At 34.4% G+C, this 72089-nt stretch overlaps 3 annotated features.

Moving 5' to 3' along the window:
* Window positions 23365-23965: an enhancer, noted in NCBI's record as "H3K27ac-H3K4me1 hESC enhancer chr13:68082992-68083592 (GRCh37/hg19 assembly coordinates)". NCBI's record gives its function as "activates a minimal SCP1, AML or CMV promoter by ChIP-STARR-seq in primed H9 embryonic stem cells {active_cell/tissue: H9 hESC(primed)}" and the evidence as "EXISTENCE:reporter gene assay evidence [ECO:0000049][PMID:30033119]".
* Window positions 23966-24566: an enhancer, noted in NCBI's record as "H3K27ac-H3K4me1 hESC enhancer chr13:68083593-68084193 (GRCh37/hg19 assembly coordinates)". NCBI's record gives its function as "activates a minimal SCP1, AML or CMV promoter by ChIP-STARR-seq in primed H9 embryonic stem cells {active_cell/tissue: H9 hESC(primed)}" and the evidence as "EXISTENCE:reporter gene assay evidence [ECO:0000049][PMID:30033119]".
* Window positions 33184-33783: an enhancer, noted in NCBI's record as "OCT4-NANOG hESC enhancer chr13:68092811-68093410 (GRCh37/hg19 assembly coordinates)". NCBI's record gives its function as "activates a minimal SCP1, AML or CMV promoter by ChIP-STARR-seq in naive H9 embryonic stem cells {active_cell/tissue: H9 hESC(naive)}" and the evidence as "EXISTENCE:reporter gene assay evidence [ECO:0000049][PMID:30033119]".

Below are 72089 nucleotides of genomic sequence, written 5' to 3' on the forward strand. Positions count from 1 at the left end.
ATATCCTGAAAATGTGTTTAAGTTTTTGGAAGTTTCCCTATTCTTTAAGTTCAATAATGAAACTTCTGATAAGTAAATGCTTCACTTAACTGTTTTTTAAGGAAAGAATTATATTTAAAATGATAGGTTTCAATATGTTGTTTTGTCTGACATTATAGAATAGATGAATTAATGAATTTTAAACTTTTCTCAATTTAGAAACATTGAAGTCTGTATTTCATGAAATAATGCTAATTTTTCCTATATAGACAAAATAAGAAAATCATAAATCTCCTGAATTTAAGAACAAATTCCAGGGCTATTTTGCTACATAAAATTAGTGCAAAAGAACAGGATATAATCTCATAATAAAGATTGGACTATATTCACCTGAGTAATTAATCCTAGATTGAATGGCCATGAGCTGTGAAAGAGGCCTTGAGCTCACAAGTATTTGCTTGAAAATTGTAATTAAAGAGAGGGCAAGAAAACCGAACAGGCAAAAGCTTAGACAGTTTTTGCTGATAACAGTGGAGGTACAAATTTTTGTGGGTTGTAACATGGGAAGATTGGTTGGATTAAAGCAGGTATCACATCTTGAGTTGTAATTTGAAAGAATACTCACAGATTGATGAAATCTGATTAATTTAAGAGATAAGCAAGTTCAGTTTGCTTATCAGCCAACAGAGCTCCTGGGTTTTGTTATTTTTAATATAATCACCAAGCATTGAAATGCAAAAAAATACTGAAGCATCCAGAACAGAGAACTGAGGGAGTATAAAATGAAAGTAAAACAAGGAGATTATAATTTATTTTTAAAGTACTTTTCATCTATTCTTATAATCATATTATATAATTTTCTAAGAAATGTTCACAGTTCTTAAATAACACCTCAAAGCAATGTAAAAATATTAACTAATAAGCAAGGAAATAATGAAATTACTGATCATATGAAGAAAATTCTCCATATTAATATATAACATTATTTCATAGAACTCAAGTAAAGCCCACCTTGAAAAAAAGTAGTATATAATAAAAAAGTGACCTGTTAGTATTTAATTATGCTAAGCCAAGTAAATGAAATAAAAATATGTTAAAAATGCAATTTAAAGTGATAGGAGAAATTTGGAATACTCAAAGGCACACACGTACACTTATTACACAATAATGCTGTATAGGTATAAAAACAGGTCTTAAAACTAAGATAATTGAAAACAGAGTGCAGCATGTATTTATGTACATATGTCTAGAAATGTTCATGAGTAGTTTTATAAGTAAAATGACACAAACGACATTGTATATGAGATATATGTTGTAGAGTTTCCCAGAATTCAATGGCAATGGAACTTCATTTTGATGAAACCGCCCATATCTAGTGTTCTATGTAATACATTACAGGAAACACTAATTCAGGAATTGTTTGAATGGAAAGCCTGCCATTTGCTATGAAATAATTTTGTTTACTAGCTGCAAATTAAGCAAATGCCAGAGGTTATTGGAAAAGACATTAATGTTCAAATCCTTTACTAATATAGCACTTGGGGGAAATACAGTCTTTCTCTAAGGCAGAAAATGGAGCATACAACAAATATTTCCTTTTATATAACTGAAAATATATTATTATCTTTGAACACATTATGGCTTATAATTCAATTCTAAAGGTGGTAAAAGAAAAATTTCAATAGAATTCAAATACTTATTTAAAATATTACTTGTCTAGTATTACTGCAGTAAACTAAGAAAAACTTAAAATTAGAAAATAATTCAAAATAAACTTTTTATATTAGGAATCATTAGAAAAAACAATAAGAGAATTAACCTCCATTTATCAAGATAAACATTTAAATACAGTGGTATTGGAAGTGGAATTAGCAAATGAATTAATGCAGGAAAGATAGTACAGATGGGTATTAATGGAAATTTTTTAATATTAAAATTGTGGCATTTCAAATTGATGTACTTAACTAATGTACTGGTATAATTGACTGGCCATATGAACTTTATACTAAAAAATATCAACCCCTCTAAAACTACATTAATAATTAAATGCTAGAAAATTTAAAATTCTAAATCTTAAAATTGAAACAATGAAGAAATACCAAATAAAATAGAACATATTTGCATATCCTCAGAGTGGAGATGATATTCCTAAAAAAATTAGATCCAAAAAAAGCACTAAAATTATTTGGTGTTTTTATATATTACAACTTAATGACTTGAAACTTTTAATCCTCAAAATGTTAAAAAAAAAACAGGTGGTAGATTCAAAAGAAACACAGTATTTATAACATGTATACAAAGATAAATATGCAGACTATATATATAACACTTCTACAAATCAATATAATAATAATATTAAAATGGCAATAGTAATTAAAGAAAAAATATCTGAACAAGTGATTCACAGGAGAATTAAAAATAGTCTAAAGAAGCATGAGAATACAATTAACTTTAAAACAATCTAGGAAAAAGCAAATGAATCACAATAATCGAAATATTAAATTATTTCACTATAAAACTATTTGGCAAAGGACACACTCAAATGGTGCTGCTAGGTGTGCAAATAATTACAGATTGTCAAAGGCAATTTTGATTGTCACTTCCACTTCTAGTATTGTATTATACAAAATAGTTTAGATATGATCAAAGTATATGCACAAAAATATTATAATTATATATGCAGTCATAAAAATTATTTATATTATTGAAGATATTCTATTAAATGTAAAAACAAGTCACAAGTTTATAGTATGATTCCTTATTTATATGTACATTTTTAAATTAACAACAAAAATAAAAAGTATGAGAATATATATACATAGCTGTAAATACTACCTTCCTTTGCTGATAAGAGTGGTTATATATAGTGAAGAAAGACTTTTGATTATCATAGTCTACATTTAGATATTACTTAAAGTTCACATAATGAGTTTCTCTTTATTTCAATACTTTTTAATGTAAAGAAATAAAAAGACATTTTGCAATTTATAGTTATAGAGGTATTTGTTACTTATACCCTAGCCTGTTGCCTCTAGCATATTTCAGATAACTTCAATCATATAGGAAAACAGAGAGACTTTTTTCATACCAAATTCTCAATTTCAGCATTATATCTTTTGCTTGTGTGAAATCCTTATTTGTTTTACTTCCCAAATTCTCTAATTTTAAATTGTTATAGATGTTTCCAGAATTATAAGATAGGATGATATAAGTTACTTAAATACTACTAAGGAGGAACACAGACATAAAATATTATTTTACTATATTATCCAGATTTAGCAAGTAATTTCAGGAAGTGTATCTAAGTTAATTGTATTAAACTCTCCTGTACTGGTCACATACTGTCCAAAAACATTCCTTATATATATTTTTTTTATGAGGACTGTAGCGAATCACGAAAAGAGCAGAGTGCTTTTTTGATAAAGAACTTTATGTTTTTTCTCCTACTCTCAGCTACAAAATGGTGGTTTAATTAAGAGGCAGGCTGGAGGGATTGCTGTGTAGAGAGAGGAAAGCAGAGAGCTTCCAGAGAATAAAAATCGTTTGTGTCCTAAACACATTTTGTCCTAGAGCAAAATTATATCTTTACTTGTTTTTGGCAGATAATCAACCTTATTCCCTAACTTTTGTTGCTATAAGTGCAGCAGATGTACAGATGGATACCTGGGATGATTTGATAGACTCAGAGTTTAGGAAGAACAGGCAGCTGCTCTGAGCCACACTCACAGCAGGAGAGGAGTTAAGGGGAGACAACAATGACTGCACGGGGTCTTCTTTCTTGGCAAAAAACCTGTTATCTGGCATGAAAGAAGCAATTTCAATATGCTGGTTGATGATTCTACAATGGGGACATGTACTTAGTTACAGAGGTGGGCTTTATCCAATAGATTCCCAGAGTCCTTGATACTGGTTTTTCGATGGACACACATTTGTTCAAGAAGTTTTGGACCTCTCAGGATTGCACTGGAAATCTTCAATTATCTCCCTTGAAATCAGAGTGGCAATGTGAAGATCAGTTAAGTAGGAAACGCTTTTGTACAAAAAGCAAATAACAATTTAATCATTCTTAATTTTCTGTGTATGGTACTGACTTTGACATAATGAAAATCAAGGTAAGTTTTACCATTGTTCTCATTTTTAATTGTAGCTGCTCTTTGGCATTATTTTTCTAAACACTGTAAACAACATTAGGAAAATTGTATTTTAGAAAGAAACAAAATTTACTTAGTGCAGGATGTAAAAAGGAAAAGATACAAAAAGATATGTGCTAAAAGCTTTTTATCATAGTTAAGGCTTTCCAAAGTCATAGTGACTTAGTTCAAGTCTCAGAATTTCAAAGTGCACCTAATAATAAAAGTAAGGAATTTGTATATAAACATTAAACTATTTAAGGAAAAAGAAAGAAATGCATTATATATTGAAATGATATGATAAAACTCAAATTATTTTAATCAAAATAAACATATCTTATATAAACTATTAAACCAACAGTCTTATCACCATCAAAACCACCATTGTCAAGATCGTCAAATCTTCAGCCTCTCAGTTCTGTTGGTTTATTCTCAATCCTCTTCTTGACTTCTTATTCAAGGCAATTGTCAGAGTTCATTTCTCTTTTCTGAAAAGTTAATAAAAGCAGGTGGAGTGTGAGAATGGAAGGATATGTGTCAAAACATGGAGAAACAACACAAAAGAAAGTTTCTTTTTTTCTCTCCTCTCAGTTTCTTATCACTTTGGCCTGAGGGCAGGGTCCAGTCAAGGGCTGGATGGCAGAGCATTGGTGTGGGCAGCTAAGTGTCTGAAAGAATCTGATCTTCTTGGCCAGAGGTATCAGGAAATGTACACTGTGAGGCCTAGAGATGATGAGGAAAATCTCAAAGAGACAGCTAAATGATAATTCCTCGTTTTATGTATGATCCTTGACACATCTTATGCTCACCTCTGACTACACAAGGGACAGAACCAAAGTAGCATAGCAGAAGGTTTTAGATCTGAACTGAGATTTTTTTTTGGAGGGGGGTAGCTGTACCATTTTATTTATTTATTTATTTATTTATCTATCTATCTTCAGCATTTATTTTAAGTTCTGAGGTACATGTGCGGGACGTGCAGATTTGTTACACAGGTAAACATGTGCCATGGTGGTTTGCTGCACAGATCAACCCATCACCTAGGTTTTAAGCCCAGCATCCATTAGCTGTTCTTCCTCATTCTCTCCCTCCCCACCTGCCCCGCAGGCCCCAGTGTGTGTTGTTCCCCCACCCCCACACTGAGATTTTAGCCACCACCCAAGTCTGAGAAAAATTTTGGAATGGAGCTTGTGTTTTTCAGATGCAAGGCAGCCTAACTAAGGATTGATAGCAATCATTTCTCACAGAAGGCATGAGTGAATTCGCAATTTGAAGGTAAATTGGATGATTCTCTGCCAAAACAAGTGAAGAAACATAACCAAAACAAAACCAACATTTTTGTACATGATTGTGACAGGATCCAGATTCTATATAATTTCGTATTTGAAATGTCAGGAAACAATCTAAAGTGTTTTGACATACAAAGAACCAGAAAAATGTAGGCATCCATGCACTCATATACTCACCCTCAGTATATGTGTAAAGCAGTTTCAGAATTTTTAGGCTCTACTCTCAGGAGAAACAAACTTACCAACTAGAATATAGTGTTTATATACAGTGTACTTTTATATTTAGCCTTGGAGTTTCTAGTCAAAACACTGTTTTCCAGAATTAGTCAACTTAGCTCATTTTTTTCCTACTCTGTTCAGTGTGATTATGTCATGAGTTTGTAATAAAATCAGATTCATTTGTTGCAGTCTACAGAAACAGCACAATCAATTCTAAAGAAAAAGTATAATCAACAGATGTCAATCCTCAGATGACTCAAATGTTAGAATTACTTGGAAATTATTTAATGGAGCTATCATAACTGAATTAAAGATAATTACAAATAAAATGAACAAAAAGATATATATTCTTGGCAGAGAAATAGAAATTATGAAATTAAATATCTAAAATACAAATTTTATTTGATGATGAATAGAAATTATAAAGAAAAGAACCAGTGAGCTTTCAGATAGGTCAACAGAAGACAACAAATCAGATGAATGAACAAAGAGAATCAATTATTGAAAAGCTATAAACAGAGTCTTGGTACTTATGGGAAATTTTCAAAATTATTAAAGTTTGAGTCATTAGAGTTCTAGGAAGATAGGAGAAAAAGTCTGGGGTAGAAATATACATTTGTGGAAATAATGATGGTAATCTTCCCAAATGTGGTAAAAGACATAAATTTAGATACAAGTATGTCAAGAAGTAAACATCAAATAAGATGAACTACAAATAAACCTTGCCCAGACTCATCACAGTCAAACTTCTGAAAACCAAATGTTTTATATATATGTATATTAATAATATATAACATATAATAATATATTATATGTTATATATATGCTAGAAAATAATAGACTGCAAATACGGGAATAATAATTTGTTAACTGTGGATTTCTCATCAGAAATCAAAGACCAGGAGACAGGTGAATGATGATTTCACCTGCTGAAAAGAAAACACCTCCTAAGCTAGAATTTGATATTATCTATACCTATATCATATATATCTATATCATCATATATATATCATTCATTCAAAATGAAGTAAAATAAATTCATTGCTAAATAAGACAAAATAAAATAATTTGTTGTTAAAGCCCTGCTCTAAAAGAAATACTGAAGAAAGTTCTTAAAATTAGAGAAAAATAACAGAGAGAACCTTGGTACAGGAAGAACAACAGAACTGGTAAATCATTACGCATAAAAGAGTAGTTTTTATCTTACATTATTTAAAATAAATAAAACTTTATTCACAGGAGGACATGACTGTTCACCTAGAAAATCCCAATAAATTTTCAAAATATCTACTAAAATTATTAAGTTTAGCAAGAATGGAGAACACAAGGTCAAAGTAAAGTAATAAGTTGTATTTTTAGTTATTTTATTTGGATATTGTGTATTTGGATTTTTCCATGTACTATTTATAATAACAATAAAATACATGAAATATTTAAGTACCAATTTAAAAAATGCATGTAGGAACTACATACTATAAAGTATAAATCACTAATGAAAACAAGTAACTAAGATCTGAGTAACTGGAAATATACACCATGCTTGTCCATTGAAAAATTACATATTGTTAGGATATCAATTTTGCCACATAGATCTTTAGATTTAATGTAATCCCAATCAAAATTCTATTAGGACTTTATATCAAAATTAACAAACTATTCTAAAATTCATATGGAGGTTCATTGGAACCAGACTAGGCAAAATAAACCAAAAAATAAAATTGTGGAAAACATAATACCTAATTTCAAGACTTATGATAAAGTTACAGTAATGAAGACAGCACATATTGATGAAAAACTGCTAAATCCAAGGTATGTAAGAAAGAGTCCAGAAACAGAACTGCAGATATATGGGTAATTGATTCTCAAGAAAGGTGCAAATGCAAATCGAATTATCTTCAATTCAATGAAGTTGGGACTGTCTCATCTTTCATGGTAGAAACAAAGATTTCTCTTTTCTGAAAAAGACATTTAGTCTGGACATGAATTCCTTTTTGCAATCTGCAATACTTTTTTTCAGTACACCATCAGTGGATTCATGGGGTGACATCTTTAATATCACAGAACACATACAAAATATCTTCTGACCAGGAAATTCACTTAAAGTGATTGAAGTGTGGCAATAGGCTTAATTCCACCAAATATATTCATGGTGTTATAATATTCATTATCCTACAGCTTACCTAAACAAAATGGAACAACGGAATGGCTACTAGAAACTCAGTTACCCTTGAGCCCAAGAGTTTGAGACAGCCTGGGCAACATGGTGAAACCCCCTGTCCACTAAAACAATACAAAAATTAGCTGGGCCTGGTGCTGCACCTCTGTAGTCCCAGCTGGAGGGAGAGGGCGCTGAGGTGGGAGGATCACCTAAGCCCGGGAGGTTGAGACTGCAGCTATGACTCCACTATCAGTTATGACACTAACTGGGTGACAACATTTGTTAAGCTAGTGGTTTTCTTCAAATTGTAAGATGCTCCAAATTTGCGATCAGCATGTGGCATCATTTCTCCCATAACCAGAATTTATAAGCCAACGTGTGGAAATATTTGTTTCCCATCTCTGCATATTCAGGCTTTTCTGATTCTCAAAGAAACATGCTTTCACTAGGTGACCCAACACAAATTACATTGAATCGGAAGGAGATTGCCCCTTGGCCATTTTAGAACAGACAGGCACATAAGGAATCTAATGTACTAGCTGGTATGACAGATCCTGATTATCCAGGTTATAGAATTACTAATATAAAATGAGGTTAATACTGAATATGTCTGGAATCAGTGTCATTTCCTAGTACTAAGTTTATTGATATATATAAATAAGAAACTATAACAATTGCATACAGGCCAGACTGCTAATGACAACGACTCCTCTGAAACAACAATTTGGGTCACTTCCCTATTCCCCCAGATAAAAAAACCATGACTGGCTGTGGTGCTGACTCAGGGCAACAGAGTAAATGGAAAGATAAGGAGAAAGGAAGTTACAAATATTAACTTTGGCCACACAACAAGCTGAAGAAATGAGGACTGTAGTAGTTACATACTTTTCCTTCTTTGCTTTGATATGTATATATTTTTATATATCAAACAATTATTTTTTTCTTTTTTCCATTCCCCTCTAATTTCACATAAGGTGTGTTAATAATGGGTAACCCTGTATTTCAGTATTTAAGTTAGAGGACATGAAAAGGAGATTGTGACAGTTATGACATTTGAAAATCATAAGGAGACAGATACAATGACCTAACTTCTATATGAAACTATTCATTCCCATTTTATACAAACTGGCTTATGTTTTTTGTTATTGCTGATATTGTTTTGTTTGTTTGCTTTTTTTTCCCTGACCAAAATTCTGTGTCCGACAATGCCAGAGCATGCCGATTAGTACGAAGCCAGTTATTTCCAAGGTGCTGAGCATGTACAGATCTCTACCACTTCTATCAGTAAATTTTAAAGTATTTCAGGTGACCACTGACAATAACTTAAAAAAAAAAAAAGTGAACTTTCTGATTCCTGTTGTTACAGCATCTGTATATTTTTGGAGACATTGCCTCCAAAAATGCTATTTGGAAATATTTGAACACTGGTGGTTGGGTCAAAGCAAGTGATCTGTTTAGATAAGATGGAATGTGATATGTGTTTATGCAAGTGCTTCACTTGAATGAGGAATATCTGGCTGATTTTGTTAAATTATGGGGCCTTGTAACTAAAAACATTTTCTCATACCTTGTTAAGAAACAATCATTTTGAAGATAAAAATAAATAAATGAGTGAACAGGACAAACCCTAAATCTCTTTGCCTCTCCTTTTATATATTTGTAGCATTATCATAAAAATAGCACTTGTGAGAGTCGAATGGCGAAATATTTGTAAATGTATGACACAATGCTTGTAAATATGCAATGCATAGTTTTCTAGGAGCATCAGGATTATAGGACTGAGTTCACACTTTCTAATATTCTGTAGGAAATTTAATATTCAGATCTTTTCTTAAAGGTGTTAAAGTATTCACAAGCTAATACAAGTTTTATATTGTATTGACTTCACTTATTCCAGAGAGATGAGATGCTTTCAAAATCAGATCTTCTGAATTATTGAAATACTTATTGAAATAAAGACTCTGGTTCTCCTAATGCTGTGCTTTGCCTTACTGCTGTCCCCTGCTCCCTGCCCCAAACAAGGGCCAAAGTTCCTGGAATACTACAATTGTGGATGATCCTCTGCTAACACAATTGATTTCTATCTCCACTTGAATTAATTGTTTGCATCGACTGGCAGAAATTCAAAGAACCAAATGATTTGTTCCCTGGGAAATGGCAGAAGATTTGAAGTGATACTCAAAATGAACAACATGATACCTTTGTGTTAATATACAGCTACTTTCCTGTGGTATAAAAATAATTAAAATATTTTTAAAGATCTATTTATTTCTTGAACTCTTATAAGAAGAAATTACATCTACAGTTTTTAGAAATAAAAATGCTGGCCGGGCCCAGTGGCTCATGCCTATAATCCTAGCACTTTGGGAGGCCAATGCGGGTGGATTGTCTGAGCTCAAGAGTTCGAAACCAGCCTAGGCAACACGGTGAAACCCCATCTCTACTTAAAAAAAAAAAAAAAAAAATACAAAAAAATTAGCCGGGCGTTGCGGCGTGTGCCTATAGTCCCAGCCACTCAGGAGGCTGAGGCAGGAGAATTGCTTGAACCTGGGAGGCGGAGGTTGCAGTGAGCCAAGATCATGCCACTGCACTCCACACTCCAGCCTGGGTGACAGAGCAAGACGCCATCTCCAAAAAAAAAAGATAAATAAAATAAAATAAAATAAAATAAAAAATAAAAATGCTTACTGAATTAAAATTACATTTCAGCATATGCTAATACTAGTGCTACTGCCATATAAATATAGGAAACTCAAACATTAATTTTGATGACCATATTGCAGACAACACTTAGAATTCGTTGACTGCTGAGCTCTATCTTATATGTGGTTTGCTTATTTCAAAAGCCCTCCCAACCTTGATCAGTATTTAAATACGGTATGTGGCAAGTATTTTTTTTCTACTAACTTCTTACAACTACAGTGAAGTCAAATAAGACCATACATTCAAAAATTAAGAAATACAAGAGAACACAGACAATATTGAGAATAAAGATAGATCAAACACTATTTCCGACCTTGAAAATGTATTAGACATGCCAAAATAGTACTTTTCAAATATCCATCACTATTACTTTTTCTTATATTTTGTTCCTCACATCCAATCAGCTACTTATTCTATTAATTATTTTGTTAATTCTGTCATAAATTTATTCCCTGTCATTCCTACTTGCATTTGCATTTTCATCTGTCACATCTGAAATTCTGTAGTCATTTTCTAGTAGGTGTTTCCCCCTCTAATCTATCACGCTCTTTTAATCTTTTTGCCTATCCGATTAATTTTCCTAAAACATTAATGTCATTTATAATTCTCTGCTGAAGGCCTTTAAATAGTTTCATTTTGTTCTTCTTTATTTTTCTTCACTCAAATTTACTTGTTTTATATTTTCCTTTATGGATCAAGCTGCTTGCCTTTGGCAAACTTTGGGATCAATCAGACCTAAATTAATAGCTTAATTTTTTCCCTTCTAACTGTGAGATTTGTTCTGGTTCTTCAGACTCTCAAACCATTACATTCCTTATCTGTTAAATGGAGAGAAAACTAATATGGCTGCCTCATAGGATCACTGTGAGAATTAAAGTGAAATAATGCATATGCTGGGTTCAGTATTTAGCAAATAAGTATTAACTATTCAATGTGTCATTTAACCTAGAATAGAAAGAAGACGATTAATGTAATTAATGTTTAAATGTTGGCCTACTCTCAGTGACCCTTCACATAAAACCTGAGAAGCTCTCCCCCATTCTTTGCCTCTGGCTTTTTTAGCTAAATTATTTGGCTCCATCCTCTCCTTCCCCAAAACCACCACTGATCCTGTTAGAAAAATCCAAAGCTTAGTATTCTCCCAAATAAATGGTAGCCAGCAGAGAGCTTGAGAATAAAATGGGTGTTTCATTCTTTTTTTCTCCCTCTGGGTAGAGTTTTGTGTAACTGAGATCATATGGTATATACCATTCCACATAATACTTTAGCACTTAGATGGTATAAAACCTTTCTCACACAATTACAATAACTTGGCAGATATACTTTAAATGGATGTTGAAATACTTTTGGACATGCCACACTTTACTTAGACATTCTTTTAAAGCCGAAAATTAAAGTTGTTTCTAATTTTTTATTTTATATAATGCAGGTAATAAGGTACATTTCTGTGAAGAAAACTTTGTTAAAATTGATTATTTTCCTTGGTTTTCATCTTAAAAAAAGAATTCTTATATTTTGGGTATGAAATTTTATATATATTACTGAAGTTGTATTTATAATTTCTTTGTTTTACCAAATTGCACTCTAATATTGAGATTGCCATTTTAAAAATCACGGTTAGTTGCATTTTGCTTTTCTTTTCTTTTCTTTTTTTTTTTTGAAACGGAGTCTCGCTCTGTCGCCCAGGCTGGAGTGCAGTGGCGCGATCTCCGCTCACTGCAAGCTCCGCCTCCCGGGTTCACGCCATTCTCCTGCCTCAGCCTCCCGAGTAGCTGGGACTACATACAGGCGCCCGCCACCGCGCCCGGCTAATTTTTTGTATTTTTAGTAGAGACGGGGTTTCACCGTGCTAGCCAGGATGGTCTGGATCTCCTGACCTCGTGATCCACCCGCCTCGGCCTCCCAAAGTGCTGGGATTACAGGCGTGAGCCACCGCGCCCGGCCTTCTTTTTTTTGAGACAAAGTCTTGCTCTGTCACCACACTGGAGTGCAGTTGTGCAATCTTGGCTCACTGCAACATCAACCTTCTGGGATCAAGCGGTTCTCCCACCTCAGCCTCCTGGTAGCTGGGACTACAGGCCTGTGCCACCATGCCCACTAATTTCTGTATTTTTTGTGGAGCGGGGGTTTTACCATGTTGTCCAAGCTAATTTCGAACTCCTGGGCTCAAGCAATCTGTCCACCTCAGCCTCCCAATGTGTCTGGATTACAGGCATGAGCCACTGTGCCTGGCCTTTTAGTTGTTATTTGAAACAATTAGTTCACTATTTTTCATTTTAATTTTCTGTAATTACAAATGAGAAATTGTAATGCATATTTATTTTTGTATTTATTGTCTAGATAAACTTTGGTCTTTGTAAGTCTTCTCACAAAACTCTCATTAAAATTTTCATTGTAATTACATTAAACTTAAGACTAGGTTTATAAATAATTGACCTATTTATTCATTTTTTATCCGTTTATTTAAGTTCTTATGTAGCAAGATTTATATGTCTAGAAGAGTCTGCATATTTATTTCTGTTTGCACATAGTGTGTGCATTACATATTTTTTATTCATGCATACCATCTCATAGTCATGCTACAAATCCTTTAAGATATTTTGCATAAATACTTTCAATAAAGATGAAATAAGAATTTTTGATATTAGAAATTATAGAAGTTATAAGTTTCAGCCTAAAGAACCACATGCACAATGCATTATATGTCTTTAGGATAGTTTGCGTTTCTTAATATGAAACAGTGTAGTAGAGTTATTAAAGATACAGACCTTGGCTTATTCCAATGGATTTTAAACCCAGCTCTACTACTCACTGCTTTGTAATGTTTTGCAAAATAATTGAATTCTCTAAGACTTTCCTGACTTGCAGTATGGAAATAATAAAAGCTGTAAGACTACTATTGGGATGTCTTAAGTCTGAAATGAAGATGAAATGAAATCAGTAGAGTATAATGTTAGAGAAGAAACAACCAGTAGAGTTTAGATATTTATATTATTAGTAGTATATTTCTCTAAATATTTCTCTTTGTCTCTGCATTTTCTACTGGAACATAAGCCTCCATTTCTTTCCTTTTAAATACTACCATTTCATCATACTGGATGATTATAAAGCTTTTTACCCTTGGGGTGAAGTGAAGATAAATCACAAATGAGCTTTTATTTCCTGACTCAGTCAAGGGGCTGTCCTTTCAAAAAAACATAGGCAGTAAGGCCTTGAACATTCGCTGGAGAGAGATTACAGTTTGGACCTTTTTTTAAAAAAAAAAACCTAAGAATGCCTAGCGGAAGCTATATTATAAATAACAGAATTTTAATAGTGAGAATATTAAAATACGTTCATTTTCAGGGAAAGGCTAAGTATTGCAGCTGCTGAGGACTGAGATTTTTGTGTTTTTTTTTTTTTTTTTTTTTTTTTTTTGGTGTGTGTGAGTAGTCACAATGTAGAAGACAACATATAATTTGATGAACAATATCCTCAACAACATTTCTTCTGCACCACAGCCACAGGTTTTTTAACGCTGCTTCCTAGAAATTTCACCTCTGTCGATAGATGATAGGATGACAATGGGCAAATCAATAAAAGTAATTCTAAAGGAATCGCAGAAAATGTAGTTCAAGTATTTAGTTCCTTGAGGATATGACTTAATTCGGGGCAGTTTTGTCATCTTTTTCATGTAGTTTCCAACATTTTTGTTAAAGTTATTTCTAGAGATTGTATGTGTACTTTTTAAGTGTCAGTGAAACTAGAATGTAGAAGAATGTCCTTGACCATGAGAACCTCACAATATAGTATGGAAGTCAGATCAGTAAAGAGGTCATCCAAACATATGCCTTAAGAGATATCCTAGAGTTACTAACACAATACATGGTTCACAAAGGAGGGGGCAGCTTGTGCTCTGTGTTGGAAGTAGGTAACCTTTGCACAGAAGATGAAAAAATTGGGCTAAGTCTTCAAAGACGAGTAAGCCTTGCATAGGCAGAGAAAACAGGTAAAGCTCTTGTCAGGTAATGTTTTGTCTGAAAAAAAAATATTTTTTTTGTGACATATAAGAACCATATGAAGTATATGATATAACATGCATAGGAGTTGTGAAATTTCACATAAACCTTGACAATAGTGAAATAAAATTACGATGTTGTATAGTTTTTGTATATGCGGTCAAAACAAACCTACGATGAGGTTTCATTGGAATTTAATCTGTAGATGCTGAATATCGGCATGCATTGGTTTATTGCACTTTGTTTTCATTGTACTTTGCAGTTATTGTCTTTTTTACAAATTGAAGATTTGTGGCAACTTTGTGTCCAGCATGCCTATCAGTGGCATTTTTTCAACAGCATGTGTTTATTTTGAATTTGTGTGTCGCATTTTGGCAATTCCCACAGTACTTTAGATTTTTAAATTATTATGATGTATGTAATGGTTGTCTGTGATCAGTGATGTTTGATGTTACTATTGCAATTGTTTTGTGGTGCCACCAACTGAACCCATACAAGACAACAAACTTAACCAATAAATGTTGTGTGTGCTCTGATTGCTCCACCAACAAGCTCTTCTTTCATCTCTCTCCCTCTCCTTGGGCCTCCTTGTTCTCTAAGATGGAACAATATTGAAATTAAGCCAATTAATTACCTTATACTAGCTTTTAAATGTTCAAGTAAAGATCTGCACATTTCCCGATTTAAGACAAAATGTAGACATGATTAAGCTCTAATTTTGAAAACAGTTCCACTGTGATAAAATGCCTTCAAACAGCATTGCATGCTACAGAGAAATCTTTTGTGAAAAGAAGTATACATCAATGCAGCAAACTTCGTTGTTGTCTTATTTTAAGAAATTCTCCAATGGTGACTTTATACATCCTGAACCCTTTATCCTGTTTTAATCAGGGTCCTTTAATCGCAACAATTTTTCATATTGCATTAATTTTCCCGATTAGTTGTACTTGTAGCCATGCTCACACATTCAAAAAATATTTCTGAAGCTCATTTTTCTGTGACTCCCTCAACGGCCTGTGTAATGTCATTTCAACGTTGCTCATTATTAAGTTGAAATAATTAACTCGGTACCCTGATAGAAAAGTCAATGCCTTTTGTTAAAATTGGACTTTTCTTTTATAGTGTAAGGAGGTTTGTAAATAATTACTAACAAAAGCATTAAATGTATAAATGTGTCTATCACACGCGCAAAAAAAAGAAACTGCCACAGCCAGTCCAGTCTTCATCAACTACCACCCTGATCTGTCAGTCAGCAGCCATCAAGACAAGACTCTCCACCAGCAAAAAGCTGACAACTTCCTGAAGGCTCAGACTATCATTAGCATTTTTAGCAATATGCATATATGTCATCATTGTGCAACTTGACAATTTTTCATTGGACATGGTCATTTAAGCCACACTTACGTCAAGGAAGAGAACGTTATCAGCATTTCTGAAACACAGATGGAGCCCTACTCATTATACCTTAATGTCTCTATTTAATTTTCCAGTGGTACCCTAATCTAGCCGTCTAACATAGATTGACTTATTTCTTGTTTTAGTTCGTATGAAAGTAATCAATCAAGATACACATATTGTTATGTGTGGCTTCTGTCACTCAAAACTAGGCTCTTGAAATTCATTCCTATTTGAGTGCAGTAGTAGGTTGTTTGTTATTGCTGTATAGTATTTCATTTTACAATATATTCATCACCTTAAGTTTGGAACTATTCTCAATATTGTTGCTATGAACATTTAGTACTCTTTTTTTGGTTAACATATGTTTGTGTTTCTCTTGAAAATATATTTGGATTAGAATTGCTACATCACAGAGTGTGCATATATTCCCAACAATTTCACTTTTGCTTTATTTTCAAGATAGACATATGGAAATGCAGGTAGTGTGATTTTGGATGGAAGTTTGCCAGGAGATCAACAGCGACTAATACTTCCTTTTCTACCTCTAATTGTAGTTACTAACTGAAGTCTGATAATACTCTAATAGTTACTCAGCCAAGTAATTATTTCTTTTTATTAAGTTAGCTCCCAGGAGACTTAGTCTTCTGGCTGGTCCACCCAACAAGTACAACATATAATATCAGATGGACACCAAATGGTATAAACTCAGTCTCTCCCTGCCAAGTCTACCACTACACCGATACTGTTTATACAGATATCATAAATGTGAATCCAGATATTGAATTATATTCTAGTGATGTTAGGAAATAAAGTGTGAAGGAAAACAAAATTCACATGAACCTATAGCTGAACTTAAACTAAGAAAAGGAAGCATTATATTTGTTTCTTGTATTGTACGATGAGGTATTCTCTTTAAAAATGGCATAATTCATTTGTACACAGGACAAAGAGTTTTCTGTAACTGCATCCCAGAAAACGTTTACTTTGTGCTCGTTTAAAAAAGGGGAAATAAATGTTTAGAATAAAGTTTATAGCTGTATATTGTTTTATGCAGACACATTGGTAAATAACTGGCAATAGGGTATAAGAAACAAATGAGAGATAAGGAAAGGTGAAGTCCAGAAAAAGCAGAAGTTGGGAAGATGAAGTAAACTGGAAAACTGCAGCAGAGTCTTAGAAAAATAATGTGCTGTTAGAATAATATTGTTCACCCACTATATTCAAGATCATGCATTGGTATATTTTATTAATAAATAAAAGCAACATCTGTTCACAAATATAGTTAATCAGTTGGGGAAAGACATTGCAAGACAAGATGACTTGGACGTAAACCAGCATGTGATGTGCTTTCTGAAAGAGGAATAAAGGGCAATGGGTACACAAGGATAGGAAGTAATCACGAAAAGTCTAGAGGTGAGGGCATTACAATCACGTCTATAAACACATTTACAGCCACTTTGTGGAAAAAGATCTAATATCATGATGTGAACCATGTCATGGACAGCTGAGACTGATAATCTAAAGGAAGAGGATTTTTATCATTAGTCCACAGGAGAAGAAATCATACATTTAAAATAAGAATGTTGCGGGATTTAAAAATATTTGTAAGAGTAAATCTGGAATTCACTCTCAAAGGTTAAGGCTCCTTGGAGGGTAGAGCACATTGAAAATCTGAAGCAAGAGGAGCAGAAACAGAAAAGAGAGTCATGTTGATCATAAAACAATCATATAAAATGGTACAGATTGATAAATACATGTCTGGCTTTTAAAGAAATATATGAAATCAATATTTCTAGGACATTTTATTTTCAAGGTAAGTTGATTAGACGATGAATAGGAAGATGATGATAAGGAAGCAGCAGGAATTATATGTCACAGTAATGAGGTAAGAAAATGATTTTTTATGATCACCAATTATTATGTTAATGAGGAAATTAATCAAATAGGGTAACATAATTGGAAAACTGATGAGTGAATAGGATTGACTATATTACATTAGGGAATAAGCTAAGGCACATAAGAGGAGCACTTTTTTTCTTTTTAAATGCATTTCATACTAGAATTTTCGCCTGAATGTCTGCCTTCAGGAAGGTAGGAGGGAGAAATGACAATCGCAAGTAATTGAAAATTGATTTTCTGGAATTTCAGGGTTTAATATTGGTGGCCTAAAATGTGCTGGTTAATGCCAATTTCTTTCTGTCATGTAAAATGTTCACTTGTAAAAATATGTCTTAATCAACCGCAATAGGACATAGGTTATTTGAAGGAAGGGATGGTGAATTATTACATCTAGGATCTGGTACAATATGTGATACAAATCTGATCACCTTGCAAGAAACACAAGCCCTTGAAGTTAACTCTAGTAAACATCTGTCATAAGGTATCTCAAAGAGTCCAAGGAGAAGAGCACAATTAGTAACATTGTAGCATAGTTAGTACTGCACTGTGTTTTAGTATACTAGACCCCAAACCTGGCAAAATTTCAAAGTTCTGTCTGCATTCATCAAAATTATTTATCTACATTTATACCGAATTCTTTCTCACTCTTTGCAGAACAGCCTTCTCTATTTCTCTGGACCATGTGGTGAAACCACTAGGTGCCTCTGAGTATCCATAATACAGGAGCATTCAGCACTCAGCATTCCAGGAGAGATGAAGTACATCTTTTGTAACACCAATTTGAATTCCCAGGAAGGGGCAGCTGTATGAATAAATCTGATACAGGTACCCAAGTCTGGACCAATCAGCTGCATCCAGGGGTGCAACAACATATGGCTTCAGTGTGGTGCCTGCCCAGAGGACAAACATTTATGAAAGAAGGGATGATTGCTCTGAGATACCCACACTGACCTACAGTTCTCACTGTGGATGTGTTAAATGAATAAAAAGGAAGTCATATTCAGTTCTCCTGTTGTGACTCATGTATTCCTCCTGGACAGAATATTTTTTTCTACCTGAATTATTTTAAGAAAAACATGTAGAATTAATAGAACGGCCAAATGTATTTAGGAGTAGAGGAGATTATTAGAATTTTATCTTTCTTTCAACTTACACTATTTGTCATAAGAGTTAGATGTTTATGGGCACCAATCCCACCTCTTCCACTTAGTTTTGCATGCTTCACATATGCTATTTCCCTCAATAAAATATACCTTTCTCCTCTGTAAAATGGTGAGAATAATTAATAATGAGTCAGTATTATTGTATAGATGAAATGATATATTTAATGAACAGTGCTTAATGTATGCCTAACATATAGCAAGCATGGTATTAGTAATCTATTATTACTTTTATTTTTATCAGAAAATTATCTTACTTTTCTTTTGCCACTATAGGAAATTGTCACAAATTTTATGTCTTAAAAACGGCACAAATTCAATATCATCAGAAGGTCAGAAGTCTGAAACTGGTTTCACTGAATTGGAATCAAGCTGTCAGCAGGGCTGCACTGCTTCTGGAGGCTTTAAAGGAGAATCAATTTCCTTGCGTTTTACAGCTTCTAGAGGCTAGCCACCTGCGTTCCTTGGCTCATGGTTCTTTCTTTTACTGTCAAAGCCAGCAGTATAGCATCTTCAAATTTCTATCTCTGACTCTGATATCACTGCCTTCCTCTTATAAGGATACTTGTGACTAAACTGAGCTCACCTGCGTTACCCAGGATGATCTCCCCATCAAAGATTCTTAATCATTTCTGCCCTGTAAGTTAACGTATTGATGGGTAATGTGGACATCTTTGAGGAGCTGTTATTCTGCCCACCACACCGATAACATTTCTCCTTCTTCACATTAAGCCTTGAGTTTACAAAACTTACTCTATGAATATGTCATTTAGTTCTAAATCAATTTTTGGTCTGCAAATCTATTTCCTAACTGAAGAGAACATACTAACTGAAGAGAAAATATTAATAAAGTCAGATTTATAGAATGAAAAAAATATAATTATTGATGCTGGCATTAGACTATTATGAAAATATTTCTCATACATATATTCATGACTATCTTTTGATATTATGTTCATACATTCAAGTCCTGTTATAGATAGTTATATCATGTTTCAGAAAATACTACTCTAAACTAAGTATTTCTCATTTACAAGTTGTTCTTTGTAATCTACTCATGTGTAGAATTAGATTTCCAATGACCTATATTGCTTAAAGCAGATCAAATTACTTGACTAAATATAAACAATAAAAATGTGTTCTGGGCATATTGCCAACACTTTTTTCTGTAATTTTACTTAATTATGTGAAAAATACATTTAGGTTGGGAAATATAGAATATTTGGAAACTATAAGTTATTTGTTCCACAGTTGCCTATACCATATGAACAAATTTGTAACCTTCAGTAATGGTTTTCCTTTCTTGCTGTTTATTGTTGTTGTTGTTGTTTGTTTGCTTGTTTTTTACATCACAAATAGAATTTTATTCTTGAGTGAAGAAAACAGAGGCTTTTTTACTGGCCATTTACTGATGAGGCAATACTTTCTAAATACTATTATACGTAAAGCACAATTCGAGAGCAAGTTTCCAGTTTAAATTGATTAGTAAAAATATTTATGTTGTAAATTGTTTGAATATGAATTGTTAGCTTGGTCTAGCTTTTTTCAATGTTTACACTGTGTGAACTAATTCTGAGATCATTCAGACTTTGGATAAACCATTATTACCTAAACGATACCTACTATTGCAACCCAAGTGTCTAGAATTTAGTCTTTATTGGCCTTCTCAAGTGAGACAACTCATGACTGGCTTTAGAGTTTAAGATTAGAGTTAGTTTGATTTGATTTAATCTTGGATTATTTGAAAGATCATTGATTTTTCTGACTGTGTGACTTTTGTTTTGTTTCCAATTTTGACAGTGTTTTGAGATGGCTTTGCCATGAAAAGAACCACTTCATAAAATAGAGTTGTAGTGAAAAAGCCTTGCTTTAAGGTTACCTGGTGATATCCCCACATGACATTTGCTTTAAAATAACTCTGTGAGAAGTAAACAGCCTTGCCACAAAGAAAATTTCTCTTGGAAAAGGAAAAAGGTCTGCTGCTGAAGATAAGCAAAAAAGATAATGAATGTCATAATCTCCAAAAATTACTGCTTCATTTATCAAAGTTTCTATGTCAGAAGAAGGAACAGTAGATTAAAAGAACCTACTTGTTTATATGCACAAAGATGCCAAATTAAGTCCACATTTTTCTGTGCTTAAACTTGATTAAGTTGTTCTGGACATACTCTATTCTGAAGGCTGGAGACACAAATAGGGGGTGAAAGGGCTCTGTTGGATGACCTGGACAGCTGCAATGAATGAATACACAGTGACACCTCATTTATTCAATCAACTGGTCTAAAATATGAGAGCCCATTTTGATTAAGAGGACAAAGAAATGTATTAAATCAAGAATTTAATTTTAGAGTGGGCAATTTAATCACCCCATTGACAAAATATTATAAATCATAATTTATTACTCATTCAACTTAATTTAGCACTTTTTGGGTCCAAAACAGTGCTCGGCCCTGAGAATAAGTTGATAAAGGAGATTGAGCTGGTCTCTTCCACAGGAACCATAAAAATCCCTTGGAGAAGAAGAACAATAAACAACAAATTTCAGATGTGATGATTGTTAGGAAAGCAGTGGAACAGGGTGCCATGGAAACATATAGCATACCAATCTAAGCTATTGCTTTTACTGAACTGCCATTTTAAATGTATCTTTCCACCATCCCTGAAGGTAGGTGGATAATTCCTTCAGTCCTCCCCCTCCCTTTCTCTTTCCCTTCTTCCTCCCTACCTTCCAATTACTCCATCTGTTCTTCGTTCCCTTCCATAAACATGTCAAAAAGGCCATGCTCACATTTCTCTCCTAGAAATGGGCGCACAACAGTGAAAGTAGAGACAAGACCCTGCCCTCATAGGGCCTAAAATAGACCAGGTTATACAAATTTTGATGAAATAAATATTTGAATGATTAATTAGTTAATTGCTACCAAGGACTGCTTTAGAAAAGACATGCAAATTGCTGTGAGAGAGGAGTTTTATTAGTCTGAGAATAGTATCTGAGAAATTTTTCTGAGAAAGTGACAGTTAAACTGAGAATTTTAAAGAATACAAAAGTTTTTTGTTTTTTGTTCTTTAATTCCAGGCAAATGGAACAATAGCATATGTGAAGGCCTGTACGTAAGAAGCTAGAATAAATAAAGGAGTCTATTGTGAATGGAGCTAAGAAGAGTTTAGAGCAAGAAGAGAATAGAGTAGAGCTTTAGAAATACACAATTATTTTATAAATGAGAACACAAAGCACCAAAGAGCCAATTTATTATATCATTCCATCATGTGGTAATAAATGATATGGTTTGAGAAGGAGCCAAAAGTTTGATTATAGAGAACAGGGTGGATATGATTGATTTAACCTGCATTTCACCTCTCTTCCATGGTGAAGTAGCCATGTATTTGGGGTCATGGCTCTCCTCTATAGGTCTTTTTAAATACAAATCCCATCGCCCTTGCTAGTGAATGACTCAGGATCCCTGACTAGAACCAATTACCTCACAGTTTTCCTCTGATGATAATGCACAATGATCCAAACTGACCCAGTAGGACATAAGACAGAAAGTTTTAAGACTTTCTCTTTCTCTGGATTTATGTGCAGAATGGAGCCTAGCTTGCAGATGCCAAACCAAGAAAAGTGCAAAGAAATGGAACTGGCAGAATAGAACTAAGTTAGCCTTGAAGCCTATGATATCTGTGCTTCCCAGTAAGAGGGCTAATTTTTTTTTAGTTATTAGAAGTTAAGAAATTCAAGATGGAAAAATAAAACAATGCTTTAGGAGGTAAACCAGGCCTCATTATGATGTGCAATACAAAATTATGAGTTTTATTGGGGGGGTGCCCATTCATATGTGATATAGTTTGGCTCTGTGTCTCCACCCAAATCTCATCTTGAATTGTACTCCCATAATTCCCACATGTTGTGGGAGGGGCCCAGTGGGAGATAATTGAATCATGGGGGCAGTTTCCCCCATACTGTTCCCATGGTAGTGAATAAGTCTCACAAGATCTGATGGTTTTAGCAGAGGTTTCTGCTTTTGTGTCTTCCTCATTCTCTCTTTGCCTCCTGCCTGTAAATTGCCCAATCTCGGGTATATCTTTATCAGCAGTGTGAAAACAGACTAATACAGTAAATTGGTACCAGTAGAGTGGGGCATTGCTGAAAAGATACCCAAAAATGTGGAAGCAAGTTTGGAACTGGTTAACAGGCAGAGATTGGAACAGTTTGCAGGGCTGAGAAGAAAACAGGTAAATGTGGGAAAGTTTGAACCTTCCTAGAAGCTTGTTGAATGGCTTTGCCCAAAATGCTGCTAGCAATATGGACAATAAGGTCCAGGCTGAGGTGGTCCCAGATGGAGATGAGGAACTTTTTGGGAACTGGATCAAAGGTGACTCTTGTCATGTTTTAGCAAAGAGACTGGCAGCATTTTGCCCCTGCCCTAGAGATTTGTGGAACGTTGAACTTGAGAGAGATGATTTAGGGTATTTGGTGGAAGAAGTTTCTAAGCAGTAAAGCATTCAAGAGGTGACTTCGGTGTTGTTAAAAGCATTCCATTTTAAAGGGAAACAGATCATAAAAGTTTGAAAAATTTGCAGCCTGATTATGCCATAGAAAATAAAATCCCATTTACTGGGCAGAAATTCAAGCCAGCTGCAGAAATTTGTTGCAGAAATTTGCATAAGTTACCAGGAGCCAAATGTTAATCGCTAAGACAATGGGGAAAATATTTCCAGGGCGTGTCAGAGGTCTTCACCGCAGCCCCTCCCATCACAGGCCAGGGGGCCTATGAGGAGAAAGTGGTTTTCTGGGCCAGGCCCAGAGTCCCTGCGCTGTGTGTAGCCTAGGGACTTGGTGCCCTGTGTCCCACAGCTGCTTCAGCAGTGGTTGAAAGGGGCCAATGTAGAGCTTGGGCTGTGGCTTCAGAGGATACAAGCCCCAGGCCTTGGCAGCTTCCACATGGTGTTGAACCTGCGGGTGCACAAAGGTCAAGAATTGAGGTTTGGGAACCTCTGCCTAGATTTCAGAAGGTGTATGGCAACGCCTGGATGCCCAGGCAGAAGTTTGCTGCAGGGGTGGGGCGCTCATGAGAGACCCTCTGCTAGGGCAGTGTGGAAGGAAAATGTGGGGTTGGAGCCCCAACACAGAGTCCCTACTGGGGCACCACCCCTACACAGAGTCCCTCCTGGAGCTGTGAGAAGAGGCCACCATCCTCCAGACCCCGGAATGATAGATCCACAAGCAGCTTACACTGTGCACCTCAAAAACCCGCAGGCCTTCAATGCCAGCCCATGAAAGCAGCCAGGAGGGAGGCTGTACCCTGCAAAGCCACGGGGGTAGAGCTGCCCAAGACCATGGGAACCCACCTCTTGCATCAGCAGGACCTGGATGTGAGATATGGAGTCAAAGGAGATCATTTTGGAGCTTTAAGATTTGACTGCCACACTGGATTTCAGGCTTGTATGGGGCCTGTAGCCCCTTTGTTTTGGCCAATTTCTCCCATTTGGAATGGTTGTATTTACCCAATGTCTGTACTCCCATTTTATCCAGGAAGTAACTAGCTTGCTTTTGATTTTACAGGCTCATAGGGAGAAGGGACTTTGGGGGGCTGCTGGGAAGGCATGACTGGTTTTGAAATGTGAGGGCGTGAGATTTCACAGGGGCTAGGAGAGGAATAAAACGGTTTGGCTCTGTGTCACCACCGAAATCTCATCTCGAATTGTACTCCCATATTTCCCACATGTTGTGGGAGGGACCTGGTGGCAGATATTTGAATCATGGGGGCAGTTTCCCCCATACTGTTCTCATGGTAGTGAATAAGTCTTATGAGATCTGATGGTTTTAGCAGGGGTTTCCGCTTTTCTCTCTTCCTCATTATCTCTTTGCCTCCTGCCAAGACTTGCTCTTCCTTGCTTTCCGCCGTGATTGTGAGGCTTCCCCAGCCACGTGGAACTGTAAGTCCAATTAAACCTCTCTGTTTAAAATTGCCCAGTCTCAGGTACATCTTTATCAGTAGTGTGAAAACAGACTAATACAATATGGCTTTATAGGCCTTCATTGCTTTTTTGAATTGTGAAACAATATAAAATTACAATATATGTTCATAGACTTCTCTGTTTTCAAAGTGTTTCCAGTCTTCATATATCTTTGTAGATAAACTTTGGTTTCTCTAGGCAGTGCCTCACAGGAGAGCATAGCCTTGGTGGAAATATCAAGGATCAATAACTGGTGATCCTTGAATGAATGTACAGAAATTCCATTATGTTAACTTAGTGTGGGTTGATAGCTAGAATATTATCATGTTACCAAAAATCACAAGAGATTGTTTGGTGTGTCAGTGTGTGTGCTTGTCATCCCCACTAGAGAACCTGAAGAGAAGGAACTCTGCTTCATTTATTTTCGTAACTTCTTAAAACATTCTTTCCCATGTTTATTCCTCTGGATCCCTGACTAATACCTGCAGCTTCTTTGCTGGCTTCTGCTCCTTGAATAAAATTCTGACATTTTCAGTTTCTTGGACTCATTTCTGTGAATCTTTTCTGTTTCCACTCTCTTCTCAGGAAATTTCATTTAAATTGTATCAGCATTAATTTAGATTATTCAGATTTCACATCTTCACAGACATCCAGAATTCTATTATGATCACTTACTACCTTTTGTCTTAGGTTTCATAGGTGTCTCTGTTTTCACAAGCCCAAAACAGTTTGTGATATTTTAACCTAAAACTCATCCAGGATTTTCTATTTTAGTTACACTGCTGGTTTTAAAAACAACAATAAAATGCACACGAAACACACACACACACACACATTCAGGCATTTCCTAAATTTTATGATTCTAATATGCATGAATTTTAGCTATTATGGCATATTAACTTTGACTAATGGCATAAAGTACAGATTCTGCTGCTAGTTTTTTAGTCTACAAATTGCTGCATACATAACAAATATGCCTCATGATCAATGTCTAACCATGCAACTTTTTACAAAGTGTGTCAGTGAGCAGTCCTTACACACTTGCTATTCAGTTCAGATGCAGACAGCAAAGCATGTAATTGTGTTGCTTCCTTGTCTCCTATTGATAAACCCCTGTGATATGTTTTTTCAAATTAGGTAACGGAAAGAGGAAATTGCCAAAAAATAGTAAAACACAGCAAAGAAAATAAAAGTGGTAGCAGTAAAAGTGAAATTAAAATCTAATGTAACTGGAATTATAGAAAAGATAGCTAATGGTAGAAGAGTTGATACTCCACTGTTTGACAGGCTCTAGATGTGCAGCCAGAGGAACTTGGTGCAGGTGAGCTCATGGACATGAATGAAGTAAGTGATGTGATGAAAAGGATTAAGATATCCCAGAGGACATGATACCAGAAAAGAACACTTCACATTAGAGGAACTCTTAAAGATGATTTCTGACAATAAAGGTACAAAGAATAAAATGTTGCATGCTGATCCAAACTTAGAAGGAAGTATAATAAACTTTACAAAACAGAAAAAAAATATTGTTTCAGTTTCATGAGTTATAATATGCAAAGAAGACAAACACTATTCAAACTACTATTTTTAAAAATATATATATTTTCAATGGTTTTAACATTTTAAATTTCTAAATATATATTAGTTTTGCTATTTTTCTTTCCCTATACGTTTATAACTGACAGTATTGGAGTGTTTATGTCTTAACAACCAATTTTAAAGGTCACAGAACAATAATTTTCCCACTGATTTTAACATCGCTTTGTGCAGTTTCAGCTTGCATGGTCATTGTTAGAGTCCTGTATTACTATGCATAACAAATAATGCCTGTATGCATAACCAATACATTATTTTCCATTTTCATTTTATCACCATAATCTAAGCATCATCATCTCTCATTTGAACAAATGCAATAATTTCCCCATTTTCCCCCTTCCACTCTTGGTTCTAGCTCATCCCCTATAGGGTAATCAGATTGAGCTTTGATAAAAATAAGTCAGTTCATACTAAATCCACATCCATAGCACAGGGACTAAAACCACAGCTCTCCACTTCATAACTCTATTTACAAGATCAGTAGCATGCCCCTCAGGCTTGGTGTAACACCTCTTTCTCACTAACAGGGGTCAATGTGTCCATAGGCAGCATTAGGTTAAATCCATTCCTCCTGCTACTTGTGTTTAAAGATAACCCTAAACACTGAGACTAAGACCATGCATCCTCAGGATTCCTACTCTGCATTCACAGAAGTCAGGAGAAAGCTGCAGACCTGCTGCCTGCTCTGGCATGCATAGCCTTGATATTTTTATCTGCCTTTTGTCCATCAGAACTTATTTTGTAATCAGTCCACAATTGAAGGTGCTCATTTCTGAGTCACCTCACAGCTCCTGCATTGTAATCCCTCCAGCAGCCCTCATTCCCACTCTTCTGTCATTGTCATATACTTTTCACTATGTCATCTGAGGGAAAATTCCCTGGATCTTCAAGCTTTTCTCTGAAGCCTTCATAGTCTTGCTCCATTTTGCAACGCTCTTCCCCTGCAGCCTTCTCAATTGACGAAGGCGTTGTTGCTGTTGTTTTCCTTCCACAGCCTGAATCCACCAGGTTGGTGTCCTACTCACTCTTCATTGTCATTTCCAGATAATTCTTCCCCCTTTCTCTTTAAAAATTGTTTTGAATCCCATGTTTTCTGAATTAACTAGTTATACCTCTCATTCTCGTCTACTGCCATTCCTTTAGCAGACTCTCCCAGATTTTAACATTTTAAACTTCTGCTTCAGAGGTTCTTCAACACTACTTTGATGACTTTTCTCAATAATTTCAGAGTAGTTTCTCTTTGTGGCAACTGGATATTTAGTTTCTTAATTCTCTCCTCTATTTATCTTACGTTTTACCCTGTCTCAGGCACTCCCAGAAGCATATTCTGGAGCTTGTCATCACCTATGATATCAGACCCTTCTTAATCTGAATTTGATGGATCTTGTTCTCTCATGACTACACTATATCTTTCTAGTTCATTCCATTTGAATATTTCAAAAGTCTTTTTAACTGTATTGAACTTTTTTTCAGTTTCCTTCATTCCCTCAGTTTCTCTCTTTTCTGATTACCTGGATTAATTTCATAATCAATCATTAGAATAAAAACTTTCATATACACTCTAATTTTTTATACCCTCTTTACAAAATTGGTAACCAACTAAATCCGGCTCTCCTCCTACTCCATGCTTGTACCAATACAGCTGAATGTGAATGTAGAAAAACATACACTTGTGTTGACTGGTATCATTTTATAGTCATGATGATAAACATGAAGCCGACTCCTAAGGCTGTTCGCAGTTATGCTGTCATTCCTTATGTGTCACTCTCCTTTTCTCCTGAATGTCAATTTCACATCTTCTCTTTCCTCCTTAAGTCTTGAATACCTTTCCTATAAACCCATTCTTATGTGACCTTGCTTCTCTGAAAACTGTAGATAGCTGAGCCAAATTTCCTGTAAACGCCATCATTATATCTACCCATTTATCAGAATCTGTACCCATATCTTCTATTACTCTCTAAAGCTAATCAGGCCCCTAACATTTTTACCACATTCCACTCCTCTCCTTACACTAAAATATTGCTGCAGAAATTTGCCCCCCATTCTCATCATTAATTTTTTAATTAGATCTTTCCTATCATCGTGCAAACTTCTTGTTAGCTACCCATTTTTACAAAATAAACAAACCAAAAAAACACGTTTTTATTTTTTATTTTTTTCTTGATACGACTTTTCTCATCTGCTACCTCTGCCTTTATTTTTGTTTCTGCTTGAAGCAAAACTCCCTGAAAATATTATGCTCACTCACTGGGTTATTTCAAATTTCTTTCTTCCAATTATTAAAACACACTTCAATCTGACTTTCACTTCAATCACTCTGTCAAAGTGGTTTTTGTCATATTCATCAAGGCCTCCATGCTAACAAGACTTGTGGTCAATTCTCAGTCTTCAGTTTGTGTAACCTTTTATTCTGCTCTCTATATCCTTGGTAATTCATTTTCTTCAATATTTTTCTATGATCCCGATTACTTTTGGCTTTCTTTTTACCCCACTTGCTCTCTCTTCCCAATCTACTTCACAGTTTTCTCCTCCTTCCTGCTGGAATACCCAGGATCTTTTTTTCTTTACTGAAAAATCACTCTCTTAAATATGTATCTCATTTATTGTATCGCTTTCAATGATATCAATATGCCACCAACTCTCAGATTTATGTATCTACTAGTGAGTGCTCCCCTAAGTTCATACATCCGCCTGCTTATTTAACATTAGCTTGAGATATTGGTAGATATAGTTAACATTTCCGTGGAATATCTAATAAACCCTTCATAATTGACATACCCAAACCTGAACTCTTGCAGCAGAAGTGAAGCTAAACCTGCTATATGCGCAGTGTTCTGCAACTAAGTTAATGAAAATGCTATTCTTTTAATTTCTAAACGAATAATCTGAACTTTGCCCTTCCTCTCATACTCCACATCTAATTCATAACAAAATACTCTTGAGTCAATCTCCAAGTCCCATGAAAAATTGCATTTCTCCTAGCCCACTTCGTTGAAACCACATTCTCAAGTGGAGTGATACAATAGCTTCCTAACTGGGCTCCCTGCCTCCACCTGTTCTTTGTCCCAGCAGTAAGTGTAACCTTTTAAATATGTACATCAGCTAAATTCACTTCTCTCTTCTAACCTTGCTAATAGATCTCCATGTCAATCAAAGGAAAACCCTAAGCCTTACTAATTGCTTACAAAGCTCTACATGATCTACTCTTCTTCCTTCTCTCATCATTCTCTGACCTCTTATTCTGTTTCTGCCCCTCCCACTCTGCTCCAGAAATTCAGGCTTCTCTGCTTGTTCAAGAACGCATCATATAACCTCCCATTTGAAAACTTTTACACTGGTCTTTCCTGCTGCTCATTATCCCTCCTCCGTTACCCTTCCCCAATATCCATATGGCTTACTCCTACCCCAAATCTCCTTCCTGAATGCTCTATTAAAATATTTTACTCTCTTCCCTCACCAGCATTTTTAACCTTTCATGTAACTTAAGCACAGTGTCTGAAACACAGTAAATATTAAATACTTTTAATGAAAGAATTAAAACCTTTCAAAGAGTTTTCAAAGCCCATTAGGGTAAAGTCAAATGCCTTGTCATGTTTGTAAAACATCCGCCTGTGTTTCCAACCTCAATTCATTCTCTATTCTCCTAACTTGCTTCTTACAGTCACACTACTTTCAGTTCTTTGAACATTTTGAATTCTTTCTCACCTCAGGGCCTTTGAGCATACTTTTTCTTCTCTCCTGATCAATATTTCCTTGACCTATTTCATAATGTACTTTCCATTTTTCTGATCTTAGCTTAAATGTCACACTTGGTGTTGTTTTTCCTCACTATCCTATGTTACTGTTAAACCTCCATGTTATTCTGCATCATATTATTATATTCTGTATTTCTTGTTTGGCTCATTTATATTTTTCTTGTCCATTGTCTCTTCTCTCTAAAAGAATGTAAATTCAATTGTATCAAGACTTACTCAGCTTGTTCAAAAATGCAACCCCAACATGAAAACACTGTTTCTGGCAACCATATGCTCTCAATAAATATTGGGTTTTGGGTTACAACAAAACAGAACAAAACATAAAGTGTGACTCATAAGTTAATGACACCAGTTTGGAGGCAGTGTAGAACAGAGCTTAAGAATACGGTCTGTGGTTTCAGAATGTTTAAGCTTCAGTTCCAGTTTCACCAGGTACCCATTACAATGCAAACATACATCTGGGTTTCCTAGAACAGTTTCCAATTATGCTTGCTGAACTCATTTTTTTATTACAAGCCCACTTTCACTCTCAAAAGTCTCCTGAGTTGGAAGGAAAATTATGTCTCCCAAACCTCGTTAGGATTTTTCCTTGGTACAAGCCTTTCTTGTCCCAGTTTCTTTGTAAAGATAAAACGTATACCTAAGTCCTCTAGATGTTGAGAGGATTAAACATACATAGCATATATGGAGAATATATGATGCGTATGTGCCTGTGTACTATATATATGTATACACATATGTGCATATTTGTGTGTATGTATTTATATATGTATATGTCTGATAAAGAGCTCATAACAATATTTGACTTCTCTTATTCACAAATTTTACCTTTTAAAAAATACTCTGATCATCCCATTTAATATATAGTTTGTAGAAATACAGAAATGTATGTATTAAATATCAAAGCTTCATCTGACAACATGTATAAATTAGGGGCTAACCATTCTCTTTATAAAATGATGAAACACATGTTCATTTACACTAGAAATGTAATAGTATACTTCTTAATAACTATCTACCTTTTTGTGAGTTGAGGCACCAAAAAATAAACTACTAAAATATTCCCAATAATATTGTCAATTAGATGGGGAAATAATTTTCTCTGAATATATAGTACATATCAATAGAAAAAAAAGTAAGTTTAATGTATTAGTCCGTGTTCACGTTGTTGATAATGACATACCCAAGACTGGGAAGAAAAAGAGGTTTAATGGACTCACAGTTCCACGTGGCTGGAGAGCCCTCTCAGTCATGGTGGAAGGCAAGGAGGAGCAAGTCACGTCTTACAACAAAAAGAGAAGAGCTTGCGTGGGAAACTCTTGTTTTTAAAACCATGAAATCTCATGAGACCCACTCACTATCACGAGAACAGCATGGGAAAGACCCACCTCCATGATTCAATCACCTCCCACCAGCTTCCTCCCACAACACATGATACTTGTGGGAGTTATAATTCAAGATGAAATTTGGGCGGGGACACAGCCAAACCATATCATTCAAATACACAAAAATGTATTTAAATGCCCATTGTAGGAAATACATTTATTGTACACACCTGGTTTATTTTATTCTCTTTTTATTATTCCAAAATTTCTTCCTTATTGGAACTTGTGACTTTTTCTATTATTTTTAAATTAAATTTTTATTTTTATTTTTTGACAAAAATTATAAGACCTCTTTTACTTATTGTATTCATTTAAATCACAAAATGGGAATTATTATCATCATACATCAAGTGTGATAGAAAAAAAGAGTGTTACTGTTCATTCAACAGAGAAGGTTATGAGCCAAAAATGCTTAATATCTAAAATAGAACACAATTAATTTTAATAAGCTAAAGTGTAACAGTAAAGCAAAAAGACAGGATATGTGGTAAGCAGCTGTGGGACCTAAAGGTCATCACTAAACATGATTCTCATTTACCCTTTTACTTTTAGTGTCAGGGTCTTGTTCTGGCAACATAAGCCCTTGAGACTTCTCAAGCCGTCCTTCGGTATTGAGCTACCTTGCTCATTTAAAAGCTTAGTGATTATACTCTGTTATGATATTAATGAAAAGGTCAATGAATTCATGAAAATACTTTTTTTTTCACTTTTATGACATTCTGAACCTTTTCTTCTTTTACCATTTTCAATAAGAAACTGATCATCTCGGTCATTTTGCATAATAAATGAATATAAGCAGTCTCTGTTTGTGATAACATCACTTTCCCTTGTCATGTACTGAATGTGCAGAGTGAGGATCTCTGAATTGTTTGATATGGTACATTTTCTTGTTTTAAATAACAACAAGGGCTTTAATGGGGAAAGGAGAAAGAGAAAGTATTTTTAATAGGACAAGCTAGAATTTAGAAGATGAAAAGGTTAAAAATTACCTTCAAAATTTCATACTAAGTGCTGACATAGTGACTGTTAATGTACTTCTAGAGTGCTTTTAAACAGTGTTTTACATTGAAATTGTCTCTCTTTATGCTGTCCAAAGGACAATAGCCAGGGAAAGCTGGGAAACATCAGGTGATGAGTAAAGGAACAAAGGCATTACATATGATATATGTATATATATATATGCAATTTGGTAAGTCATAATAATGCTTATATTTTCTCATACATCACATTTATATTAAAAGAAAGATTTCAATATTTATCTCATTATGTGACCAGAAAAATGTCTTTCACTTTGAGCCAGGACAAACTTTCTTTCATACATGGATCACATAAAATATATTTGGCCAACATCATGACAAAATGTCATTTGGAGAAGGTATTGGTGTGGAAATCTTGTGATTTCTGTGTGGATATGAATTGTAATTTAAAATAAAGTTTATGGGTAAAAGCAATTTTGAGGACTTGATCTTCACTTTGATTATAGGTTTTGCGTTTCACTTTGCATATTTACAAGAGCTAATTAGAACTTTTGTAGCAAGGTCCAATAATATCTATGATCAAGTTTTACCTAAGCACTTTAATGGCTGCTATTTATAGAATCCAAGACTCTTTAGACACATTTTTAACATTTAATCAGCAAATGATTACATATATAGTTTACCAATATGCAACTCCCCAACTCTAGATACAGGTAATCATATCAGTATTCACAGGTCATCATATCAGCATTCATAGCCTGAATTCACACAATTTGGGTGCTCTGAAGTCCCTCCAGCAGGTTGGTGGTTGTTTGAATGTTTGGCCCTCCAAATCACATGTTGAAATTTGATCCCCAGTGTTGGAGATGGGGCCTAATGGGAAGTGTTTGAATGTTTCATGAATAGACTAATCCCCTCCTGGGGAGAACGGTAGGAGAGTTTTCACTCTATTAGCTTCCATGAAGCTGGTTGTTAAAAAGAGCCTGGGAGCTCCACTCTCTCTCTTGCATTCTCTCTTTCCATGTGATTTCTGCACATGCTGGCTCCCCTTCATCTTCTTTCATGAGTGGAATCAGCCTGAGGCTTTTACCAGATGCCCAGTTTTCTAGCCAGCAGAATCATGAGAAAAATAGACCTCTTTTCTTTAAAAATTACCCAGCCTCAGGTATTTCTTTGTAGATACACTAAAAAGACTAAGACATAAAATTTTAAAGAGGAGTACAGTGTTGCTATAAAAATACCAGAAAATTAGGAAGCAACTTTGGAATTGGGTAATGACAGAAGTAGAACGAGTTTGGAGGGCTCAGAAGAAGAAAAATGGATGAGGAAAAGTTTTGAACTTCTTAGACACTGGTCAAGTTGTGAGAAAAATGCAGATAGAAACAAATAGTAAAGCCTGTGCTGATGAAGTTACAGATGAAAATGAGGAACTTGGGAACTGGAGCAAATGTCACCCTTACTAAGCCATAGGAAAGAACTTAGCTGCATTGTGTCCATGTCATAGAAATTTGTGAAATGCTGAACTTAAGAGGGATCATGTAGGCTATCTGGTGGGAGAAATTTCTAAGCAGCAAAGTGTTTGAGAAGTAGCAGGGCTACTGTCAACACCTTATGATCAGATATGGCAGCAAAGGAATGATCTAAAGGTACAAATTATAATTAAATGAGAAGCAGAGCATACAAATTTGGAAAATCCTGGAAATGTGTTTGAGAAGGAAAGAGGATTTTCAGGTGAGTAACTGAAGGGTACTGTGGAACAACCACTTGCTAGAGAGGTTAGCATGGCTAAAAGGGAGCCAGTTGCTCATAGTCAAAACAGTAACAGAAAGGCCCTGAAGGCATTTTAGGAATCATCAAGGCCCCCTCTCCACTCCCATCGCAGGCCCAGAGGCATAGGATAACAGAATGATTTTAGGGGACAGGCCTGGGATGCTGCTATGCTGACTACCTCAGGATGTTGCTTCCCACATCCCAGCTGCTCTGGCTCTAGCCACGGTTCAAATGGCCTCAGGTACTGCTCTCACTGCTGCTTCTGTAAGACAAGCCATGAGCCTTGGCAGCATCCATGTGCTGTAAAGTCTGTAGGCACACAGAATGCAAGAGCCGTATAGACTTGGAAGTTTCCATCTAGATTTCAGAGGATGTATCAAAAAACCTGGGTGTCCAATCAGAAGCCTCCATAGGAGTGGAGCCATCACAGAGAACCTCAACTAAGGCAATGCTCCACAGAAATGTGGGTTTTGAGCCCCATACAGAAAGTCTCCACTGGGGCAATGCCTAGTGGAGCCATGGGATCAGAGCTGCCATGGTGACCACAGAATTATACAGCCACCAACAGTATGCCACTTTAGCCTGGAAAAGGCATAGACATTTGACTTCAACTGCTGAGAGCAGCCAGTAGGGCTGCATTCAGAAAAGCTAAGAAAGTGGGACTGCTTAAGATGTAGGGAGCCTACCACTGGCCCCAGGGTGCCCAGGAAGAGGGACATGCCATCATGGGATATTTTGGAGCTTTAGGATTTAACATCTGCCTGCTGGGTTTTGAATTTTGTTTTGGCCGATTTCTCCTTTTTGGAATGAGACTTTTTACATAATGCCTGTATACCAATTGTGTCTTGGAAGTAAATAACTTGTTTTTGATTTTACAGGCCCACATCTTTAAGGAACTTGCCTCAAGTCTGAAATGAGACTTTTGACTTGGCACTTTTGAGTTAGTGCTGGAACATGTTAAGAATTTTGGGGACTATTGGGAGAAGATGATTGTGTTTTTCAACATGAGAAATACGTGAGATTTTGGGGGGACCAGGGACAGAATGCTATAGTTTGGATGGATGTTTGTCCCCTCTAAATCTCATGATGAAATTTGTTTCCCAATGTTGGGGATGGGGCCTAGTGGGAGGTATTTGAGTCATGAGGGCAGTTCCTCATGAATAGATTAATGATCTTCCTGAGGTGAGGGTGAGTGAGCTCTTGCTCTTTTAGTTAGCGTGAGAGCTAGTTGTTAAAAACAGCCGGGCACTTCCTCTCTTTCTCTCTCTCTCTTGCTTCCTTTTTCACCATGTGATCTCTGCATTTGTCTTCTACCATGAGAAATATCCTGTAAGATACATGTAGGCAATATACTCTAAATATATAGCAATTTTCAAAATATAAAATTATAAATACATGGTGTGTGGATTTGATTTAATGATGATGACATGTAAGTTCTTTTTACACCAGGATGCACTTATGTATTTAATTAATTTTAAAATAACAGTTGGTACAAATGTTTGAGGAGTACTGAATGTTTTGTTTAATTTTTGTAGGTCTTTGCCTTACACTTTAATAAGGGGACAGTGTGATCTTTAAGAATAAGTTAAAAATTACGTCCTTTGCTTCTGAATTCAAAAATAGGGGTATTTTTAAAAGTGCTTCGGGATTAGACCCATAAATATATAAACAAATGTAAAAGGAACCCATTGTAATTTTTTTATTATTTACATTTTCAATTATTTCATTTCTTAGCAAATGACAAGCTTTGAATCACATGTGATTACTTTAACACCAAAAATGATTTTGAATACAGTCATCAGTAACATCTTTTAAAAAAATCTGCATGATTTTCTGTGTCACTTTTAACCACTTTTAACCAAAAGTGACAGAGAAATAGTTGAAATATAATGGAAGATGGGCACATGGGAAATATTTGATTTTTTCCAGGCCAACTTGTATTTCAGAGGGAAAATATCTTCAACTTACAATCATGTCAAAGCTATACCTGAGAAGAAAGAAATCTTGAAGAGCAATAGTATAATTGTGCTGTAAGATAATAAAACTTTCAAATTCACCAACATGATATTCAAGATCTTCCTGAATTTATAATAAATACTAAATTTTATATCTGATACCCTATCTATTTATTTTATTTCATCTGTCACATCTTTCAACACAAAATCAATATAAGTTACAATCTACTACTTATGCAAAAATGTATAGCAAATAAATAGAGAATATTAGTACTGGCAGTTTACCTAATGAGATGCTGCTTCAAATGTGCAAGCTTGGCAAATGACTTGTAAAGTGTCATTGGAAATTAAAAATAGCCACATTTCATGAAAAGTTGCAGCAACCAGAGACTGCAAATGTCTTTTTTTACTTAGTTCAGATTCCTAAACCTCTGCCTATTTGACAAGATGATATAAATTCATAGTGCAAAAATAGGCACAAATAACATCTGATTACATATAACATATGTACACATATATGTACACATATAACGTGATTCCTTTCAAGAGAAAATTTGGAAGAACAATAACATGGAATACTTTTATGTGATTCTGAGTTTGCTCTGTAAATTGCTATGTTTTATTTTTTATAGAGAGCACCAATTCAACCTTTATTTTATATCTCTGTAAGTCTACTTGGGTAGTGATACCACAAAAGAATCCTTAATAAATATTTACATATAATAGTAGATTTTAGAAATCATAAACTATATGTCAGCATAAACAATTTTACAAATGAGATACTATTTCAAAAAGTTTAAGGCCTGGGGCAATAATGGTTATTTACATTACATTTTTATAACACTATTTTCACCTATCTCAGCTCTCATTTCATTAGATAGAAAGCACAAAAAAGTCTTTTTTTTTTTGCCTGTCATGACTGTAAAGATTTTTTAGAAACTTTTATTTAAGTTGCAATATATCATTTTGTATTCCTTGTCAGAATTATATTTCCTGCAGGAATTTTATGTGTTCCTTCAAACATAACAGAGTTTCTGCTCTTCAACCATTAGACAATTGTTCCAGTAGATCTTGAGGCTTTGCAGACCTTTACATGACTACTGAAACTGGAGACTTGAGTAAATCTGCTCCCTAAAGATTTTAAGGCAGGGTGCAGTGGCTCACATCTGTAATCCCAGCACTTTTGGAGGCCAAGGTGGGCAGATCACTTGAGTCCAGGAGTTCGAGACCAGCCTGGACAACATGACAAAACCCATCTCTACCAAAAAAAAACCCCCAAAACAAAAACACACAAATACACAAAAACCTTTACAACAACTTATTCAAGTATATAAGGTTTTAAAATTTTAATAACCAAGTATTTTTCTTTGCCCTTTTCAATTTTTATATGATTACTTATTAATGCAATTATTTATTCTATGAATTTTGCAATAATTTTTAAAGTATATATACCAATTCATAAAACTTTAATACAGAAGCATATTACATAAATAAATGTTTTTTAAATTTATTCCTCCTATCATCCCTTTCTTCACAGGTATTCAGATTTTTGAATCTGGTATTTATTATTCCAAAACTTTTCACTACACATATATGTTTTCTCCTTTATAAATTTTGATTTAAGTAAACCAAGATATTTATTGAATTATGTTTCCATATCTCCCACCATTTTCATTCCCTTTGGAAAACATTGGTGATCTAGTGTGTTTGACTTCATGCATTTTTCATTTTATAAAAATACAATTATATATGTATTTGGAACTTATTTGCTTTTTAAAAATATCAACTATAAATACTTTAAATGACGTTTCTCATTAAAAATGCATATTGTACACAAACTCTTAGATAAGTCTCTAACTCATTCATTTACAAGACAAAATATACCTCCTTGTGGGTATTCTACTTATCCACTCATCTATCTACCACAGATATTCATATTGCTTTCAAACTTTTTTAAAATGTAATAATTGCTATACACCCTTGACCATATGCCTGCTATTTTATTATTATATAATAAAACACAAAATGAGGAGTTATTTTATGTTACTTATACTTTAATTGTAATAGATTTAGTCAAATTGTGAGATATTTTAACAGTGCTATCAGATGTTTATTAAGATATACTTATACTGTATGTTTGTGTTAATTCTTAGATAATCTCTGTTTTTATGACATAAAATCATCTATTAAAGAATATGGCAAGTCTCTCTGTTTGTGTGGAAGTTTTGCATATCCTCCGCCCACCCCTGTGTCTTACTATGATTTTATATTTAATTTCAATGCAACATTCACTTTTTGTTAAATGTATATTTTAGTTTATGCTGCTATTTTTCATAGGCTTTTATGTTTTTCTTTTTAATTTCTAACATGTTACTATGATTGTAGAGAAAAGCAATATTTTCATTCATTCATCAGATCCTTACCTCACTTCTACCAACACAGAACCTTGGAGTTTTATTTGTTTAATTAATTGTTCTTTGCCAATCAGCTAGGTGGAAAATATCTCACCAATTCCATTTTTTAACCTTAAGGGTAGCCACATCATTGTTTATTACAGAGCTACTTTCTGAAGAATCATTCTACATGCCTTATGACGTTAATATTTGCCCCTCCTTCACTATTTCTTGTTGGCTAAGACTCATTTACTTTGTCATTTTCCTTTTCTAAATAGAATACAAAACATTCTTGGTGTAAGTTTGTAATAAAGAATCAGACTCCATTTTCAATGTTTGACTGCTGAACACTTTCAGGCCCCAGCCCTACCATTTTCCCTTTTTCCTTATACCTGGGAGAGCAGCACTATTCACAATAGCAAAGATATGGAATCAACCTAAGTGTTCACCAATGGAAGAACACTTCATAAAGAAATGTGGTATATGTACACAAATGAATACTATTCAGCCATAAAAAGAATAAAGTCATGTCTTTTGCAGCAACATAGATGGAACTGGAGGCCATTATCTTAAGTGAAACAACTCAGAAACAGAAAGTCTAGTACTGTATGTGTTCTCACTTATAAATGGAAGCTAAATAATATGTACAAATGGGGATAGAGTGTGTAATGATGGACATTGCAGATCATGAAGGGTAGTGGGGGGCAGAAGAGAATGGGGGATGAGAAATTACTTAATGAGTATAATGTACATTATTCAGGTCATGTGATATGGTTTGTTTGTGTCCCCATCCAAACCTCAACTTGTATTGTAAATTGCACAATTCCTATGTGTCATGGGAGGAACCCAGAGGGAGATGGTTGAATTATGGGCAGGGAGGTCTTTCCTGCATTGTTCTCATGATGCTGAGTCTCACAAGATCTGACAGTTTTTAAAAAATGGAAGTTTCCCTGCACAAGCTCTCTTTTTGCCTGCTGCCATCCACGTAAGATGTGACTTGCTCCTCGCCATGTAGAACTCTAAGTCTAATTAAACCTCTTTCTTTTGTAAATTGCCCAGTCTCGGGTATGCCTTTATCAGCAGCATGAAAACGGACTAATACAATAAATTGGTACTGAGAATGAGACTTTGCTGAATAGATACCTGAAAATGTGGACATGACTTTGGAACTGGGTAACAGACAGAGGTTAGAACAGTTTGGAGGGCTCAGAAGAAGATAGAAAAATATGCGGAAGTTTGGAACTTTCTAGAGACTTGTTGAATGGCTTTGCCCAAAATGCTCATAGAGATACGGACTGAGGTTGTCTCAGATGGAAATGAGGAACTTGTTGGGAACTGGAGCAAAGGTGACTCTTGTAATGTTTTAGCAAAGAGACTGGCAGCATTTTACCCCTGCCCTAGAGATTTGTGGAACTCTGAACTTGAGACAGATGATTTAGGGAATCTGGTAGAAGAAATTTCTAAGCAGCAAAGCATTCAGGAGGTGGCTTTGGTGCTATTAAAAGCATTCAGTTTTAAAAGGGAAAAAGAACATAAAAGTTTGGAAAATTTGCAGCCTGACAATGTCATAGAAAGGACAACCTCATTTTCTTTTTTTTTTCTTTTAAATTTTATTATTATTATACTTTCAGTTTTAGGGTACATGTGCACAATGTGCAGGTTTGTTACATATGTATACATGTGCCATGTTGGTGCACTGCACCCATTAACTCATCATTTAGCATTAGGTATATCTCCTAATGTTATCCCTCCCCCTCCCCCCACCCTATAACAGTCCCCAGAGTGTGATGTTCCCCTTCCTGTGTCCATGTGTTCTCTTTGTTCAATTGCCACCTATGAGTGAGAACATGTGGTGTTTGGTTTTTTTGTCCTTGTGATAGTTTGCTGAGAATGATGGTTTCCAGTTTCATCCATGTCCCTACAAAGGACATGAACTCATCATTTTTTGTGGCTGCATAGTATTCCATGGTATATATGTGCCACATTTTCTTAATCCAGTCTATCGTTGTTGGACATTTGGGTTGGTTCCAAGTCTTTGCTATTGTGAATAGTGCCACAATAAACATACGTGTGCATGTGTCTTTATAGCAGCATGATTTATAGTCCTTTGGGTATACACCCAGTAATGGGATGGCTGGGTCAAATGGTATTTCTAGTTCTAGATCTCTCATTTTCTGAGGAGAAATTCAAGCCAGCTGCAGAAATTTACCTCAGTAACAAGGAGCCTTATGTTAATCCCCAAGACAATGGGGAAAATGTCTCTAGGACATATCAGATGTCTTCACGTCAGGCCTGGAGGCCTAGGAGAAAATGGTTATGTGGGCTAGTCCCAGGTTCCCCATGCTGTGTGCAGCCTAGGCACTTGGTGCCTTGTGTCCCACTCACTTCAGCCATGGCTGAAAGGGACCAACGTAGAGCTCAAGCCGTGGCAACTAAAACCCACATTCTTAACCACCGTTGGATTAAAAAATAATGATTCCATGTTTGGCATTAATATGTGCCATGTCACCAACTTCTGATAGGGTCTCAAAAAATATAATCAAGCCAAAGAAACATAAAAACATTTTCAAAAAGCAACAAAAACATTTTATAAAAATTCACTTTCTGTCTTATCTTAACGAGATTTTATTTTATAGCATTTTTTGAGAGTGCAGTCCATTTACTTTATTAATTTTGAGGCACTAAATCAGGCAACTGATTATAACAAATGCATCATGGCCAAATTTAAGTGATTAGGATATAAAAAGGTATACATTTTCTTCTCTTTTTAGGTGCCTATGATTAAATTTTCATAAAGGATATTTATAGTTGTCAAAAACTCGGCTCAAATTTTAATAAGCTCCTATTACTCAGAGTTAAAAAATAAAATATTCCTACATTATTTGGCTTCATATAACTTCTGCAACACTTGATGTGTAGTTAATGCCCTTTCATCTCTATAAATAATGACAATATTTGGTAGTTTCATTTATCAAAGACAAAATCTTGACCACAAATTTTAAAGATGTCTAGCAGCAAGTGGCTTGTAGTTTTGATGATAAATGGAATAATTTCTCCATGGCTGCAAATTGAAATAAAAGTTGATAGAATAGTAAAGCATTAGGCTTTACATATATTTGAGAGATTGGTTTATAGATAATAAAGTTGAAATTCAAATAATTTAAGTGGCTCATGTTAAATCACACAGATGGTGATTGTCAGATTAAGTACTACAACACTAGTCTCTGCACTAGGTATTAAAACAGCCATCCAATATTGACGGAGCACAGGCTAAGTGTCAGGTCTGCCCACAATTGTGAGTATGAAGTGATGAGACAATTTATCTTTCTCTGCACTATACAATGTTTTGGGCAGATATAGGTGATTTACTGCAGAAATAATTATTAGTTGATTGACTATCTTATGAAAACAAAGTAAGAAAATGACTGGTTTAAAAAATAGATAGTAGTTAAGATGCAGCACTAGTCTACACACCCAGATTCTGTCTCCATTTTTTGCTAAAAAAGCTTGATCCTCTACCGATTGCTACTGATGTTCTTGTACCACTTGCAACATTTTAACCAAGGAAGAGCTAAGTTAGTGCAACTGTAAAAGAGAAAATATGTGAAGTTGTATTCCACATCATCACCACTTCAAACTCTGCACTTTTATCCTTCTACCAGGTTGGACAAAGTCTCAGAATGTGAGATCGTCTGGGTTTCGAAGGGTAGGAGGCAACCACTTTTTGTTTCTTTCTTGAGAAATGTTAAAATTTCACTCAATCTCAAATCACTGTGCATAAATGTGCATATGTAATTTTCATTATAAAAATTACTTAGAAAAATGCTTAGTATCAAACACAGGGAAAATAAAAAGAAGTTAATAAACTTTCGTTTATTGTTGGAGAGACCTGCAATTACTACTTTCAGAATAGTTCTTTATATTTGTAATTGGAAACATTTAATGTAAACATTGGGCAGTCAACAATTTTTAAGTTATTCTGCACACAAGGTAAAATTGACTTAAAATTTGTTTTTATAGGAAGAAGTGTTGAGAGGATGAATGTGGTGGCTCACACCTGTAATCTCAGCGCTTTGGGAGGCTGAGACAAGTGGATTGCTTGAAAGGAGTTTGAGCCCAGACTAGGTAACATGGAAAAACCCTATCTCTACAAAAAATACAAAAAATTAGCTGGGCGTGGTGGTGCACACATCCAGTCCCAGCTTCTAGAGAGGCTGAGGTGAGAGGATCACTGAAGCCAGGGAGGTTGAGGCTGCAGTGAGCTGTGAGCATGCCACTGCACTCCAGTCTGAACCAGAGTGAGACCCTGTTTCAAAACAAAAGGAGGTGGTGAGATATAGGGAGCAAAACATATAAGAATTCAGGACAGTTGAATGCTCATATTTAATTGGGAAATGTGGGGCAATGATTATCACCTCTTTATCCTTATGCTCTCTCTGCTGTAAAAACAAAGGTATTTGAACACCCACATAATCCTTATTTTGACTCAAGTTTCTTCTTTCAATGTTTCATCAGAAAATAACAGCTATCCTCTTTTTCCAGAACATTCGTCATGTGTACTTAAATTCTAAATTATGCTACTGTATAGTTTTCAAAATTAAGTTGTAAATTTATTTTGCATGACTACCAATGAGAGGAGCAGAAGTTTTACTCTTTCTTTTAGTTGTAGCAGAACATGCAGGTAAGACTATAAATAAACAGCCATTTGGTGTTTAACCACAAGTTGGATTTAACATTCTTGACATGATTTAGTTGCTAATAACCTAGCAGTAGAGTGACTTACTGGGTTCCAGAGCTCAAAATGTTTAGATAGGCTGCCCGTCTGTTGCTTAATTTTAATTATGTCTATGTATTTAAATAGATGATAATCAGCTCTTGTACTAAAAGTGAGAGCAGGTTTTCTACTCTGAGTTTTATCAAAGTAAGTTTAAAGTTAGTAGAATATGGACTATATAAGAAGCTATGTTGATACCTGATTGTCCTCAATCATTCATTGTCATGTAACAACTTTTATTAAAATCAATCGATAGATTAAAATAGCACTCTAAATTTATTTTAAAATCTGAAATTCAATAATTTGAAGGTAAAACTTTTAAAAACATTTTGGGCAGAAAATTAATGGTCCCTCTGTATATCCCAGAGGTCACACATTTATAAAGCCTGCGTATACCAGTAGTAAACCACAGCAATGACATACATCTGAAACACTAAAATAATATGAAATGAAATGTCAATTATCCTCAATGTTTGAAAGAAAGAAATAACTGTGTTCTAATTTTTCTCACACAAGAATTTAATTTCGACTAGCTCATTAATTTGCCTTTTAGATAGACTTGTTGAGCATGGACTGAGAGCAAGGCCAGTCAGCTGAGCAGCTGCTTGGGATGTCCAAACTAAAGAGCAATTGAGATATGTATGTCAGTTAACTCAACTTTCCGTGCAGGTTGTTTTCCATGCACTGTGAAATGGAAATTGTTCCTACTCCCAAGTATTATAAAACCACATCTGGTGAGACAAAAGAGTATGAAAGCACCCTTCATGGGCACAGAAGTCATCTACACCAAGAAAAATGTTGAAAGACATTTGAAGAATATGGAATGTAAAGGATAAGCAAATTTTATTATCAGTTGTGTTCTTGCCTAGTGTATGGATTAGGGGTCTGAAAAATTTATTCTATTTTTTGTATACAAATCAAATAGGAAATAAACAATGTCTTTCAGATTTTAAATAACTCTGATGTTTTTAAAATTATATGTAGAAAATTGTCTCAAAAAGTATCCTTAATATGCAAGATGTTGAAGGAGACGAAATTTCACTCTTCTTCTTTTTCTTAGTCAAATTATGCAATTTCTTATTATGTTTGTGTCTATATTTTCTGGAGTTTAGAGACTAGAATTCATGTAATAAAAGAATAAAATTTGGCTGGGTGTAGTGGCTCACACCTGTAATCCTAGCACTTTGGGAGACTGAGGTGGGTGGGTCACTTGAGGTCAGAAGTTTGCCTCCAGCCTGGCCAACATGGTAAAACTACATCTCTACTAAAAATACAAATATTAGCCAGGTTTGATGGTGGGTGCCTGTAATCTCAGCTACTCAGGAGGCTGAGGCAGGAGAAGCACTTGAACCCAGGAGGCAGAGGTTGCAGTGAGCTGAGATCACGCTACTGCACTCCAGCCTGGGAGACACAGTGAGACTCCATCTCAAAAAAAGAATAAAATATGAATACCTTAGTGAACCAATTGAGTTCAGATTGAGTAAGTGATGGCTTGAACAATTTGGGTGCTTGCTTAGGTTACTGGTGTGATTAGATTTCTAGGCAGTTGGGCAGGAAGCAGAAAAAATATGAAATTTCAACAGAAACAGGAATTTAGGAAATAGGGCTGATTTCTCAGCATATCTTGGTTGGAATAAAAGAAAACTGGATACTAAGTTTTAGAGTGCATGCTTTGGAAAACAGAGGGAATTTTCAGGAATATCTTATAAAGAATGTAAAAGCACTTAACAGATATGTGCGGAACTACAAAGCCTAGATAGAGTTAGTTAAATCTCTAAATGGCAATATTGAAAGGGACAACTTCAGGAAAATGCTTAATCAAACTAGGGGAGGTAAAAACTGAATGAACTGGATTATAGATTTCAGCTTCAACATGTCAAGAGCTTGAAATGCATCACTCCTGTACTTACAATAAAGAGTTGGACAAACTGAAAGCACAATTACTTATTGAGACCTTTTAGAAAACTAAGTCACAGGGAAATGGCTATGCTGAAATCTTGAGAGGCAGGATCATCCAGAGAGACATAGCCAAGATCTGCTTATCTGCAGCAGAAGCCACTGGAGCCATCAACTGACAGGAACATACGCAAGGTACATTTGATAAAGTTGAAGTTGAATTTGGATTAGCATAGATTGAGAAACTACTTGGAGGTTGCAATCTTTGTAGGGCCCCCAAACTTTCATGTACTTCTCTCAGAATCCCGTCAGATATTAATGGAGAAGAAATGCAAAAGATCTCTTCATAATTCTGGCAGGATGAGATAAAGCATAACCATTGTGAAATACACCCAGAGGCTTCTCCATTAAAAAATATACTCTGCCTTTGAGAAGACTTTGTAAGACCCTTATCCTACCTGGGAGAATTACATTTCTCCCATTCCAGCTCCTCTAACCTGTCTGTCTCATATGAAGACAAAACAAAAAATCCAAACTCAACTGGGGTCATGGTTTCAAGGAAATGGATTGGGAAGGTTACATCTGAGTGGAGTAGAGCTTGTAGCAAGGCAGCTATACCACTGAAGAAATGGTAAAGTTACAGCCAAGGAAAGAATCAGTGAGCCTAGAAACAGATCAAGAAACTTGGCAATCTGAAACATAAAGAGAAAAAAGATGAAAAATAAAGAAAAATAAAGAAAAGAATATATAACTGTGCGGGGAAAAAAGTGTAACACACACACATTCAGAATGCCAGAAGGAGAAGAAAGAAAACAAAAAAGAACAGAAAAAATAATTTAAATAATAATGGTTGAGACTTTTCCAAAATTAATGACATACTCAGAATCATAGATCCAGGATGTTCAGGAAACATTGATGATTACCTAAATACTTCCCCTCCAAAGACTCCACTACAAATAACTTATTCCTATTATATTCAAACTGAAAAAAATGCAATGAGGCAGAAATCTGGAAAAAGCCAGAGATAAAAATGTCTATAAAGCAACAAGGATAAGAATCAAAGCAAACTTTCTCTTAGAAACTATGTAAGCAAAAAATGTAAAGGGAAACATCTAAAGTGTTGAAACAAAACAAAAATGAAAAACACGAAACACCAACGTGGAATTCTATATCCAGATAATATATCCTTCAGTATGAAGAAATAAAACATTCTTAAAAAAAAACAGAGAATTTATCATCAGCAAATATATTCTAAAAGAAATGCTAAAAGTAGTTCTTCAGGCAGAAGAAAAAATAGTGTAGGTTAGAAACTTATGTGCATAAAGAAAGGAAGAATTTTAGAGAAGGAATAAATGGTGATAAAATAAAATCTTATATTTTTTATTCTTATTTGATCTGAAGGATAGGTGACTGTTATAATAATAGTGACAATGTATGGGATGAATATAACCTATTGATGAGTGGTATTAATGACAATCAGTTAATGATAATATAACCAGGGTTGGGAGAAAGCAATTGTGAATATTCCATTACTTAAAGGTGAATTTTGATTAGTTAAAAAGTATATTATATGCTGTAGGTATATCTCTATTTTTTTAAATAAAAACAAGTATAAGTGAGAAACTATAAAATGGAATCATATAAAATATTCAGTTAAAAGAAGATAAGGCAGAAAAAGCAGGCAAAAAGAAGTAAGAAAAATGCATTGAAATCAAACAATTACAAACATGGTAGATATTAATCCAACTATACCACCAATTACTTTAAACATGAATTGTCCAAATATACCAATTAAAAAACATAGATGATCAGAATGGTTAAAAACCAAAACAAGACTCGCCTATATGTTGTCCACAAGAAACCCTATTTAAAGAAAAACACTGATTGATTGGTTCAAAAAAAGGGATGGAGAAAAATATACCATGCAAGCACCAGTCTAAAGAAAGCTGCAAAAATTATTAATTTCAGAGAAAGCAGATTTCAGAATCAGGGAACTGCTCAGGAATAAAGAGAGACACAGTTATAAAGAAGTCAATTTCCCAGTAAGAAATAACAATATCATACATGGATACACTTAACTAGAAAAACAAAATGAGGACAAAATTGGCAGACTAAGAGGAAAGTAGGCAAATTCACTATTATAGTTGAAGACTTCACTGTTTCTTGGTTAGTAATTTATAGATCAGACAAGAAAAAATTCAGTGAGGATACAGATGACCTGAACAACACACCAACCAACTTCATCTATTTGTTAACTATACAATATGCCAACCAACCACAACACCATACACATTTTTTTCTCAAGCTCAAATGAAGAACTCAGAAAAATAAACCACATTCTGGGTTATAAAACACAACTCAAAACATTTAAAATAATAGTAATCACATAAAGCATGTTCTTAGACAACAATGAAACTAAATTAGAAATCAATAATATAAAATATATTTAGAAATCAAACAGCACACTTCTAAATGGCACATGGTTCAAATGAAAAGTCTCAGGAAACATTTTAGAATATTTTGAAATAAATTATACTGAAAATATATCAACAAAATGAGTGGGGTGCAATGAAAGTAGTGTTTGGAGGAAGAGTTATAGTATTAAATATATATATCAGAGAACAAGAAAGAACTAAAACCAATAATATAAACCCCACTTTAGGAAACTAAGAAAAACAATGTAAGCCTAAAGCAAACAGAAGAAAATAAATAATAAAATCAAATAAACAAAATTGAAAACAATGGGAAAATCAAAGAAACTAAATGTTAGTTATTTGAAAAAAATCAATGAAAATATAAAGCTCTATCCAATCTAACAACAACAAAAAGACAGAAATCACATAGCGGGGTTATCACTACTGAGTCCATGGATATTAAAATGTTAAGAAAATAATACCATAAACAACTCTATGCCCATAAATTAGATAACTTGGATAAAATGGACAAACTCTTTGAAAGACACAAACTACAAAAATTTATAAAATTATATGTAGATAACTTGCACATCCCTAAATCTATTAAAATGAAACAGTAATTTAAAACTTTCCAATACACAAAGCACCAGGTTCAGAGGTTTTCACTTAGCCTTTCAAGAGCATTTAACGAAGTCCAGAAAATAGACATAGTGGGAACATTTCATAACACATAGTAAGAGGCCTGCATTATCCTAAAATTAAAATCAGATGAAGGCATTACAAGAAAGGAGATCTACCGACTAATATCTTTCATGAGCATCAATGTAAAAATCTTCTACAAAACATCGGGAAATTATATGCAGCAATGTATAAAAAGAATTCTACCCACAACCAATTTAGTTTACTCTGGTCGTGCCAGGCTGGTTAAACGTTCAAAAATCAACCAGTGAAATTTATAATACATGCTGAAGAAAAATCATATGATCATATAAATTTATTCAGAAAGAGCATCAAACAAAATCCATCACCCATTCATTACAAAAACTATCAGAAAACTGAGAATAGAGGGACCTTCCTCAACTTGAAGAACATCTGTAAAACTTGCAGCTAATATAATACTTGATGTGGACAGACTTGATGCTTTCTCCCTAAAATCACAACAAAGACAAATATGTTGTTACAATAATACCTATTTGATTTTGTATTAGAAGTCCTAGCTAATGAAATAAGATAAGAAAGAAAGAAACAGAAAGAGAGAAAGAAAGAGAGAAAGAAAGAAAGAAAGAAAGGGAGAAAGAGAAAGAAAGAAAGAAAGAAAGAAAGAAAAAGAAAGAAAGAAAGAAAGAAAGAAAGAAAGAAAGAAAGAAAGAAAGAAAGAAAGAAAAAGAAAGAAAGCGAAAGAAAGAGGAAGGAAGGAAGGAAGGAAATGTGCTTTTTTTTTCTTTGGTAATAACATGAATAAGTATGTCTAAAATCCAAAGAATCTACAAAATACTCTAGGAACTGATAATTGAATGCAGCAATGCTGCAGGATTCAAGATTAATATAGTAAAGTCAGTTGCTTTCCTTTACACCAGCAATGAAATATTGGAATTTAAAATTTTTAAAAATTACAATAGCACAAAAAAATACCTACACATAAATCTAGCAAAATATATTCAGGATTCTTATGTGAAAATATACAAAACAGTGATGAAAGAAATAAAAGACATTCTACATAAATGGACAGATATTCCATAGTCATGGATTGGAAGAATAAATAATGGTAAGAGCTAAGTTTTTCCCAACGTGGTCTATAAATTCAACACAATTTCCACCAAATTCTACCAAGATATTTTGTGGATATTGTCAGACTGATTCTAAGTTTATATGGAAAGGAAAAAGACCTAGGACAGGCAACATAATACCGAATAAGATGAACAAATTTAGAAGACTCACGTTACCCCATTTTTAACACATTATAAAATTAACCAAGACAGTGAGACATTGGCAAAATAATACATACATGGATCAATAAAACAACAAGGATTCCATAAGTAGACCCACAGAAATATTGTCAATGGGTTTTTGGCAAAGCAAAAAGCTGATTAAATGGAGAAATTAAATCTGGACACAGACCTATGCTTTTCACATATATTCATTCAAAATAGATCATACATCTCAATGTAAAATGGAAAACTATATAACTTCCAATAGAAAAGCATAGGAGAAAATCTAAGTCATTTTGAGTTTGACAATGAGTTTTTAAGAGACAACACCAAAAATATGACATGTGAAAGCAAACAACAAAGTAAGTTGAATTCTTAAAATTAAGTCTTCTACTCTGTGAAAGACACAACAGCATCTTTATATTCTCTTAAAAAATCTACCTAATGTAAGATGCTACGTGTATTTTTACATATGGGAACTCTGTATTATCTTTGATTATTTTTCTGTAAACCTAAAACTGAAACATCTATTAAAAGCAACTGACAAAAAACTATGAAATGAACTTTAATGTCATAGTACATTCTCTTAACAAAGAGAATATAAATTGAGCTACTGATTTGGAGAAAATATTTGCAAAACAGATCTCTGATAAAGAGTTGTATCCAAAATGTAAAAAGGGACATGTAAAGCTGAACAAAGGGTAAATAACTTCACACAAAAAATGGGAAATGTACTGATCAAACTAAGGAGACATACAGATGGCAAATACGCATATGAAATGATATCATCACTTGTCATTAGAGAACTGCAAATTAAAACAACAATTAGATACTACTACATACCTGTTAGAAAGGCTAACATCCAAATCTTAACATCACCAAATGCTAGTGAGGATGAGGAGCAATAAAAACTCTCATTCATTGCTGATGGAAATGTAAAATGCTAAGCCACATTGGAAGACAAGTTAACAACTTATTACAATGTTGATCATAGCCTTCTCATACAATCCCGCAAATATGCTCTTACTTACCAAACTCACTTGAAAACTTACATCCACACACAAAATCTGAATAGGAACGTTTATTACAGCTCTATTCATAATTGCCCAATGTGTAAGCAATTTAGATGTCCTTCAATAGGTGAATGAATAAACAAACTGCAGTGTATCTACACAGTGGAATATTAATAAATATTACCCAGTGATAAAAGGTACAAATATATGATTTAATTCATGCAAAGGTATAAATTAGTTTATGATGTATTAAGCCACCCAAAGACATACATGAATCTTAAATGCATATTGCTAAGTAAAACAAAAACAAAAAGACCCAGTCTGGAAAAGATGTATTTAGTATCATTCCATTTGTATGACATTTTGAAAGAGGCAAAACTATATAACCAGTAAACAGATTAGTAATTGACAGGGGTTTGTGCGGGAGGAAGGTTAAATAGATAAAGCACAGGAAATGTTTAAGAGCCTGGAAACTCTTCTATGTGATAGTATAATGGTGAATAAATGAACCTATGACTTTGTCAAAGCCCATAGAATTTTGGAGCCCAAAGAGTTAACTTTGCCAAATGTGAATTTTGGAAATTTATTTAGAAATTCAGTGGATCTCTATATGGAACAGTGAATAAGACAAGAACATGTATGTAAAAATAAACTATATTGCAAATGTATGGAATAGTTTTACTGAAGAAGGTGGGTGAAAAGTTGCTCACCTAAGTAATTTTGGAAATTGCTAAACTTGTTTCCCATGGGGGTACACGTTAATAATTCTGAAGCCACTGTAACTGTATAATGGAATTGAAAAAATTGCCGGGCGTGGTGGCTCATGCCTATAATCCCAGCACTTTGGGAGGCCGAGGTGGGGTGTATCACCTGAGGTCAGGAGTGTGAGACCAGACTGCCCAACATGGTGAAACCCTGTGGCTACTAAAAATACAAAAATTAGCCGGTCACAGTGGCAGGTGCCTGTAATCCCAGCTACTCAGGAGGCCGATGCAGGAGAATCACTTGAACCGGGGAGACGGAGTTTGTAGAGAGCCTAGAGCATGCCACCGCACTCCAGCCTGGGTGACAGGGCAGGACTCCATCTCAAAAAAAAAAAAAAAATCAATAAATGTATACACATATAATAAGTTCTCCTGCTCTATCAGCTGAGAGGGCTTAGAGGTGTAATACATCAGTAGTACCAAGCGTATCTAGCATCCAGATGTCGCTTTTTAATACCATTCTCTAATGAAAGGAACCAGAGCTCCTTGGAGAAAGGACATATTCTAGGTCTGGGGCAGAAAGTATACAAGAAGAGCCTGAAGCATTTTCTTGCACCAGAAAATAAATATCCATGAGACTATACTAATAATTAGTTATTGAGTAAATAAATGGGACAGAATAGACAAATCTCCCATGCAGAAGAATGCCAAAATTTGTATACTCTTCCCTAAAATGGTAGAGGATAACTTCCCACTTGTAAAGTGTGCCTTTGGGTTGTGACTTCTTTCCAAAGATTACAGTATGGAAAGAGCAACAAAATGTAACTTTATGGTAGAGAAACCTCATAAGCACTACCTTAGCCAAGTGATTAAGGTCAGCATTAACAGTGTATGCACCCTTGATTGCTGTGATAAAAAGAGCACTTTACCTCTGTGATCTTCTTCCTCAAAACCTAATTCATGTCTTATCATGAGAAACATATCAGAAAAATTCAAATTGAGGAACATTCTACAAAATATCAAAACTGTCAGTCATCTAAAACAAGTTGGAGAAACTGTCATAGCCAAGAGTAGCCTAAGGAAACAAGATGACTAAATGAACATGAAGTAAAAACTACAGAAATATGAAGAAAGTATGTACTTTAATAATAATAATGTACTAATATTGGTTCATTAATTGTGACAAATATGCCATACTAATGTAAAATAAAATTTATATTAATGTGTATGGAACTCTGTGTTACCTTTAATTTTTTTCTGTAATTGTAAAACTATTCAAAATGAAAGGCCTATTGAAAAAACCCAATCAACCAACCAACAAAAGAATATAAAATTAACTAACTTTAATGTCGTATAGACCTGGGTTCTATCTCTTAATCCAGGCTATATTTTCTTCGTCTGGAAATAGAAATCGTAATATATCATTTGCTACAAGGATTTACTAGTACATCATTTTAAAAGTTTCTTGCATATATAATTATTAATAAATATTAATTACCTTTGCCTTTTTAATTTTCATGACTAAATGTAATTGAAATAAATGAAATCTAAACCACTTGTATAAATTGATACATGAACTGCTTAACCTACATTGCTTTAGTCTTCCTACAAATTAAGTTATCATTTCAGCAACACATTCATTTCGTTAGGTCTACCCTTAAAAGTAGGGTGAACACCCCTGAATTATTTATGAAACACACCACATATCCATAACTGCATTAATATGTGTTAGTTCTCTGAATCCCTTTAATGACAGAATCATAACCTCTTATTCTTAAGAAATAAAGTGCTATGGAAAGCAACTGGTAGGGAATATTCCAGAATGAGGAACAATGAAGGCTAATGATTTGGCAGACGGGAAGCCAACAGAAGAAAAATCACCAATTTAACCTCTTTTAAAATAGAGTAGTGTAGGGGAGTAGTCTTAGAATGGAGAAATGCAATGAAAACTGGTATTTTATTCCTTAATAATTTATTGAATAACCACCAAGCTTTCAGAAATGTGCTAGAAAGTTTGCATGCACTCTACTACAATTTAAGTTGAAATTTATGTTCACAGACACTTCTCAAAAGAAGACATACGTGCAGCCAACAAGCATATGAAAAAAAGCCCAATATTGCTGACCATTAGAGGAATGCAAATCAAAACCACAATGAGATACCATCTGACACTAGTCAGAATGGCTGTTTTTAAAAAGTCAAAAAATAACAGATGCTAGTGAGGTTGTGGAGAAAAAGAAACACTAATACACTCTTGGTGGTAGTGTAAATAAGTTCAATTATTGTGAAAAGCAGAATGGTGATTCCTCAAATAGCTAAAAATAAAACTATCATTTGACTCTGCAATCCCATTACTGGGTATAAAACCAGAGGAATATAGATAATTCTACCAAAAAGACACATGCACAGGAACATTTATTGCAGCACTATTCACAATAACAAAGACATAGAATTGTCCTAAGTGCCCATTAATGACAGATTAGATAAAGCAAATGTGCTACATATACAGCACAGAATACCATGCAGTCATAAAAAGCAACAAGATCATGTCTTTTGTGGGAACATGGATGGAGCTGAAGGCTATTCTTAGCAAATTAACACAGGAACAGAAAACCAAACACTGCATGGTCTCACTTATAAGTGAGAGCTCCACGATAAGAACTTATGAACACAAAGAAGCAAACGACAGACACTGGGATCTACTTGGAGTAGAAGGATGGGAGAAGGGAGAGGAGCAGAAGGGATGATTGTTAGGTGCTGGGCTTGATACCTGGGTGGTGAGATAGTCTGTACAGCAAACCTCCATGACATGCGTTTACCTATGTAACAAACCTTCAATGTACCCTCGGACCTAAAGTAAAAGTTAAAATAAAATAAAAATATGTAAGAAAGGAAATCTACAGTCACGATTTGAGTTATTAACATTCTGGTCTCCCTTATTCTCACCTAAATGCTCCTCCTTCTGCATTCTTTATCTCCCTGAAGATTCCGCTACCCAATACATTGCCTAAACTGGAAAACCTAGTTTCACACTTCCCCATTTCATCTCCCTCATCCACCATATCAAATGCTACAACAAATGTTCTCAGTTCTTTTTAAAAATATATCTTGCAAATCTGCATTATACAAAAGGACAGACAATAACTCCATGTGGTTATTGAGTAACCAACATGTGACCAGTGCAACTTAAAACTGAATTTTAAATTTTGCAGATTTTTTTTCTTAATACTCTAAATTGAAATGTTTAAACTGACATGCATTTTGGTTATTGGAAAACACTAAAGTACATTTGGAACAACTAGGGTATGTAAGTATATTTGTTAAACTGTAAATTATATGAAACCTAACTATTGATGAAATTTTTCTGATGAAACTTTAGTATTTGAATTGAGATGTAAATTTCAAATAATTTGTTTTAAAATTGTACATAAGGCTGGGTGCGGTGGCTCATGCCTGTAATCCCAGCACTTTGGGAGACCGAGGCGGGCAGATCATGAGGTCAGGAGTTTGATACCAGCCTGGCCAATATGGTGAAACCCTGTCTCTACTAAAAATACAAAAATTAACTAGGAATGGTGGCATGCCTGTAGTCCTAGTTACTCAGGAGGCTGAGGCAGAAGAATTGCTTGAACCTGGGAGCCAGAGGTTGCAGTGAGCTGAGATCACACCACTGCACTCCAGCCTGGGCGACACACACACACACACACACACACACACACACACACACAAAGATAAAAAAATGACAAGAGAAAAAAGCATATGTAAAACATCTCCTTGAGAATTGTTTTACACTGATTACATGGGAAATGATTATATTTCAATTTAAATATATTATTAAGCTAATTTCACTTATTTCTTTATCCTTTTTTAGTGTAGCTACCAGAAAATTACCTAAACATCTCATATCATACTTCTATGAAATAGGGCTGTTCTAAATTATTCTTATCTCCAATATACTTCCAATTCCCTGATCCAGAACACCGTCCTCTTTACCCTGGGTACCTGGATTTCCACTCTGGCCTCATGCATTTTCTCTGCCTCCAATGTCTTCCATGCTTTCTGAACATCAATGCATTCTTACTCTAACATCTCTATACTCTTCCCTTTATAAAGTTGAGATAATCAAACTTTTTATCTCATGGAACACTTATTCCACAGAAGTTTCCAATATTGACATATTTTATGCAGTGCTCCTTTCAACATAAAAATCACATCACATTATTGATTAAAATCTTTTTTATCTGATTTCTATAACCTGATAGGTTTCTCATCAGCTGGCCTCTGCTTACCTCACCAATTTTATTTCTAACCTCTGCCTCCAAAGCACATCCTATGCTCTAGTCAAATTCATCTTCTGAGTTGCATCAAATGTCCTGTGCTTTATTTTGCATCTGGATCTTTCTACTTTCTATTATTCCTTTATATATTGTTCATAATTTAACCCCCAATATCAAAGCAATGATGAGCATAGGGTTGACCTGCAAAAGACATTGAGTGAACAAATTAATGAATACATATCTGGACTTCATTAGAAACAAACTACCTTAGAAACTTAGTTAGAATATAAACATTTCCCATAATAAATGATAGGTAACCTTTAAACCATTATTGTCTTCAAGGATCAACAACTGTATTAAACATCTTTAAAATTACCAATTGTGATTCTAAGCAGTCTCACTGAAGTCAAACTGCTGAACTTTTCTCTCCCAAGATACCTTAATTTTAAACTTTCTATTGTTACTTTGAAAACTACTCATAGTATAACCTGGAATATATTCCAAATATCTTAGCAGTTTGCTTTCAGATCCAGGGGTGAAACAAAAATTGATTTCAGAGCAAATTAGCAGTTTTTCTCATCCATTCTCATCAAAGAAAGTGTGGGAGGATTGCAGGCCCTCTGAGAGCATATATTATAGCTCATTATGCAAAGAAAAAAAGGTAAAAATGAGTCCAGGAACAATTAATATGTGAAGCTAGTATTCTACAATACAGTATTACCACTACCATATGTAGGTTTTTTTAAAGTAGAGGCATATTAAAAATTAAAATGTGCTTCACATACATTATTAGTAGAATTATTATTATTATATCATTGACATGAGTCAAGTTTCTATAATCTGTTCCTGGGAATGAGTGGAGATGTTTTTTCCCCACTTTTCTAGGTTCCTCAGGGTCTTAAAGGTAATAAAAGATAAGAGGAGCATTAGAGTAAAGGGGTTAATTGTGTTGCAGGTGAGAATACCAAGATTAAAAGTCAATGAATGTAGAAGCTGACAGATAAAAACAGCTTCAAGATTCTCTTTCCTCAGTCTCTTAGCACTCCAGTTACTCAATAATTTGGAATAATATAATTATAAAATAATAGAATAAAAATAATATTTCAGGTCACCTAGCACAATTTCCAACCTAATACAATAGCCTCTCTACAATGGCAAAAAATGATTTTTCCTCTGCTTTTGAGTTTTTTCAGTAATATGGCACTTCATAAAAAGCACACAGTTTTGTTTAGGGCAATTCTAATGGTCAGGAGTTAGACATGGTTCTAATAAAAGTAAACCTAACCAAATCTAATCTCTTCTATATGACAGTTTTTAAAAAATAATTTGAAAATGCTTACACCACTCCATCTACAAAATCTGTATCCAGTCTTAAGTTTCCTCCTTCTTTCTAGGATTTTCCAAAATACATACTTTTCAGAATCTTTATAAGGTTGGCAGTTGTTTTCTGCACACACTTCAGTTTTGGCATAATTATTACATGTGGTATCCAAGCATCTACTCATCTTGTATATATAATATACTTGTATAATTGACACTTGTATTCCTTGATCTATGTGTTATAAATCTGTTAACATAACATTTGTTTCTAATTTAGTACAACTAATATTTAATGAATACCTGTTCTGAACAAATATTAGCCATTATTTCAAAAGGAATATAAGGAGTCAAAAAAAAAAGACTAAGATACTTTGAATCTTTGATTACTCTTTATCTAGTAGAATCTTAAAATATTCTGGACCTTGGCAACCAAACAGCAATTCAAATATGTGATTCTATGCCATATTCCATATTTTGTATAAAATTTTGTCATTAAATAAATGTTTGTACAAGTCATTAAACAAACTTTCAGACCATGTCTAGTGTACTGATGTACACACAAACCTTGAACCTATCTTATATTAAGTATTTGGTAACTTTATGTTATCAGTCTGTTGCCTAAGTGTACATTGCACATTAATTTTAGCTATGTTTTCACTGTTTTGAAGCTATAATTGACATTATATTTTTGATAAAGGTATTAAATAGAAAATAGATAAATATAAAACCTAGTGGTGTATTTTGTAAGATGAACTCATACTGATATTGATCAATATCCTTTTACATATAAAGCCCACCTGCTATCCTCCTGAAATGCAGATACATTATTTTTATCATTAACATGACTCAGATTTCTATGATTTGATCTAGCGAACACGAGGGGAAATAATTCTTCCTGGTTTTCTAGGTTACTCAGGGTCTAAAAAGAAATAAGATTCAAGAGGTACTATTAAAGAAGTTAATTATAATAAGAGAGAGAGGGAGAGCGAGTGTGTGTGTGTGTGTGTGCGCGCACGCACAACAGTGCTCCAGCCTTCCAGTCTAACTACAAAGAAAAAGTGGTTTATAGAAACAGTTATTCATTTTTTCTTTTTTTTTTTTTTTTCTGAGATGGAGTCTTACTCTGTCACCTCCTGGGTTCAAGCAATTCTCTGCCTCAGCCTCCAGAGTAGCTGGGATTACAGGCACATGCCACCACGCCTGGCTAATTTTTGTATTTTTAGTACAGACGGGGTTCCACCATGTTGGCCAGGCTGGTCTCAAACTCCTGACTGCAGGTGTTCCGCCCTCCTCAGCCTCCCAAAGTGCTGGGATTACCATTGTGAGACACCACGCCCGGCCAGGCACAGTTATTCTAAATGAAAATCTGCTCATTCCCATTCCTAGTAATATTGATAATCTTTCTATTTAGTAATACTGTTTCGAAATTTGCCAGTCTTTCAACAAATCTTACATTGTGTATGCTTCCTTAAAGAAGATTAAAAGCTGTGATAAAATTTATCAGTATTTAATAAATTAAGCTCCTGCTATGTATAAAACATCATACCATATATAAGCTTTGAGTACTTTGGCATGCAATTTATTACAACTTGGAAACTTCAGTCATTTAATTAAGGTGGTCCTGCGTTGTCTCTTTATATACTGTGGATTTAAAAGTGTAGTTAGGACACTTAAAAAAAAATGTTTTCTTATTATTCTTTGTGTCCCCCAAACCCAGGGGACTTTCATCTCTTTGTGGAGAGGAACTAGTATATAATAGGTTCTCAACAATTATTTTTCACACTGTTATTGACACTGAAGGATTCTTACTCTTTTTTCCATGCGTATGTGTTTATGTATTTTTTTTATCCTTTTGCTTCTCATTATTTCTCTTCAGTGCTACCTAAATTTGCTTAGTTGTATATTAATCAAGAGCCACAGAATATGGAGAGCTAGTGTTAAAGATATAGACTAAAGCTAAATTATATTTTTTTAAAGATTCAAGTATGTTTTTAATTACTCGTGGTCCGTTTATTTATGTATAGACATTTGTGAGCATGGGATTCCTCTTAAATTTTCCCTATTTCCACACAGATATGCCGAAAGTTTGCTAGGTACATTCAACAGAGTTTTTACTTTTCTGTCTCAGCATGATTTACTGGGGAATTTGAACTATTTGTACTTCATTAAATTAATTTAATAAATCAATATTACCCCTACTATGTGCTAAGTACTAGGATACGCTAGGAACTGTTTGGTAGGATGAAAGAAAAGAGTTCAGGAATTTTGAATGCGTTAGTTTTGCGGTGCCTGTAAGTCATGCTAATTATAGTTTTAATCAGGCAGTATTCTAATCTGAAGACATCAAGAGAGAGCATGAGGCTGAAGATATTAATTATCGGGATCACCAGCCTGAAATGGTTTGGAACTATAGGTTCTGAATGCTGTGACCTAAGTCATGGCTTTTCAAATTTCAGTGTGTATTTTAATCACCTGGAGAGATGGTTAAATACAGACTCCTGGGCCCCACCCTCAGATTCTGGGTAATAAATCATGGGTGGACCTAAGAAATTTGCATTTCTAACAAGTTTTGAGTGATGTTGATGCTGGGAATATGAGGACTATATTTAGAAAATGAGTTTATACAACAAAGTTGCCTAACAATGCATTTATTAGAATATAGCCCCATCAATAAGCAACTCATGCCTACATGAGTTGCAGGCATGGTTCTGATGTTATTTATTTATTTTGTAGAGTACCTTCCACAAATGAAAAGATTGAGAAATGCTTTTCTCTATGTCATTTCGATCTTTTAATTTCTGGAGTGTAAAAATACTTTATTAAATTTCAAATGAAATTGTATTTTAGTTTAAACCTGACAAAAAAGTGTATAATAAATATGACCCAATGTTTACTTTTTGTCTAAATTCTATACTATTTCTTCCAACATGAAAAAGATATGATACTAAATGACAGAATTTTAAAAAAAATTGTAAAATTTCTTAAAGATTTAAGGCTTTAGAATGTATGAATTCATTGCAGTTATATGCATGCTGTTTTAGTTATGCATGTATATCCTTTTCTGGGGAAAGGTAAATAGCTTTTATTGGACTGACAAAGGAATTTCAAAACTATGAAGAATTGTCCTAGATGAGCCTGGGCAGCATAGGGGAGACCCTGTCTCTACAAAAAATTAAACAAATAGCACGGTGTCATGTTTCTGTAGTCCCAGGTACTTGGGAGGCTAACGTGGAGGTTGAGGCTCCAGTGAGCTGTTTGTGCGTGGTTGACAAAGTGAGACCTTGACTCAAAAAAAAAAAAAGCGTTGTCCTAGATGGAAAGTTCTCATTTCCTGCATTTTTTTTTTCTTACTCTGACCTGGTATATTGTCTTGCTACACACTTTATTATGCAAAACAAACTCCTATTATCTGATGACCCATTTCTTTGTTTCAGAAGACTCACAAATTAAAATGCTCATTGAAGAAGGGAGGCAAAGAACATATGACCCCGAATCACAGATCTTAGGCAAATAATGACTTTTCTAAACAAAACTTGTCCCATTATGATCGTGTGTGTTGTTTAATCTCATTCTCACAGAAAATTGTTTTAAAGTAACAAGTAAATATAAATAGTGCTCAGAAAAAATAAACTCTTTAATTCAATACTACTACTATTCATTTGAAATTGCGTGAAGCAACACTTTCTGTCTGTAAGAAAAAATGATTATATTAATCAATAAGATAAAAGGAAAATGGAAAATAAAAATAGTATTAATATGATTAATGTAATGTTTTTAAAAATTCTTTTTTCCTTAGTCACAATATAAAAATCAATAAATAAAGAGAATTCCCGGGGGTACCAAAGTAGGGAGGGGAGTTTTTAGTCTTTCCCAATGATTCCCATTAGATTTCCCTAAAACCACTCCATATAATAAATTAAGTCAACCCAGATACTTTCTCTGTATAAGCAACTTTGCTATAATACTTGTCTCTGCACTTTTAATCAGAATGAAACTTTTGCTCCCCCTTATATAAAAAGTATAGCGTCTCCACTGAATGTAGTAAAACTGAAAAGAGCTAACAACATTATCCTTTGCAAAAACTTTCAGGTGAATGTCCTGAACAGAGCACTGCCATGGAGGGGACTCTCCTGTTACCATATTATATCAAGACAGCTGTGGTATAATAATAGGAGACCTATATTAAGAAAGAAAAAATGATGTTTAAATAATTCAGCAATTAACTAATTGCAAAGGTAATGTGACAAAATGGAATTTCATGGACATTAGTATCAAACAGAGCGGGGCATGACATCTGATCCCTGCCATGTACTAGATGGTGAAATGGAACAATATCTTTACATTCTTGGAGCTTCAATTTTTCATATCTATTTTAGTCTGCTAGGGCTGCCGTGACAAAATGCCATAAACCTGGTGGCTTGAAAGGCAGATTTCTTTTTTCCCAACAGTTCTAGAGACTAGAAGTTCATGATCAAGGCCCTGGCTCTTCCTGTTCCTGAGGAGGGCCTTTTCCTGACTTACTTACAGATGTATACTTTCTTGCTGCGTCCTTGTTTGGCCTTTTCTCTGTGAAGCTCAGAGAGAAAAAGAACTTTGGTTTCTTTTTCTTTTCTTACAAGACCAATCCTACCAGATTAGGGCCCCACGCTTATGACCTTACTTAACCTTAATTACCCCCTTATAAGCCCTATCTCTACAAACAATTACCTTCGCAGTTAAGGCTTCAGTCTATGAATTTGTGCATAGGTGGTGAGGAGGCAAAATTCAGTCTTAACAATATCTCAAATATATAAGACTGACCAAGTGTTCACAGTTGCCTGCCGCTTATCCATTGCTTTGTCTTGATCAAACCTTCACCAGGCTTCTCTCTTTCCACAGGCCCCTAAACTCTACTTGTCCTCAGGCCTGATCAAACACAAAAAAAGCAAATTATGCCTTCTTAGCAGTTTCTCCTGGGAATCAGTTGACCACAGCAGGGCCCTTTTCCTATCAGAAACTGCTGGTTATTTCGAGCTTCCCCAGCAAAGATTCTGCTTATCTCTGCTTGCCTCTCTTTTACCTTATGAAAGAAAAACCTTTTTCTGCTTGAATTGGAGATACTCACAGATATCTAAAATTGGAGCCATCTCCCTATTGCAATAGCCTGTCTTTCTAATTAAAATCTCGTCCTAAGTCTGGACTTGTTTTACTTTGGCAAAAGTTAAAAATGTCTATATCACTGACTTATTTTGAAGGTTTTCAAACCATCCAGTACAGTGCATACTGTGTAGAAGGTGAATAATTATGTGTTCTTGGGCATTTGGCTTGCTTATTGAAGCCAAAGTACTTTGTCAATTAAATCATGATATAAAATAAATGGATAAAGTTGCTCCATCTCTAAAGTTTTCTGGAATAATAGGCAGGCCTTGGAATTTTGTATCTTGAGAGTTCACATTCCAAAGACTTCATGAAAAATTATCATACTTAAATTTGTAGTTACATTTCAATGTACTGAGTCAAGTAACATTAAAACTTATGACAAGTATACTTACAGAATGTAAATGCATGATTGCATTACATTGATTTTTAAGGCATGTCAAAAGAGTTTTTACCATATGCACAATGATGAATATGAAATAAACGAGTAATATGTTCCCAAAGTGTCACTACACTGATTTTCTTGGAACTGGCATGGCTCTGGCTTTATCTTAGGAAAACTTGCTGTACATCAGTAGGAGGAGGAGGTAATAAACTCATTTAAGAAATGCTCACTACCGTTGTGCTCTCTGTTGGATGGTTTAATTATGCCACATCATTTACCTTGGAAACAACCTTTTGGAGTAGGTGTTATTATTTGCATTTATATATGCAGAAGTTAAAGTTCAGAGAAGTCCAGATCCTGGTCAGGGTCACTCAGCTGTTAAAAGGAAGAGTCAGGATTTAATCAGAGTTCTATTTATACACCCCATTAAATGTTATCTTTTAGTATAACACTCTGTTCTTCTATGAGGCATAATTCATATAAACTTAAACATGCAAATGAACAGGTTTGTGCTTTAGGAAATGAGAAAGTAAGACAGGAAAACAGATATTTCAGGAATTAGAGAACTTTAACATTGTATCATGTTCATAATGCTATAAAAGGTAGTTTTGCATAGCTCAAAACAATTCTATTGGATTATAATAGTACAAATAATTATAAATGAAAGTTAAAAAACTGAAAGCCTCTTTAAAAATATTCATGATGTTGGTTCTAGGGCTAATCCCACACAGAAATCACTGTGTTAGTTTTTAAAGTTAAGATATATACAATTGAAATCTATAGTTTAACATAATCAAACTATTTTGGGTAATTAGAACAAAATTTTTATGTTGTTATTTTAGGTACTAATTTTTTAATGCTTAAACACATTTAAGATTAATACAAGTAAGAGCACGAGAACCTTTAGCAAGGAAGCAGTCACAAATACCGAAAATAAAATACAAAGTAACTTTTTTTTATAAGGGGAATAATTGATATTTAGAACATTTAAATATAAACCAGATTTTTATATAATGATTAGTTTAATGCTATCAAATAGAAACAGTATTGTTGTTTTGTTTACTGATTAATGGATTAATTTTTGAGATGTAGCCCTTTATAATAATATGTTGTCCTTGAAACTTAAAAGTTATATATATATATATATACATGCCCAACTTCTCCTTATTTACAGAGAAGTATCCAAATGAAATGTTTTTTTCAATTTATTCTGGTCCTGCATATAATCACATTTTTATGGATGTGCCTCTAAGACTCATTAAAACAAGCTAACAACAACAATAAAAATTATTTTAATTTTTCAAAACATATAAAAATATAATTATTTTATCCCTGTAAAAACTGTCGGATTCAAAATGGTGTTCCTTTTTTGAAACTTTCGCGAAATGGAACTAGGGAAAGCCATGGAGGGAAGGCTCTCTCATGACTGCCCTAATAACCACAAGAAAGTCTTCCAAGTTGCAGCTTACTACATGAGTCACACAAGGAGAACTAACCACACAAGGACAGCTAGCTATTTAGACAAGAACACTGGCCTGACGCACTGTCTACAAGTCCAACCAATCCAGTGAAAAACAGCCTGTAATTTCATTAAGATTTCAAGTTTTAAGTAATAACTGCTGTTAATGCACCAATCATAGCTTGCAAGCTCCTGAAAGACATCACAGCCACCAATCAATGTTCTCTCAAAAGAACTTACATAACTTTTCGCTTTCCCAAGAAAGCCCCAACCTTTTCCTTTGTTCTTTAGACATACCAGAGGCCATTCTGACCTGTGAGTGGCTCCTGAATTGCATTCTAATAATTATATATTATTTCTAAATACATGCTTTGCTTAGAGGTCCTTTTCTATATTTATTTAATATTGACATCCCTGAGAAACCAACATTTAAAAATATTCACTTTATTTAATAAGTACATTATTAAATATTCTGTGGAGATATGTTGAACTGGAGATATTTACCTTTATGGTATAAGTGCCTACATTTACCTGAGCAGAATAAATGGCAACAGGGATGCTCTCATAGTTTGAATATCATTTAAAAATCTAAGTATTTTCTCAATGTCTAGTAAATAATTAATAATCATAATCATTACCATAATTGCCATGGTCTTGCTTCTGACTCATATCGTTATTTTATAATTTTGCATTGTATTTGCCTCTTAAGCTGAGGAAAATAATAAGAATGTTATGGATGTAGAAATCCCTTCCCCTATATTTCATGTCTTTTCCTTTTACCTTGTTCCCACAATAGTTCTCTCCTTTTTGCTTTCTTGTTGTCTGTCTTCAATGGTATGCTATCAATAGACTCTTTTGAATGTGATAGCAACTAAACCATTCTCAGTAAGTTACATCTCAAGCATCCCTGTTCCTTTTGTGTGCCATCTCTGTGTAGATCTTTGCAGGCTCATTTAAGCTTACTCTTACTGGAGCACAGTAAGGATATTAACTGAAAATCAAAGCACATCAACTTCAACTCTAATGAGGTAAAAGGATTTCAACTTTCCTTACTTGCACAATATCTTAGTAGTCTAATGTCAATGATTATATGTTTAAATAACATTCTCATGTAGCAAGCAACTTGACATCAGAAAGGAACAACACATGAATGTTTCAGGACCTTGGAATAAATCCAATTTACATTAAATTGTGCATGTTTAAAACATTTTCCAAAATGTATCATTTTCAATTCTTTATTCAAGGCTGACTGTTGTCTATTGTAGTTTAATGAAGCAGAGAGTTACTCATTGAATTTCATCCATGTCAAGGGAATCCAAGCATTTCACTTATAATAGGATGCTTCTCCTACTGATATCTGCATTTTATTTCTTAAAAAAGACATTTGCCATTACCTCTTTCTTTGCAAAGAAACACAAAGAATGCTTAACTGTATACATGAAGCATGTTGGTTTTAAAGAAAATCAGGAAAAGACTTATTCTTGATAACTAGCTTTATATTGCAAGGAAAAACATTTTGAAACTTTAAAGTTTAGTAGACTATTAATATGTTCAATGAAGAATAAGTTATACTTTTTGTATTTTTTGAACATCACTTTAAACCTGTGAACAGCATTTTAAAACCCCTCTTTTAAAATATAACCACTCTTTAGAAATAGAGGAAACTTGACTATGCTTGCTTCAAATTTTAATAAATTGGTAAGAACTCAGATATCTTGTTTACTGTCCCAGAAAAGCTACAAAATGGGAAGGAAATCAGGGCACGTAAGAACTAGTTTTGTGGCCACAGCAGAAAACTGTTTCACCTGTGGTAGACTTGTGGCTCTGTTAAAATAGACTTGGTAGAATAAGTTGATAATATCAAACTCCAATCACTGTGCTGGGAAGAGAGAAAACTTTTTTTTTTGTAAAGAGATTTTAAATATAAGGAAGAGCCTCCTAAGGAAGGGGCCAAAAAGTGTTAGATGTTGACCTATAAGAGAAGAAACATGAATGCTGTAGATTGTATTTGTAAGAAGAAAACTTCAAACCCATTATCCTTTGATGAATATTTAGGGTTACCTTCCTCCAGGCTGAGGTACATCTTGCCCAGTGGCTCCTGGCTTGATGAGCAGAGAGTAGGCAAAATTATAGAAGCCACTTGCTCTTTGGACAGTGAACCCTCTGTATAACTGGTAGCATTTAAATTCATGAAACTGTGGTACATATCCACCATGGAATACCACATAGCCTTAAGAAGAATGTGAATATGTCCTTCAGAGGCTAGAGGCCATTATACTAAGCAAACTAATACAGGAACAGAAAACCAAATACTGTGTTCTCACTTATAAGTGACAGCTAAACATTGTGTGTATAGGGACACAAAGAATGGAACAACAGACACCTGGGCCTCCTTGAGGGTGAAGGGTGGAAGGAGGATGAAGACTGAAAAACTACCTATCAGGCACTATATTTATTTCCTGGGTAACAAAATAATGTACACACCAAACCCCTGTGGCTCACAATCCTGCACATGTACCACTGAACTTAAAATGAAAGTTAAAAAAAAATTAATTCATGCACTCCAGTGCTGGAATGCTAACATTCAAATTCTGACTCCACCTTTTTCATCTGCAATCTAACTTTGGAGAAGTTACCTAAAACTTCTCTAAGCATCAATTTTCTCAGACATAATTAGGGAACCTAAGAATACCTTCCACATATTATTGTGTGATAACAAAAAATAATATGTATGTGTTTATATATATATATACACACATATCCATTAAATATCTAGCACATAATAGTATTAATGTTAATTATCATTTTTATTCTTTACAGTAACATCAAGTTTGTGATCATGTTTGCAGGGGCTCATGAAAGAAAATGCAATTATAATACCCTGCAGTATATTCTATAGTAATAGATAATATTTTGCAAGCACTTTTCACTAGTTGGCAGTTGTGGAAAGTTATAGAATACAAATTCTAAGGTTTAAAGTTTAAAAAGAGGGCTTAAGTCCCTTTAGTTCTCACAACTACAGGGAGAATTGGAGGATATGCTCTACTCTCCTAATAAGAATGGTCAGTGATCTCAAGCATCAAGGCAATAAAACCTTATTTAAATGCACTGTATCATGAGAGTGAGGAAAATACAACACTGCAAACTAAATCAATGCATATTAGGGGAAATTTATTAAGGAGGGAGATTACAATGTTTCAAGAATTTAAACTTAGTAATCCTGGCAGTTGTTCAATACAGCATTGTTGTCAGCACAGCAGGCTTCCTCTGAGTGGTCAAATAGAATAAAGATAGACTAGAATAAAACTTTATATATGTAAGCTTTTATGTATATATGTAAATACATTTATACAAATCTGTTATTTTTAAATTCAGTTGAACTGAGAAAATAAGCTTCTATTAAATATATACAGATATAGCGGTAAGCTTAAGAAAACTGAAATCAAGAGGTTAGAGTGTTTCGGTGTTCAAGAGTTTTGCTTAATGAGCTTTGTAATGTGTGAGTGGAAAATAGGTTATGCTCCAGATGGAACAAAGTTAAGTTTCTAGGATGTGTTACAATCATGCTGACATTATTGACAAGAAGAAGCTACAATGACTTGTAAGGCAAATGTAAAATTATCAGGATTTTCATGATCTCAAGTGAATAACTATTGGGAATATTCATTTTTTAATGAAAAAGCATGGAGCTTGATTATTATGTTCTAATAAAATTTAAGGAGATATTTGCTGGTATGATAACAGTTATCTGATTATAAAACAAATTATTCTAAGTTTGAGAAAGAGCACATGCCACTATGGTAATTTATTCTTCCTCAGATAATCAATTTACAAAGGTAAACCAAAATAATAAAAAGAATGAAACATTACACATTTTCTAAAATTCAGAGAACCAAGAACTTAATTTTCCTTTAAAGAAAATATAGCCTTCTTAAAGATCTTAATGATAATTTCTACTATGTATTCACTAAAAATGTTTCTCCTCAAAGTTTTTGCATACAAATATAATCAAATCAATAGAAAAAAGGGATTAATTGTTCAGATATTTACTCACACACATTTTATATGAAGGATTTTGAGGATTAGTTATAATTTTATCTTTAGCCCCCCCAAAATTAGTTGAATTCAAGTTTTTTTTTTTTTTTTGCAACTTGTAACTTGTTATGGTACATAACTACAATGATTAGAAAATTAACTTAGCTGACTTAAAAAAAATCAGTTGTAAGAGCATTAAAAAATAAACATTAAGTAAGTTCATTTATTGATTCTATCTTCTGGGTCTTAAATTTTGCCTTTTGAGATTGCTTCTCAAGTTTCTGCCCACATGGCAAATTTCATTCATTTTTTTATGCAATCATACAATTAACAATATTTACTGTGCATTAAGTAGGTGTCATTCATGGTGCCAGAAAAAAACATAATGCATTTTTTCCTGTGAGCTTGTAATCATGAACATATTAAATGAAAGTTACTAGCTCTAATATGCTAACCATATAAATAAAAGTTGCTAATGTGAATTCTCCAGTAAAAAGATGTAAGATAACATAAAACTTCAATTGCAAATCAAATAAAGATTGGTATAGATTATACATTATTTATTTAGTCATTTGAAAATGGCATGATATATTATCAGAAAAACACTTGAAGAATTTCTCCAATTCTTTATAAAATTAATTTTGTATGACTTGTGAAACAGAAGCAGATAGCAAATCAGATTGTCATTGCTATGAACACTGCTCTGGGCTAAATCTATTCTAAATCATGGCAACATACAACTGCAAAAACTTCCAGAGATTATAAAACCATTAACACTGAATAGAACAGCACATAGCATACATAAAAGATTTATTTCTAAGTATGAAAAATTGCATTTCACTTCAACTATTTAATCTTGCTGTGTTGGTTGGCTTTGGTAAATTGAAAAATGGTCTTTCTGACAGCTAGACTGTTGGGGCAACTGAAACATGTAACAGAAACCACAACTTTCAACATGGACTGCATTATCACTTATGAAACAGATGAACAGTTTCAAACCAAACCATGATGTTCATCACAGCCTAAGTTTATACTGTTTATATTAGATACATATATTCCAAGAAAATGCTATATTAACCTTGCATGGATCCATGTGTTTTAATGATAGGATCAGTGACTATTCCAAAAACTCTCTATTTCATAAATTTTTATAATTTCCAAGAAAGATTATTCCATGACCAATTTTGTCTCCGAAACCTTATCAGTACTCCTTTCCTAGGGTCCTTTTTTTGAGATGCCCTAGAGTTTCCCATGGTGGGGGATCTCTCCTGCTGTAGCTTTTAATAAACCTAATTTTGTTGACCACATTTATATATCTGCTGGTCTCTGACTCATAAATATATACAGTTTATTGAACTGTAAATGTTTTGGTTTTTCAACTACGCATGGTAATAATGAAATTTGATATCACAGAAATATGCAACAGGGCATATTCTAGGCCGTACCTCATGTAATCTAAAAATAGAGGTTTCAGTTGGATTAAAGTTAGGTCTAAAATTCAAAAGCAGAGTTTTATAGAACTCTCTGGTGCTTGAACACTAATATGTCCCATAATCGATCTGCTTCTTTTGGTGTCTGGGGACTTTTACTTTCAAATTGTCTTCCTTATCCTTTATATCTTTCCTCTATGATAATAGTTCTCCTGAATTATAGTGTGTACCACAGCCTGCTCATGGCCGTTACTCTAAATAGATGTCAGGAATCTATGACTCATAGGCCAGATAGTGCTTTTTGCCCATTTTTGTAAGTAAAGCTTTATTGAAACATAACCATATCTATTTGTTTTGTATTGTCTATGGGTGTTTTCATATTACGTTGGCAGAGTTGAATAATTGTGGCAGAAATCTGCTGTAGAAATATCAAATAATAAGTGGGTTTTAGACATATTCTACCTTTGATGCCACTGAAATTTTCAAGTCAAATGTCCACTCAATAGTGGGAAATTTGGTTTTGAAAATGTTTTAAAAATTAAGGAATTCATTTACTCAAAAATTAAAAATGAATTTTTCACTTTTCCAAAATGATGATATAAAGAGATCTAGAGATCTCTCTCCAAAACTGGTCAAAATTTGCAAAGACAAACATTTAAAATCTCTAGAGATCAACCAACTGCTTACAAAGAAATGAGAATCATTTTTCACAAAATAGGTGAATATACATTGTGATCTTGAACTCCTGAGCTCAAGTAGTCCTCTTCATGTGGCCTCCCATAGTGCTAGGATTACAGGCATGAGTCAACACACCTGACCAGAATATACATTAGAAACAACAATAGTCTGTGACATTTGAGCTGGGAGCTGTACCCTACCTTCACAGCTCTGTGTTGAGGCTGACACGTTCCAATAGGCTCCATGCTAAGTGGCAGCTTCTATCTTCCCCACACTCTACGATGAAAAAGCTAGTCTGTGTACATTTGGCAGCTGTGAACACTGGTAGATACCATTTCTCATAGGTCTTTACTGTGTAAGACCTATGCTGGATGTATAGAACAAGCCAAGTGGTGTTTGCCCTTTCCCCAACTACTGCAGTGTAGGGAGAAGCCAGGTGGGACAGCAGGCAAAGTGTGCAGTATCCCATTCTCACAGAGCTCTGTGTTGCAAAATAAACTCTTTTGAGTAACAACTACCATTTCCTTTAGTTTCCAGAAGTGCAAGATTCATTACCTCTTAGAATTACCACGACAGATTTTAAGTTAGTAAACCTCAACGTATTACAATATCCATGCCTCTGATCTACAATGGGTGTTGGTGGCAGCCAAGAGGCATCAGCAATTCCTCCTAACCCTCAAAGATACAGTTCCTGCTTCATGGTAATAATCCCCTTTCCCCAGCTCCTGCTTCATATTACAGAGATTCCTTCCAGGGAAGGTCCAGAGCAAGTTTCAAAGTTGGCAATGTCCTGCCTCTGCCAAGTGGTCCTATTTCTTTGAATTAGACTGAGGAAGAATTTACGTGACAGGGCATTGTCAAAACAGTGAAGTCATCTTGTAAGTAGTGAAATCTAACAGCTGGAGGTGATACCAATAAGGGCAGATGAGCCAGAAGTATAATTAGGGGATGAATAAAATAGACAGTCAAATGTGGCCAGGTAAAATAATAAGCATTGCTGCTGGTACATGCTCAAGACTATTAACTGAGGAGAAACTGCGAGATAACTACTAGTTACTGATAACTAGATGAACACAGGGCTATCTGGTAAAATCCTGAACAGTTAAATTAAAAGCAATCTCCAAGCCACACACATACCTAATGACAGAAAATGAAATCCTTCTTGTAACAGGGCTTAGCTGCAATCTCTCCCTAGTCAGTGGCTAACCACTAAACATTGCTAAACGAGGAGCAACCCATAGAAAGTCTGGTTTAGTGATAAAAATTAGGAAAAAAATATTGAACAGGATATCAAAAAATTAGGAAAAATATTAAAAAGGATATCAAGGCATGCCCACAGCTAAGAAAATAGCCTTTACTGAAGTTGTCCAGACATGTCCATATACAAATAAACAAGCAAACAACAATAAGCTTCAATGGGCATCAGTAACTAGAGTTACAGCTACATATTATTTAAAACCTCTAGTTTGGAGCAAAATACTATGAGACATGTAAATAAACAGGAACATATAACCCATACACAAGAAAAGAAGCAAACACAATCAACTGCCTTGTTGGAGCCAAGATAATGAACTTATTAGGAAAAAAATTTAAAGCAATTATTATAAATATGTTCCAATAACAAAATAAAACCACGTTTAAAACCTTTAAAGAAGGTATGATGCAATATCTCATTAGATAGAGAATATCAATAAACAAGTAGATTGTAAAAAGAAGCAACCAGAAAAGTACAACAAACAAAATAACAGAGTCATTAGAGGGGCTTGATAGTAGATTTGAGGTAACAGAAGAATCAGTGACTTGAAAATGGATCAAAAACTTACACAATATGAAGAACAGGAGTAAAAAGAAGAAAAATGAACAGAGGCTCAGAAAAAATTGTGGGACACCAGTAAGTACATCAACATATCTGAGATAGAAG

The sequence above is a fragment of the Homo sapiens genome, chromosome 13 (assembly GCF_000001405.40).
Source record: "Homo sapiens chromosome 13, GRCh38.p14 Primary Assembly".
NCBI lineage: Eukaryota > Metazoa > Chordata > Mammalia > Primates > Hominidae > Homo > Homo sapiens.